At 46.0% G+C, this 71,935-nt stretch overlaps 1 long non-coding RNA gene across 4 annotated transcripts; it reads left to right on the forward strand.

The window, feature by feature from the left end:
* Window positions 1-3,335: 3,335 nt before the first annotated feature.
* LOC143841286 (uncharacterized) lies at window positions 3,336-19,091 on the forward strand. 4 transcript variants are annotated; one of them, XR_013232655.1, is made up of 8 exons: window positions 3,336-3,483; window positions 3,685-3,745; window positions 3,834-3,887; window positions 3,995-4,123; window positions 4,212-4,265; window positions 4,369-5,054; window positions 10,614-10,746; window positions 18,052-19,091. It is a non-coding gene; the product is annotated as an uncharacterized LOC143841286 (long non-coding RNA). The 4 variants fall into 4 exon arrangements; XR_013232653.1 differs by lacking the exon at window positions 18,052-19,091 and adding an exon at window positions 12,127-12,293; XR_013232656.1 differs by lacking the exons at window positions 3,834-3,887; window positions 3,995-4,123; window positions 4,212-4,265; window positions 4,369-5,054.
* The last annotated feature ends 52,844 nt before the right edge of the window (window positions 19,092-71,935 follow it).

The raw sequence follows: 71,935 nt of genomic DNA on the forward strand, positions 1-71,935 counted from the left end.
AGGATATTGTATCTGAGGAACTGTGAATGCCCATTAAATAAAAATTTGCTGGTCTTAAAGGTGCCCCTGGACTCCAAATTTGTTCTACTGCTTCAGACCAACACAGATACCCACTTGAATCTAACTGGAAAAAGAAAGAGTAATTAGAACAATAATATTTATTTTTATAACCTGCCCTTCCTACGCTAAGGCTGGCTAGCAACAGTTAATAAACAATCCATAAAATCTTAAAACAATATAAATACAATAAAACCATTCCGCTTAAATAGCCCCCCCCCCAACTAGTTTCAGTTTTTGATTTGTGGAGATCCAGCCTTTAAAACCGTCCACTCTCAATTCATGGCAATGAGCATTTCTTGGAGGTCTGTCAGGACCATATTCCAGTAGAACAGCTCTGTCTTGCAGGCCCTGCGGAATTAGCTGAGGGCTCACAGGGCCCTGTTCTCTTCTGGCAGAGTATTCCACCAGGTCGGGCCAAAAAGGCCATGGCCCTTGTCAAGACCAATTTTGCTTCCTTTGGGTTGGGGATCCTCAGGAGGTTTTGGTTTGATGATCTTTGGGGGGCGTACTGGAAAAGGCCTGTAGATAAGCTGGTCCCAGAACATGTAAAGCTTTGAAGGTTAGTAAAAGAAACCCCTTGAACTTGATCCGACCTCCAATCTGGAGCCCATGTAGCTGGGCAAGCACTGGTGTCATGTGTACCTTTCACTGGGTCCCCATGAGCAGGGGTAGTCAACCTGTGGTCCTCCAGATGTCCATGGACTACAATTCCCATGAGCCACTGCCAGCATTTTCTGGCAGGGGCTCATGGGAATTGTAGTCCATGAACATCTGGAGGACCATAGGTTGACTACCCCTACCCATGAGGACCCATGCTATCACATTCTGAACTTGGACATCAGATTAATACATTTTATGCAATTTTATTGGCGCATAAGCTCTATCGGGATTTTCTTTTAATCACATTTAGAATATCCAAACCATCCCAAGAATATCCAAACCATCCCAAGAAAGATACAATGAGAGCATTTATCTTAGATTGACCTAAAATATCCTTGCCTATACTGAAGTATTAATTTTACTTAAAACAGTATAAAGCATAAGCAGCACGGAGCATGAAAAGCAATGTAAGAACATAGCAAGTAGCATATAAATCTCTCCAGTTTGACAAGGGTAGAGGAACACATTCAAAGGTGGCTCAAAGATGACTTGGTAGAAGACCTTACTTACTAGTGGTCATTTTGGCAAGCTCAGGTTCAGGATTGTACGAAATGGATCCTGTGCAAGCTAGACACATCAAAGTCACATGTTCACATGTTCCCTCTAGCAACACGCCCTGTCACCTCTGACCAATAACAAAGAGGCTGGAACAGCCCCCCACAGAAGCGATTTTAGGAAAGAAGCCACTTGTGCTAGCAGACATTCACCACGGCTCTTGCTGAAAACATGGAGATTCCTAGCAGCCTCATGAGCCTCCCTGCCACACCACCGAGGGTCAAGCCTGATTGGTGCCGGATATTTAACTGCCCACCGTTGGAAAGCCATCATGTTGCCAGCCATCCTGCAGATGAGATGGACTTGAACAAGGAGACTCCTAGCAGGCCCCTGATCCTCACCACCCCACCACCGGTGTTGAGGCCTAATGCAAAAACGCAATATATAAGTGATAGTGAGGATGAAGAACTTGTTCCTGCAAAGCTCCATTTTCCGTCACCAGTTGTTGACTATGAGACTCAGAGCTGCATGGACTTTGGCAAAGCAGCCACAGACATGTTGTCTGGAAGTGAGGAAATGTGTCAGAAGCTGCTGGAAGATTATCCGGATACACAGCCTTTGATTTTACCAGAGGATTCCTCAGCACAGCTAAATTTAAAAAATGGCCACTAATGCTGGAGGTGGGCGGGATGGGGAGTGGGGGAAGAGAAACCCAAAGGGACAGTATAGAATTTTTAAAGTAAATATTCTCTTTATTTTTCTAGGCCCCCGCCATCAGCCAGCCAGGATTTCCTTCATCAAGTTCCACAGAACCAGCACATGGCTTGTTTGGGGGAGATATTTCTGATTCACAAATGCTGTCTTTAACAGAGAACTCTCTGGAACAGGTAATTTTGGAGAGAGAAAAAAGTCATTTAAAAAGTCTGTGGTGGGGGCGAGGGAGGAGGATATGCTTAGTATTTACCAAGCAGGAAAAATTTTTAAATGTGTTTGAAATCCTTTTTAACAGGAACAGCCGCCAACCACCACATTGCCTATCTATATGAGGCCCAGCGAGAGAATTGGCGCAATGAGGGAAGCTCTAAAAATGGATATTGATGAGGTTTTGGACTTTATCCCCCCAAAAAAGACATAAGGCCGCCATGCAGAGTCTTGTCAGGGCCTCTGCCTATGGTATTTTAAAACATTGTATTGGAGAATATCTGCATCAGCTGTGCGAAGGGTGTTCTTTAATGTTACCTGCCCAACGTGATCACGATTGTCTCACATGGCCACCTATGTTTTTTGATCAGAAGGTTAAGTTTATGTGATGAGTTATGCTGTACACAAATTGCAGTTATCGTGTAAGTTATAATGTTCTGTGTAAACCGCCCAGAGCTGCAAAGAAATGGGCGGTATAGAAAGCTAAATAAATAAACAAACAAACAAACAAACAAACAAACAAATAACATCCATAGGTTATGCACTAAAATGCCTGTCTTTCATTCAAGAAAACATGGATGAGATTTTCAATCTTTTAAGCACTATAGGTGACGCCGCGGACTCACAAAAAGCCCTTGAAAGAATTTTGAAAAAAACTGATAAGAGAATGTTACAGTTTGTTAAAGATTATATTAAGGGTAAACACTACAAGAGTTTTGTAACTCGCCATGGAAAATAAAACTGTGTGACACTGTTGTAATTCATGAGCAAGACATTACAACTTCTTTTACTGAATGTAAATAAATCTGTAAATAAATAAACCATTTTGTTTAAAACACAGACCTGTTTTTCTTGCCTGGGCATGCAGGGGGGTTGGTGTGAGTTTTACCGCAGCTTTTGAATTTGCAAGGGATGTTAATACAATCCTATTAGCCCCAATTGGGGGGGGGGGGCTCTTATGCACACAACAGAGTATTGGAGGGAGGCTGGGATACCCAAAATTATATAAGCCCCATTTACAGCAATAATAAAAATATAAATGCTTACCAAAATCCATGTGGCACTTGGAACATATTGCTGGAGTGAGTGGGGGTGGTGAATGAAGAGTGGGTGGGGAAGGAAGCAGAATGCAGTGAGGAGGAGGAGCATTTCCATGAAGCCTGCAAATCACCTGACGCCAACGGCCAATCATGAGACTGCTTTTACACAAAGGAGGCCAGAAAGTTTTAAAGGGATTAGCCCTCCCTTAGGCTTCCTCTATCTTAGTTCTACAGAAAGGAGCCAACATCTCCATAGCTTGGCTCTTTCTGGCCATTCAGGTTGAAACCAAGTCAGAGGCAACACTAGGTAAGTTTTTAAGACACATTTTCCTTTAGTAATGGTTAAATTGAATTATGTGGGAGCAAAATGATTTTAAAAGTAACTGGGGTAAAAACATGGTTGGTATGAAATAGCAGAACAAGATTTGAGTCCAGTGGCACCTTTAGACCAACAAAGTTTTATTTTATTTCATGTGCACTTTCATTTTTCTCTGTTTCTCGCTTTTAGTGTGGAGATAAACTAAATCAAAATCCTGCAATGTTTGAAGGGAGCCCTTCCAAGCAACCAGGTATGTTTCTGTATATTTAGAATGTGATTTTTGGACCACGTGGTTCTACCCCCAAAGTTTATCCTTAATTTGCTGTTCCCCTGTTTAGTTCAGAAAAGCAAGGACACCTCAAAAGAATCTATGAACAGGAGCTTACAGTCAGGTATGTTTAAACTATCTGAAATGCATGATATTTTCACAGATTTGGAGGGGCGGTGATGAAGCCATGTGATTATTTCATGGGAATCCATTTTTCTTGACCTCCCACAGATGACGAGGATGATTTTGTTGCTGAATCCCTTGTTAAATATCGCAAACTCTGTAAACCCCTACAGAATTCATTTCAGAAAAAGCAGCCAGAAAAAGAACCAGGCTCAAAAAATAAATGTTCACAGCCAGGTATGTTTCTGTATATTTAGAATGTGATTTTTGGACCATGTGGTTCTACCCCCAAAGTTTATCCTTAATTTGCTGTTCCCCCGTTTAGTTCAGAAAAGCAAGGACACCTCGAAAGAATCTATGAACAGGAGCTTACAGTCAGGTATGTTTAAACTATCTGAAATGCATGATATTTTCACAGATTTGGAGGGGCGGTGATGAAGCCATGTGATTATTTCATGGGAATTCATTTCTCTTGACCCCAGATGACGAGGATGATTTTGTTGCTGAATCCCTTGTTAAATATCGCAAACAGTGTAAAACTCCACGACTGGTCCTGCAACCTGTAACAGGGTGTAAAGCAACTTTCCTGAAGCATCAGCAGATCTGCGTGAAACAAACATCAAAACCAACCACCCCAAAAGAATACGGTAAACCACAGCCAACACTCAAACACCAAACTGCACATAAGCGTAAACAAAAGAGCAATGGTTCTGAACACCACAGCAAAAAACAGAAAATGGACACTACTGATACTGAATCTAAAGTATTGTGTGACATAAGAGCTTTGGTTAACAATTCTTCAGACCCTAAGGTGACCTTGCAAGCCGTGCGTAGCCTTATTGATTCCACTTTTAAAAATTCAGAAAGCCAGTATAAGTGCTGATAGGGGGTTCAGTCAAAGGTGGATCGGGACGGTCTTAGGGCAGTGGCCTACACACCAAAGAAAAAGCAAACACTTGGAATTGTAACAAAACTTTATCTTCCTCTTCAGTTTCCCCTTTTTTTGTCTTTTTAGTCTTTTTCTTCTTTTTCTTCTCTCATGGGGTCACACTGGTACAAAAACACGATGTGCGAGAGAGGTTCACGTTAACAGGGTTACCGATGTGCAGATTGCCAAAAGCCTGGATAAAGCGCTCATCAAGCTGGCAAATAGAATAATAAACAACTGGTAAGTGTAATAGAACTCCTCAATGGACTCCCTGGTTTCATTATACACCCATAAACAAAAACACTTTTTTTTTACCTGTTTACCTGGGCATTGAATGCTTTGTCTTCCATTTCCATGGATTCATTAAAAGCCTCGTCATTTTCTGTATCCTTTTGAGAGCCAGTTTTGTGTAGTGGTTAGGAGTGCGGACTTCTAATCTGGCATGCTGGGTTCGATTCTGCGCTCCCCCACATGCAACCAGCTGGGTGACCTTGGGCTTGTCACAGCACTGATAAAACTGTTCTGACCAAGCAGTGATATCAGGGCTCTCTCAGCCTCACCCACCCCACAGGGTGTCTGTTGTGGGGAGAGGAATGGGAAGGCAACTGTAAGCCGCTTTGAGCCTCCTTTGGGTAGGGAAAAGCGGCATATAAGAACCAACTCTTCTACTTCTTCTTCCTCATCTTCAGATTCTCCACAGGATTCCGGTGCATGCAACGCAGAGGATTGGGTATCCCCAAGTCCGCCACATCTGCAATATGCCTGCAACAGGATGGGTTCCCCAAGATGGTAGCATTGTACTTTCTATGTTTGCAAGGCCATTTTCTTCTGCAGTTGTAGGGCATTTGGCCATCTCGGCCTCCTCATTGAGGGGCCAGTAAACAAAATGAGTGGGAACATACCCATCAAAGCTACTCATAGTTGCTGTAGGGAGGTTAAATACCAGGCATCTCATGGCAGCATTAGGTCTCAGCACGGGTAGTGGGGTGGTGAGGATCCGGGGCCTGCTAGGAGTCTCCATGGTTTCAGCAAGAGCCATGGTGAGTGTTTGCTAGCACAAGTGGCTTCTTTCCTAAAATCACTTCTGTGGGGGGCTGTCCCAGCCTCTTTGCTATTGGTCAGAGGTGACAGGGCGTGTTGCTAGAGGGAACACATGGCCGTACCTGGTCATTCCCATTGGTTGTGATGCAGTAGGGAGGGTTGGTCTATGCTGCACGTCACTTCCAATGCTGTCATGAGCAGGTGTAAAAAGATGGCTGTGTTTCTGGTGGGACCATGGTCTGTGGAAATTGTTTCCGGGGGCAAAGGGGGCAGAAGGTGGGGGGCATGACACCATCACTTCCAGGGAGGGGGGTATACATGGCATAATGGTGGCACTTCCGGGGCAGGGGCCAGAGGGCATGATAACGCTGCTTCCGGTGTCGTCAGGGTGTGTGTGGTGTGATGGCGGCACATCCGGGTCAGGGGGCGCATGGGTGGGGCATGTTTTTGGCACTTCCGGTGATGTCCGGGGGTGTGGTTATGCAAATAGGTAATTAGTATGCAAAGCGGTGGGCATGGTTAAGCTCATTATAATATGTGTACCCCTTTACTACTCAAGCACTCTCCCTTAAACTATGAACTCTGAGGAAGAGTGCTTGCACTTGAAAGCTCATGCCCTGAATAAATCCTTGTTGGTCTTAAAGGTGCCACTGGACTCTGATTTTATTGTCCTACTTCAGACCAACACGGCTATCCACTTGAATCTGTCTCAGGGCAGTTTACATATAAAATCTAATACAATAAGCAATCAATTAAAATACTAAAACAATTTAAAAACTGCAATTATGGTCGCATCAGTGATAGTATCTGATAACCCTTTATCTCATGCTTGTTAACATGGTCAAAGAATGCCCAAGGGTCTTGTGAGTCAGGACTTTCCTTTGCAGAAGCCATGCTAATTTTCCCTCTGTGGCTTATGGACTAGTTTGTGCCCATCTCTAGTGCTTAGCATGAGCTGAAGCCAAGATGTCTTTCCCAGCCCAACTATTTGAGTTTTTATATGTAGACCATGAACCTGGACCATGAACCTGGGAGCATCTGCACACAACACATTGCTCTGCCACTGAACTATAGTCCCTTCTCTCATTGGTCATGCTGTGCGAATGCCATGGCACATCAGGGCTGAATCTGCACTTACTTTGTTTATTCCATTGTGGATCCTGCTGAATCCATATCGATTTGAAATCGGGTCTTCCTCTATCTCCCCCCCCCAATTGAAATAGAAAAGTGTTCTGCACTTGACTGGGAAAGCTCAGAGCAGGGAGGGGAGCCAAGAGCAGCAGAAGCCTCTTTCTTTTCTTGAACGAGGAGGGGGGAGATGATTGGAGACAGCAGAGGAGGGGGGGGGGGAAACCAAGAGAAATTAGGGCTTCTAGAACTTCTGCCAAGAGAAGTTAGGGCTTCCTCGTTAAGGCAAGCTTGCAGCCTGGGAAGGAGGAACTGAAGCCTTGGCCAATCAGGGCTTCTCTACCACGGAGCTCAGCAGCAAGTTCGGAACAGGCAGAGATCTGGACCTATTCTGTACACAATAGATAATGCACTTCCAATGCACTTTAGAATAGTGGTCCCCAACCCCCAGTCGGAAGACCGGTACCGGTCTGTGGCTCCTCCTCGTTCTCCTCCCTGGCTACTGCCTCGGTGGCTGCCCTGCCACTCTGAAGCCGGCTCACCTTTGGTGCTCTCCAGCAGACACCATGGCTGGGGCTCCCTCTTGGCATGGCACTGCACAACTGTTGCTGGCAGTGCCCCCCAGCGGGCAGCAGGAAGTCAGGGGCGCCAGCGGGAAAATAAGTGAAGCAGGGGCTCAGGCGGCGATGAAGTCCCTCGGCAAAAAACGACCCCTCCCCGGGCCTCAGTAAAATTGTCAAGCATTAACCGGTCTCCGATGATAAAAAGGTTGGGGACCACTGCTTTAGAAGTAGATTTTCCTGTTCCGCACTGGAAAATCCAGCATTATCCTATGTGTGCAGAATGGGCCCTGCTTGCTTTCTCATGCAGATTTCTCAAATATCGTGGGCTATATCCACTCTAGGAAAAGGTAGGGTCATTCCAGATCAATCATACTTGCTGCAGAGGGAAAATTTAAATTGGACAAAAAATGCAAATTGCATTCAGTGGAGACGGCAGGGACTAAATCGACCTGGGATTGGAATAAAAGCTCTGTGCAGATTCTATCCTTGTCTGCTCCAGTTTCCTGGTGCACTGTAACCTGAACGATCAACATGCAACACAGACCCTGGCTAAAACAGTAAAGTTTCTATTGTAGGGGAGAGAGTAACTTGAGATTAACTTTGGGTTAATTGTAAACCTATCTTTTATCTATCTCCCTCTGTTTAGCAAGAAGCAGAGAAATTTCCAAGTCATCATTACCTTAATGAAACAGCCAGCTAATGGCTTGTACTACTGACTGTTGCTTTCGTCAGAATGTGGAATCTACAGGATACAATACTGAGGATGGAAGAATACATAGTTTAAAAAATTGTTTGATGTGTAATGCCTGTTATTTAATGTGTAATGCCTCCTGATGGAAGGCCAGCCAGATTTCCCCCGGAAACATTTGCCAATTGTTCGGAACCAGTCTTAGGGTGGCTCAGGTAGAATCGCCTGAAACTCAACCCCTGCAAGATGGAGGCCCTGTGGTTGGGTAGAAGGGGGCAGGATCAGGAAGTGTGCCTCCCCTGCCTGGATGGGGTGCAGCTTACAGCTGGACCTGCAGCCAGAAACTCTCCAGGCTTGACCCCCAAATCTCAAGCAGTTTCCCAACCTGGATCTGACCACCCTACCCCCGACCCCAACCAAGTCCCCTGCTAATGGCCAGGGGTGAGCTGACAACCCTCGTGAGCAGCTTCAAGCAGCTGTAGATTTTTATCATCTGATTCCTCAAATCTTTGGGCCATTTTCAGGTGCATGCAGCCGCTAGATAGACTCTGACAGAGTGCTGCTTTGCTTTTTTAAGAATCATTCTGGAAAGGAATAGAGCATTTGTTGTGCTTATCATTTTAATAGAAATGTGTTTTCTGGGTTGGAAATGAGTCAATCTGATATTAATTTAAAAGCCAGTGGCAAGGAGAAGAATGAAGAAAGGCTCTCGGTGATGAAATTACTTTTTCCTTTGTGGTGGAGAGGAGGCTGGAGAAATGGTGCCTGGCTTTTGAAAAGCAACAGATAGTCGTGACAACAAATAATTCTTGACATTCCAGCTCTTCCAGAATCTTGGCATGATTTAATATGGCAAGCACTGAAGGATAGAGATACATTCTGTTTCTGCGGGTTAATGAGTCTGTCCTTATTTAATAATTGAGTGGTAGGTAGTTTGGGGAACTGTAGAACAGAGGGATGAACACAAAAAGGGATGGGCACACAGAGAAAATATGACCTATTTTTGCACACATGCTCACGAAAGAAAATGGCTTTCTTTATGGCATCTCTGTTCTGTCTTCCTTCTCAATAGGGACCCAGTGAGGAGCCCAAAGAAGCTCACATCCCCCCCCCCCTTCTCCATGTTATCTTCTGCTGACTCTGTACTTTCTTTGTTTTTTACATTGTGGATTCTACTGAATTCAGATCAATTTGAACTCGGATCTTCCTCTATCCCTCCCCCCAATTGAAACAGAAAGTGTTCTGCACTTGATTGGGGAAGCTCAGAGCGGGGAGGGGAGCCAAGCGCAGCAGGAGTCTCTTTCTTTTCTTGAACGAGGGGAGGGGGAAAGAGGATTGGAGACAGCAGAGGAGGGGGGAATAAATCAAAGAGGCAAATCTCTGCTGAGACAAGTTAGGGCTTCTGGAGCACAATCACTTTAAGACAAGCCTTGCAACCAAGAACCTGGAAGTCTTTGAACTGACGCCCTGGCCAATCAGGGAAGACTGCTTTGCTACAAGGCATGGAGAAGGAAATTAATTTGCCAAAAGCAGAAATCTGCACACTTACTGATGGTGATTTTTTCAAATATCGCGGGTTATATCCACTTCTGGATATTGCAAGGAAAAGGTAGGGTCTGCTCAATCATGCATGTTGCAGAGGGAACGTTTAATCACCCCAAATCAAAATGAAAATCAAATTCAGTGTAGATGGGAGGAATTTATTTGAGCTAGAAGTGGGTAAAAAGTCCCATGCAGACTACACCCTCATAACAGCCCTATGAAGTGGTTTAGCCTGAAAGTATGGGACTGGCTCAAGGCTTCCAAGGAAAAGTGAGAATTCGAACTGGGTTTCTTACTTCCTAGTCCAGTATTCTCAATACTACACTACACTTGCTTTTGGCTTGCTGCATAGTAAGCAAGGAGAAAGAACCGATGGACAGGAACTAATCTTGAGAGGAAAAAAATCAGTCATGCTGGGATGAGCTACCTAGTCCCCCAGTGACCTTTCCTTCAGGGTGCAGAAAACAAAGTCCCTCAGGGATTGGTATTAGGGGTACACGGTCCCTGGACATGACGCTTAGACAACATTTTGGAGCTCGGTTGGATTGGGTGTCCAAGGGGATTTCCGCATGTTCACAAATCCTTGTGCAAGTAGAAATGCTAAAATGACTCCCGCCTCCACTAACGGAAAGAAATGACATATTCCTGCAAACTTTTCCTCATGCTCAAAACATAACACAAGGAGTATCTTTTGATACAATCTGAAAACTGAAATGAAATCTTGTAAGCCATCTGTCATACATCCCATTTCTGTATGTTTAATTTTTTTGTAAGAGGGGAAAGGGAAGGGGAAAAAAATGATTTCTGAGGCTTTTTCTCTGCCTTCTCTCTCAACAGCCTTGTGGGCTTACAGTGCCATCCTAAGGAGATTTGCTTAGGGATCAACTCAATGTTATCCCTGACTGGGAAGCATGGAACTGGGAAGCATGGCCCCCTGCAGGCATTTTGGGAAGAGGAAATGGTACAGAAGGTAGGTGAAGCCCTGCTTGAGAGCAGAAACTGGCCCTGCAGTGCTTACGAGCCAAAATTCCCTGGTGTAACATTGGATCACAATTAGGCCAGAGATAACATTTGGTTCCAGTTCAGTGGAGGTTATTCACAGGAACCTGTTTGTCAGATTTTGTTGTTAAAGGCATTGGTGGGTAGGGGGGAAGGGGTGTCAGGATGTAGCTCTGGCCTCCTGGGAAGAAGTGAGTGAGATCATGGGAGACTTCATCTATAAATAGAAGAAGAAGGAGAAGAAGAAGAAAGTTCTTATATACTGCTTTTCCCTACCCGAAGGAGGCTCGAAGCGGCTTACAGTCGCCTTCCCATTCCTCTCCCCACAACAGACACCCTGTGGGGTGGGTGAGGTTGAGAGAGCCCTGATATCACTGCCTGGTCAGAACAGTTTTATCAGTACCGAGGCGAGCCCAAGGTCACCCAGCTGGTTGCATGTGGGGGAGTGCAGAATCGAACCTGGCATACCAGATTAGAAGACCGCACTCCTAACCACTATACCAAACTGGCTCTCAACCCCCCCTGGGTCATTCTATGTCTCTTTTCTAACTCCGGATGGAACACGCCAATCCCTTTGAGGAACAAAGGGCCATGAAAGGGCAGAGAAACAGAGGAAAGATAAAAGGGGACCTGTGATCGGCTATAAGAGAGAGTGAACTGAACTCTTCCCGCGGAGACTCTTTTCTCCGGCAAATTCCCCGTGTACTTCTCCAGCAGGTCTTGGAAGGGGTGGCTTTCCCCATTCCTGAAAGTTTCATGGCTGTCATCCTAAATGGTTCCAGCAAACTCTCAGCTGCCCAGTTTGGTTAGTGTGATTCCATGTAATTCTTCTCCCCCCTTTCTCCCTTAGAGGACTGATATCATTTTTTGTGTGTTTGCCAAGATGCCTTTTATGGGAACAAAGAAGAAAATTGGATTATTGAGTTTGCTGGGGTTTTTTTTACTGCAGTATTCATTTGATCAGAACATAGCTGGGCACACTTCAACACGATTGTTCTCATTTCTCTTGGGAATTAAACCTGAGGCTTTCAGTCCCTCGTCTCACCCTCCAGTTGCCTTTCTAATACATGCCTTCCCTTTTTAAAAAATTACTGTAAGTTTAAAAAGTCTAAGCAGCTATTAAAATCCCAGCATGGAGCAATATTTCATTAGATTTTGTAAAAGGGTTTCAAACAGCAGTTCCCTCAGCCTCATTTATGTCTCCAAATGTTAATCAAAATGTATGCCACTTCTTGGAATTTATGCCTTGCCAAAGGTGTATGTGGGGGGGGGGGGGAGCATGGCTTAAATGCAACATGGCAAGCAGTGCAGGGACATGAAGGACATGCTTAATTTTATTACCACGTTGCAGGCACCACTGACGGACTGCTGTCTCCCACTCCTTCCTGCAAAATGGCTACACCTGACCTATGGTTTTCATAGTCTGTGAATCTCTTCTGCAAGGAGCAGTTCATCTGGCGTAGGCTGAGGTGTAATTGATGGGTTAAAAATAAATGTGAAATCAAAACTCATTCAACATCATAATTCCTTTTTGTGTAAATCACCATGAGGTCATGTCTCCCTGCCAGTTTTAAGTTATTTCCCTGTCTCTGATCTCTTCAACAGAAGTCCAACTTTTACATGTTACATTAGCTCATATATCACATTGAGCAACGAGTCTCAACATGGTGCTTGCTGATGTGTTTTTTGGTGCCCACTTCCTTCTTCCCCACAGCTCATTTATGTGAGTTAGAACCTCTCAATATTTTGTGGACCATTTCTGCATGAAGAATTTGCCCCTGCCCGGCCTCTCATTGTTCATGGGTTTTAATGCTGCTTCCTCATGACATTGGCAGCAACCCATGGCTCTCCAGGGATGGGCGTGCATTCTCGTCCCCTTTGCCCCGCAATAATGGAAAGTGGGAGAATCCATTTCCCATTTCTTGTCGTGGCGTACAAAGAGGTGCAAACCAGGGCAAGCCTGTCTGAAAGAAGAAACGAGCAACAATTTTGGTAGCTTTTTGCCCACCCTTGCACCCGCCCTCCCCTCTCCATTTCCAGTGACATGAAATGTACTGTCATGTTCTCTTCAGAGTGCACAGTAATATAATGGCAGCAGCCAGCAATCTAAAGCACATTCATGTTCTTGTTTTCTGGTGGTAGGGCATGAATGGGGAAAGATGGGGGAGAGATTGTGTTATGAAGCGGACCTCTGCCTGTTAGCATGGTGTCCGTGTTCTGTATTTTTATTCTGTATCGTGAACATACAATCCTCAGGATCCAATCACCATGGCCAACATAACTCTCAAGCATATCAGAAATCTATCTGAACATATATAAACATAAATAGACCATCATAAAAAGAATCCCCAAAAGAAATAATGTTTTATTGTTGTGGTGGGTTTCTGTAGCAATGTGGAACTTTCCTTTTTATTAAAAAATAAATTCAGGACTCCTGGGGGGGGGTGTTTGAGTCCCCAAAACCACCCTGAGAGGGGATTGGTGGCTTATGTTGATTGACAACCTGAGAAGCAGGAGGAAACCTGTGGGTTGTCCAAGCTTCCAGCTTCTCTGCTGCCTTGTCAGGAAGGGAAAAGTCACAACGAAATGGAGGGATAATATGGGAAGGGTCTCCCATCAGTGAGTGGCCAAATGTGTGGTTTACAATTATACGTTTACAAGCAGGAGGCAGTGCACGTTGTCTGCCTCCATGCAGAAATGGTTGTGATTGGCCTTAGCTCCCATAGCAGCCATTATGTGGTTGGCCACACCACCCATGGCAGCCATTTTGTGGTAGCACAACCTGTACTCCAGTCTCGAAATTCTGAGTGTGAAGAAGAGTTGGTTCTTATATGCCACTTTTCTCTACCTGAAGGAGTCTCAAAGTGGCTTACAATCACCCTCCCTTTCCTCTCCCCACAGCAGACACCCTGTGAGGTGGGTGAGGCCGAGAGAGCCCTGATATTACTGCTCGGTCAGAAGACCTTTATCAGTGCTGGGATGAGCCAAAGGTTATTTTTTGGATATGGTGATGGATGTACATGGTAATGTTAGTAAAGGCATTTTGAAACATACAAATGAAGAGGGAATACCTCTTTGAAAATGTTGCCTATCACCATCAGATACTTTAAATAAGTATTTGCATTAAAATTAGTGTTAACTTTTTAAAAGAGTACTGCCACATGTATTGGAGCGGTGGGGGGGGGCACCTATTAAATCTATTAACCAATGAATCTCACTAGAATTCTCCTTCTCCTCTACCAAACGCCACTCTAAGTAACATATGAACAGAGTCTTGGCAACACAAGTGTCTTACCAGACAAAACAGATGAAATGTGGGAGCATAAATAAATGCAAGTGCAACAAGGAGCGACTGACATACATCATTCTGCAGATTCTGTTTTTGATCCTGGGTGGCAGAAACTAAATAAATGAATAAAATGCTCAAGCATCACTATGGCCAATTCAAGAACCTCAAGTGAAAGATGTAGTCATCAACACATGTGATAATTTATGGTGTTTGACTGGAAAGGGCTCTTCACCAAATGTTTGGTTGGGTCCAGGGATCCCAATAACATCAAATGGGCCTCCCTTGGACACCCCCCATGGAGAATGTCCTCTGATAGGCTATACTGGAAAGCTGCCTGGTAGTGCTGAGATTTTAACACATTCATGTGGTTTTAAAATTGTTTTTAAGGTTTTACTATCCATGTTTTTAGTATGAATGTAAATATATACCGTATACCGCTCTAAGATGCATGGGAGGGTGGTATCTTAAGTAAGTAAGTAAATAAATACATAAATAAATTCTGGGGGGGGGTATATAAAGCAAAACTGTCAAGTAGGTCTGTGGAATTTAACTGGAAACATCCTTTAGCACAAGAATGACCCACTGACTGGTCAATATTTTCATGACTGCAACCACATGAAATTATTTTAAAATGTTCTGCGAGTTTTCTCTCTCCCAGATTTTATTCTTGTGGCATGGTTGTGCTATAAATGCTGTAAGTAGATTCCCAAGGAGAGCCAGTGTGGTGTGACATAGTGGTTATGAGCAGTGGGGTCTAATCTGGAGAACCAGGTTTGATTCCCTGCTCTTCCAAGTGAAACCTGCTGGGTGACCTTGGCCCAGTCCAAGTTCTCTCAGAACTCTCTCAGCCCTTCTAAAGGCCTCTGTTGTGGGGAGAGGAAGGGGATGTGATTGCCAACTGCTCTGAGACTCCTCAGTGGAGAGAAAACAAGGAAACACTCTTAATCAGGAATGAACAAGCAAAAATAACAGAGACCTTTTATGCACCACAGGGGCTGCGCTGGGCTGCTGCCAATTTGTTGCGTTTCTTGTGTCCACACGAGTGATGCATTTCAGTGGTGTAGCTGGTCCCCTGCTTTCTACATCTCCACAGGGGACATGTTTTGGTGATGGAGCAGCTTTGCTGTCGAAATGTGTTCCTTTGGGAAAGGTAGCCATGGCAGAAAGGTTCCACTGTGAGGACGGGGTGGCGGGAGGGGGATTGTTTTGCAGGATGGAGGGATTGCATGAGAATGTGACCCCACCTTTCTGCAAAATGAGCGGGGGGGGGAACCATTCGACCCTGCGACACTGTAACGCACCGTGGAGCCGAGTGGGGCATTTTCAGTCCCCTCCCAGCCACCACAGCACAGGGAGGAGCCAGGCTTGGAAGGCCTGGCTCTTCCTTTGTGTACGGGCCTGGCCTGGCCTTACCATTGATGGCGGCCATAGCAAACAAGGGGAACACTGGAAAATCAGCGTTCCCTTGATGCTGGCCATTAGAGACCCTAAAGTGGGCCAGAACTGGGAGGAGCCAGCACTGATGTTGTGCATAAGTGGGGATTAGCCCCACTGTCATGCAGGCCATGAGAGCCAGTTTGGTGTAGTGGTTAGGAGTGCTGACTTCTAATCTGGCATGCCGGGTTCGATTCTGCACTCCCCCACATGCAACCAGCTGGGTGACCTTGGGCTCACCACGGCACTGATAAAATTGTTCTGACCGAGCAGTGATATCAGCGCTCTCTCAGCCTCACCCACCCCACAGGGTGTCTGTTGTGGGGAGAGGAAAAGGAAGGCGACTGTAAGCCGCTTTGAGCCTCCTTCGGGTAGGGAAAAGCGGCATATAAGAACCAACTCTTCTTCTCTTCTTCTTCTTCAGGCACCAGCCCGGCTCTTCCTGCCTGTGCATTATCAGTCAGAGCAACTCTAAGCTGGTCTACGCAGGTTTTTCAATGGAGCTTACTCCCAGGAAAGTCTCCATGGGATTGCGTTGTGAACACTGTGCTTTTGAAGAGTAATGCTAATAGAGATTATTATTATTTCAAAAGCATTTGAAACCCTAGGCACTCTGTCAGTGTTTAAAACGAGGAAGCCCTTCCAGTAGACTTGTTATGTGTGCTTTCTAAGGAACTGCCTGTGGCTCTCACATTCCTTTGGCTTAGCTGCACATGAAGGACAACACAGGAGAGCTTTACGCACATTCAGTTAAGGTACACTGAATTGGAATGGAGCGTGGAGGAGGGGGAGGGACAGCAGTGACAAAATCCGACTTGAGTTGATGTGTATATATAGTCTATTGACTGAAATAAATATGCACAAATTCCAAGCCTGCCTATGTAGGCTCTGTGCATGTTGTCTGTATTCCAGCAAAAAAGGATGGGCTTCCTAATTCTGTGGACCTGCACAGTGTCAGTTCAGGTAGTGGACCAGGCTTTCTCAACCAGGGTTTCATGATAGTCCTTGGCTCATTCCGCACACATAAGATAATGCACTTTCATTGTGCTTTGGCAGCTGGATTTTCCTGTGCAGATGTTGTAAAATGTTGCCTTTAATAGTAGTAGTTCTTTTAACATGTAATTAACAAGTGTTTTTTCTTTTTTCTGAAAACAAAATACCGTATTTGCCGGCATATAAGACGACTGGGCGTATAAGACGACCCCCCAACATTTCCACTCAAAATATAGAGTTTGTTACATTACATTACTGTGTAATGTACTATGGGCCACTATGGGCAGCTATATCCCAACTGAAGTGCACCCTGCGTATAGGACGACCCCCCCCCCACACTTGGAGGCATGTTTTTCAGGGGGGGAAAGTAGTCTTATACGCCAGCAAATACTGTAAATAACATTTTAAAACAGAAAATGCGGACATGGATGTGGGGGGGGGGGTACAATCAGTGTGACACCACTTCTGGGGAAAAACGGCCAGGGATGTCATGCTAGTCTCAAAATTCTACCACAAAACGGGAGGTCACTGAGAAACAAAGACTTTGGATTTGACAACGGCTGACTTCACAACTCTTTAGGAGGGCATAACCAAAAGGTGTTGAACTGTCACATGGATTGATACCTGGAGAGACAGCCTTGCAGGCATGTGGACCCAGGCCATAAAGGGGATTTATTGGTAACTAGTAGTAAAGCCTGTTGCATTCAGTAAGTCAGAATCTACTCACCCAAAACTTGTCCTGCTTTCTGAAGGAGAATAGGGATAAGGCTTTATCTTCTTCCACGTGAAAGTCCTTCAGAATGTCTCCCCTAAACTGCCTCTTCAAGTGAAGGAACCAATCCACACATTCTGATTAACTGTTCAGCAATGAAGGAGAGTTGGTTTTATACTCTGCTTTTCATCACACAAAGGAGTCTCAAAGCTGCTTACAATTGCCTCTCCTTCCTCTCTCCACAACAGGCACTCTGTGAGGTGGGGGGGACCTGAGTGAGAACTTTGACTAGCCAAAGGCCACCCTGCTAGCTGCATGGAGAACACTGGGGAATGAGTTGTAAATGACAACTTGTGATAGCAGGAGATCTCCAAGCTGCATGTGGAGACTGAACACAATACGGAGAGAACTCTCAGGAAACATAACAGCAACACATACTGAGAGTACAAATTAGCCACAGAGCCAAACGTGGATTGAATGCAGTGCTTCAGTGCTATACTTTAAATGCGGAGCCACAGAACCAAACGTGGATTTATATTTTGCTTTTATCGGGACGTCATTTTTGTATTATTGAGTTCTGTGGAGTTCATGTGCCTGATAATATATCCCACCGAGAGGTTTGTAGCTTTGTGGAGATCTGAGTACTCTGCCATCTCGCTTACAGAATCACTGTGCTCATGCCTACTGGGTAAAGTCATCCGAGTGATTTTTCAGTCCTGATCGCTGGAGTCTACTTGGAAGCATGTCACTTCAGAATAAATGGGACTTAGTCCTGGGTACATATGTTTAGGACTGGGATGTCCGTGAAAGTTATCTTTTCACGATGGGCTGTTTTGTATTCTGCACAGCATTTCTTCGTGTCCAGTAGACTCTCAACTCCTAAGAGATGGGGTCAAAAGATTATCCCTGCCCTGCCCCTCCAATCGACTCCGAAGAAGGAGTGAAGAACATGGCTGATGAAAGGTGAAAGACGGCTGTCGTCCCTCTGGCAGAGCGCTGGATGCTGAAGGCAACCGAATTTGCCAGTTCCCCTATTAATTTGACTTTGTAAGCGGGCATGAAACATTTAGACAGCGCTATGAAATATTCAGGTTCTGCCACGATTATTTCTGAAAGGCTTCGTGCATAATTTAGAGATAAATGTAATAACACCGACGCCATTAAGAGCAGAGGTGCCCAGTTTAGAAAAGAAACAACAGGATAGAGGAGAATAAAATGTTTCCAACAGGACAGCTGAAAATCCTATAGGCAAAAGGTCACAGGCTAAGTGAACGGAGCCAAAATTGTCCAACGGGTTGTAGGGTTTGGCCAGGGTGGTGGAGTGAAAACTGTATTAGCTTAATATTATTTCCTAAAGAAATTCAGGTCAACTGATAATTCATGTTTCACATGCAAGTTTTGAGTCTCATCATGGTGGTGAATTCTGAGACATGGGATTTTAATGGATTCTACCAAAGCCCAATAACATTTCACACCGAGGAAAAAAAATAAACACGTTTGTAGGCCTCAGATAATGCAGTTCCTACTGTGACTTACTTGCAGACGTCCTGCACTGCCATCCAACCCTGAAACTGGTTTTCTTTTGGGCCTGGTCTGAAGAGGCATGATACTATATTAAACCACTTCTGTGTACTGAAGATTTGGTCCAAATGTAATATGATTGAGCCAATGTCTTGTGTTGTGTGTGTGGATCTGCCGAAGACTGACCTTGAGGTTCAAGACAGGATTGAAGCTGGCAATATAACTGTACGGCTAGATCCCATCTGCTGGATCCAGTCAGTTAGAACCGAAACTGACCAATAGCGCGCACTGGCAGGAAGATCCATTGTTTGCTACTGTGTATAAGTTGAGGGTTTTCAGGGGGTTCTCAGTTCCGTTTTGCCTCCTATACCACCATGCTGAGATCACAATAAAGAGCTGATTGGCCTCCCAGTGCTCCTGGCTTCCTTGAACCTATGGATTTAACAGTTTGCTCTCTCCTACCTCTCACCCTCAGTTCAACCCTCATGTGGACCTCTTTCCTTATGGGTTCCTTTCACCATGGTGTTCAAACTAGGCTAGCTGTTGTTTCTGTGATTCATAGTTTGCCTGAGAAACCAGAAGTGGGAAACCACCATCAAGCAAAAGATATGGCAGTCCCTTCCTAAACCCTTCCTAGGGTTGCTAACTTCTAAGTGAAGTCTAAAGCTGTCCCTGTCCATTTTGGGAGGGGACAGATCAACCTGCCCATATAAAGGGGGAAATCTTAATTTTTTTTTTAAGAAGTTGAACAATTAATATATAAATTTGCCCACCAGTTGGAACCCTTGCTCTGCAGTGTTACTGACTTAGGATATATAAACAGAAAAGAAAGACATGGCCTTGCTAGCTCGTTTTATGGACTCAGAAGCAGGAGCACTGGTCAGACTTCCCTTCCACCTACTTGATGGCAGCCCTATCAACGGATGATGAGCTGGTGCAGGTGTAGTGGCTGGTGTAGTGGTTAGGAGTGCAGACTTCTAATCTGGTGAGCCAGGTTGGATTCCACGCTCCCCCACATGCAGCCAGCTGGGTGACCTTGGGCTGGCCACAACACTGATAAAGCTGTTCTGACCGAGCAGTGATATCAGGGCTGCCTCAGCCTCACCTCCCTCACAGAGTGTCTGTTTTGGGGAGAGGAAAGGGAAGGCGACTGGAAGCGCTTTGAGACTCCTTCGGGTGGAGAAAAGCGGCATATAAGACCCAATTCTTCTTCAGTAATATCAGAGCTCTCTCAGCCTCACCTACCTCACAGGGTGTCTGTTGTGGGGAGAAGACTTGACTTGACTTGACTTCTTTGTACAAGAACTGGATCATGAAGGAAAGGGTCAGAACGGATGAGAACAACCCTGTCGGCCTTCTCCCCAGCGCTGATTGCGCTGTGCTTTTGCTTGACTGCATGGAGCTTTTAATCTGCAGGCCCCACATCAAAGTAGTGATAGGAACTGGATACCACCCATGAATATTTCATTCCCTGGTTCTCGACGTATGCTCTGGGCTCCCATCCACACTGTCTGTGTCAACACCACCAGCGGCTTCTTCTGCCTTGTTTCTGTCACAGCAGACAGCTGAGTACCGCGGATTCCCTCCTGAACAAGACCTGCATAGTATATGCTCCAGCAGTTATTAAGCACACCGCTCACGTCTAATGTGACCTTTGCAGGTGATCATACTGCTGAGTCAGGGCTGCGCACATGGATACTCGGGACCTGACGAGAATGATTTGTGAGCACCGGCGGGTCTGCTCCAGTAAAAATTCCATTCACGGCTAGACTCTCCTCCCCAGCGAGTGAGCATCAGGTCTGATTTTGCTATTGATCACAAATTGGGACCTCTTTTGATGCATCTCATCCAACACTGGGATCACAAATAAACCTTGTGTGGCATTCAGACAGAGGCACTGGCACCAAGCCCCGAGCAATGATTATTGGAATCTTGTCTCTGGAACCCAAGAACGTGAAATTTAAGGCAATTTAAGGGCCTCTTTGAATTAAAAAAGGGAACATAGGTGAAATACTTGATCAATCGTCACGTGCCACATAAATTGCATTGCCCAGCCTGCTGTTTAAGATCCTCTTCGGGAGTTATGCTCTCTGTTCCCCCAGTTGCAGGCAAGGCTTTTTCAGGATTCAGAGAGATTCAGTGGATCACTGCAAATTAGGCTCCAGATTTGTTAATACGACTATCGTGGGTTTAGTTCTACCTGAGGCGGGGTCTACTCATGCCAGTTGCTCTATATGCTCAAAGGGAGTTTGGTTATGTTCCCTGTCCTAGTAGCCTCTGGGGAAGCTTAGCCGAAACCTCTTTTTCATCATGTGCCATGTTAAGTCTGCCAGGCACATCCTGTGTTCCATTTTAAGACTCTGCAAACTGCAGATTAGCAGCCGCTTCATCGTGACCTGGAACACCTTCCTCTCCTGCCTTGACTGCCTCATTCCCCTCCTCCCCTGTAATTTCATTTCTTTTGCACTGAACACCCAGTCTGCGTGAGTGTTCTGGAGAATGCAAAAGCTCACTTGCTGCTCTTTGATATTTTGCTGGGTCCTACTAGGAAGGTGTGGCAGCGCTGTTCTTGCTAGAGTGACTCAGGTTGAGGCTGGCCACCCATGCATGTTCTTGGCCTCCTCTCTCTCTTTGCCTTATCAGTATTTGTGCCATAATAACGGTCATATCGACTGGTGGGTGCAATAAGGCCCAGAGTCGCTTATAGATTGAAACATTAGCTCTTTATTATCATATCACAGAGGAGAAATCAATGGCCCATCACCTGAACTTATATACATTTGGGGATTCCCACCAAAGCTTGTGATTGGCCTGTGAGAGTTCCCCAATATGAATTGATTGTCCTGTTTAAAAGGAACCAATGGCAGGATGGATCCTGCGAGGTGGCCAATAAGATTAAGAGTCCCCTTAGTTTGAATCGTGGTTCCTGCTCTGCAATTCTGTTGAGCTGCAAACCCAACAGGTCATTTCTAGAGTTCTGTGCTGCCCTGCTGACGGAGCCGTTCTGGTCCTTTCAACTAGTCTCAACACTCCTGAAAGTGGGGGTGGGGAGAAGAGAAGAACAAGGAACCACATCTTGCCTTTTCTCCAGTGGGAATGTGTTCAAGCCCAATGCCCACACGTACTTGATGGAAAGGGCCACCATGTCACCACAAATTTGTGGTGGCTCTGTAGGATTTGCAAGGCAAGGGATGAACAAACGTGGTTCACCACTTCCTGCCTCTGCATAGCAACCCCAGGTGGTCTCCCATGCAAGTGCTGCCAACCCGGCTTGGCTTTCAAGATCGGAGGAGATAAGGCTCTCCGGGGCCATCCAGGCTAGGGCAACGCATACTTCCATGATGATGAACCCCATATTTACTCAAAAGGTAGATAAACCTGGGTATAAGATGACTTCCTTAGAGTAGTATCCACACACACACACAGACACACAAATATATTACTGGACATAACTATAACTTGCATGCAAGTGTAAGATGACCCCTCTTCCTCCTTTCTTTTGGTGGTATGTATGTGGAAAAAAACTTGTCTTGCATTTGAATAAATGCTGCATGAACATGATAGCAAATATGCACAACACCTCCGTTCGCACAACACGGTGTCTGCATGTATTGGAAGTATCTCATGAAGCACCCACTGATTTTGTGCATGGTTGGCGGAGCTTTGGGACATGTTATTGCAATAGTTCGAACCCGATTTAGTAGTTGCTTCTGCTTCCTGCGGGTACAATAGTTTAAGGCAGGCCAAAGACAACGGAAGCCCCGTTCAGATGTTCCCCCAAACGGATTTCTTCCATCCTGTAGCATTCCATGTGATTCTCGGAGGTCTTAAGCAGAGATTTTGTTTCCTTGGTTTCTCCACCATCATCTTGTGAACTTTTTGTTTTCCTTCCCAACAAGAGACGTTTCTGTGCCAGTGGATACGATTCAACTGGTTTGTCAAGTTCAAGGTGTGCGTGGGAGAAGACGGGCTTGTAATAGCTCCCTCAGTGGGGGGAAGCTTCGGGGAGGGGGGCATGAAAGGGACTGACAAGCTGAGCAGCTCTTACTTCCTGTGCATACTGCCAAATGCATCTCGGTCTGCCCACAGGAGATTGGGGGGGGGGGGGACATTAGAAACAGAAAAACAGTAAGATAATGACAAGAAGGAAGAACACTTCAGCTATTGGGATTAGGCCAGTTTTGGGATGAGCAAATTCCAGAGGGCAGAATATGGATGGTGGGAGGAATTTGCAGAAATGTCATTTTTTGTCTCAGTTTGATCCCTGAAGTTGTTTTGCATGAGCTGAAAATGTGGAAACAGAGATTGGCTCACATGGACCACTCCCCCTCCTGGAACATTAGGGCTATTTCAGTTGTCAATTATAAGCCACTGCACCCTAGTTTAGCCAAAAAATGTATATAAAATGGGTAAGGTAAAGGTAAAGGTATCCCCTGTGCAAGCACCGGGTCATGTCTGACCCTTGGGGTGACACCCTCTAGCGTTTTCATGGCAGACTCAATACGGGGTGGTTTTGCCATTCCCTTTCCCAGTCATTACCGTTTACCCCCCAGCAAGCTGGGTCCACATTTTACCCACCTAAGAAGGATGGAAGGCTGAGTCAACCTTGAGCTGGCTGCTGGGATCGAACTCCCAGCCTCATAGGCAGAGCTTCCAGACTGCATGTCTGCTGCTTTACCACCCTGCGCCATAAGAGGTTCTTAAAATGGGTAGGGGGGCACATATCTGTACACCGCCCGTGGCGCCGCGGGCGCCACGGACTAAATAAAACAGTAAGCCCTCCTGGGGCAGGATGTGTCCGGGATGAGGAAGGGTCCGGATTGGACCCTTCCTCATGACAGACAATCGGAGGGACCAATCGGCAGGCGCAAAGCGCCTGCCGATTGGTCCCTCTGATTCCCAGCAACTGCGAGCCGCGCGTAGCGCGGCTCGCAGTTGCTCCCGGCCTGACGCGGCGAGAGGCGCGAAGCGCCTCTCGCCGCGCCAGGCCGCCGCCCGAGGGAGCCCCCGGCAGTCGCGCGGAGCGCGGCTGCCGGGGGTTCCCTGCCCGGCGGCCTGACGCCACAGAACAACACAGCAGACCAACCCAGCTGACCTGTGGGCACCGGAAGCAGCGGAAACGCCATCGACGCCGGAGCCGTGATTGGGGGCACCGGAAGAGCCTCCATTACTCCAGGAAGCGGCGCCGCGATCGCCGGCGCCGCCCGCCCAGCAAACGGCCGGGCCCGGCCCGCGATCATCGCAGGGACCTTTGCCGCGACGCTGAGGCCTCGCTCTGCCGCGGCAGCAACTCGCCTGCCAGCGCCAAGCCTCGCCGAGAAGGAGCTACGACGACGAGCAGCCTTCAAGAACCGTGGAGCTGCCGCTGACGAGCCGCCGCAGCCCAGCGCATCGAGCAGCCCAACCGCTGAGGAGCCGCCGAGGAGCCGCCGCCCGCCTCCTCTTTAAGGTCGCCTTTCGTCCCTCGCTCTGGCCCCCAGCTCCTAGCGCCCATTGTATCCTTTGTACAATGGGCTTTTTTTACTAGTTCCCTTTATAATTTGAATCTGGTGGTTGATATTGTTGTGTCTTACTGAGATGTCACCTGCTTATTAGCCTGAACTCCTCTCTCTGTCTCTTTGCCAGCGTGACATAGTGGTTAAGAACGGCGGCTTCTAATCCGGCAAACTGCATTTCATTCCCCACTCCTTCACGGGCAGCCAGCTGGGTGACCCTGGGGCAGTCACAGTCCTGTTAGAGCTAGTCTCCCAGAGCAGTTCTGTCAAAGCTCTCTCAGCCCCACCTACCTCACTGTTGTGGGAAGAGGAAGGAAAGGCTATCGTAAGCCGCTTTGGGACTCCTTCAGGTAGTGAAAACCAGCTCTTCTTTTTCATATCTTCTGGTGGTGAAAAGTACTGTCAAGCCACAGCTAACTTTCTGGTGACCCCATAGGGCTTTTGAGCCAAGAGATGAGCAGAGGTCTTTTGTCTGCCTCTGTGCAGCGACCCTGTTCTTCCTTGGCGGTCTTCCTTCCGAGCTGTAAGCACTGCCTAGCTTACTGTTCTTCCATGATCTGACAAGCTTCACGTAGCCTGGGTCATCCAGGGCCATATCTGAAAGAGAAACCCTAACAAAAAGTGGGACTTCTGGGTTGGATGTCATCTTTGAGTTTGTTCCTGCTTGAGATGAGAGTGGTTTGTGTTTCTTCTTTCACACAACATCCACATCCTCTGTTGTGGCTTGATTTTACAGGAGCTGGGGTTCAACTCATGTTTCCATGAAAGGAGGATTCTGTAGCCAGTGTGGTTGATCTTTTCTCCCCACTTGTTAGATGTACCAACAAGCATTGCTATCCTAAGGAGAATTACACCTTTCTATGGTGTTGAAAAGCCAGTGGGCTTGCTTAAGCTGGCACTGTAAATGACCACATGACATCCCATGGAAAATCTGTTATGCCGCTGGACGATGCTGGCAGAGTTTAAATATGCACAGGACTGTAACACCGGCTGCTTAAGAATAAATAGTTTTATTTAGAAGGGAAATTGTGTAAAGAGGCAGGAGAGAGAGACTCCTAGCAGTCTAACTGCTGTTCTTCATCTGGAAACAAGCAAGGAGGAAGGGCGCTCAAAAGACCCGGGTGTAAGTATCACGGAGCTTTTATTCCAATCCCAGGTCGATTCAGTCCCTGCCATCTCCACTGAATGCGATTTCCATTTTGATTTTGGACGATTTAAATTTTCCCTCTGCAACAAGCATGATTGATCCGGAGTGACCCTACCTTTTCCTTGTAATATCCAAGAGTAGTTTTAACCCTCAATATTTGAACAATCAGAATGAGAAAGCATGAAATCATGCAGATTGCTGGAGCTCCGTGGTATATAAGCCCTGATTGGCCAAGGCTGCTCAGGTGACAAGCTTGCTTTAAAGGGGAAGCCCCTAATTTCTCAGCAATAGCCCTAACTTCTGTCAGTAGAGATTTGCATCTTGGATTCCCCCCCCCCTTCTCTGCTGTCTCCAATCCTTTCTCTCTCTACCCCCTTCAAGAAAAGAAAGAGGTTCCTGCTGTGCTTGGCTCCCCCTTTCTCTTCTGAGCATGTGCAGAACACTTTTCTGTTTCAATGGGGAGGGGGGAGAGGAAGACTCAAGTTCAAATCGATCTGAATTCAACAGGATTGACAATGGAATAAACAAAGTAAGTGCAGATTCAGCCCAGGAAGTCTTCAATTGAGACAATCAGAAGGAGATTATTTGTAAAATACCAGGAAGCTCCTGATCCAGCTATGCTAAATACACATCTCCTCTGATGCCCCCTGTAGGATTTTCTTTATATGCTGCTGAATCATGCACACTGCAGATCTTGCATGTTCCAGCACCAAAGTCAGACACACCAGAGGAAGGACACAAAGTATACAGTTTTGTACTGGGTCCATTAAATCCTATTGACAAAGCCAGCCTGGCACACGAATGGTCTAGTCCTGCAGATGTTCTTGGCCAGTCTTAGGGGAGAAGTAAATGAGGCATAAGCAATGAGCTGGCATGTGCTCGATATGAATATTAAGTAATGTTCTGTCTCTTCCCCCCCCCCCAATCCCACTGTGATTAGGTAAGTGAACGCCCACTCTTGCCTTAGTCCCACAGCATACAAAAGATAGCTTTAGCCAATTTACGTCCACATGAGGATTTCTCAGGGGAAAGAATAATGGCTCACTGTGCAAAATGGCTGCTGCCTGGAGCCAATCAATACGGGCCTGATGGATGGCCTGCCAGGAGGCTTTGAAGCACGTCCATTCAGCCAGCTAGATTTTCTGCTTGCTCACTGCTTAACAAAATAAACAGAGATGAATCAAGGCATTTAACATAAACCTCTGACTCAGGATGCAGGTTGTTTAAAACGCACTGCTGCTGCTGCTCTGGTTGGTTCCTCGTAAAGAATTTTCCATTCAGAATAATTTAATTTTCTTCTTATTATTTTTAAAAGCCCTGTGTATATCAGTAAATAAATTAAAAAAGAGGAAGAAAGCCAGCTGCTATAAAGGTATGCTTAGGGAGTCTTCTCCGGGGGGGGGGGGGAATGGTTCTGTTTTTTTGAAAGAATAAGAACCACGCCTTCCCTCAAGTTCATGGGATGAGAGTTCTTGCCACAGGGATAGGCAAGTGGTTTGTGTGTGTGTGTGTGTGGGGTGGGGGGCAGAAGCCAGTGTGGTGCAGAGGTTAGCAAATGTCGCTCCCAGACCTTTTATCACAATTGCCAGGTACAGCAACTTGCACCCTCCTGTCGGCGACCAATCTGGCCACTGTGATCCATGCAATGGTCATCTCCAGGCTAGACCACTACAACTCGCTCTGTGCAGGGCTGCCCTTGAAGCTGATCTGGAAGCTTCAACAGGACGCAGCTGCACGGGCCCTCACAGGGACCCAACACAGAGCACTCATAGGGCCTGTGCTCTCCCAGCTGCAGTGGCACCAGATTGGGAACTGGATCAGATTCAAGGTTTTGGTTCTTATTACCTTCAAAGTCTGGAACCGTTGTATCTCTTTGACAGCCTTTCCTCGCACAATATATGTGTGTTTGTGTGTGTGTGTGGGGAGGGGAATGACAACAGTATGAGCATAGAAGGCATATGATTGGAAAGTATTGCTTTGTTGGATAGCCACCAAAGGAGATGCAACTATATTCACCCCCAACAGCACTGAGATCTTCCAGGAAACCAGTGGTCTGAGTGCATCTTATTTTGTATATCTTTAGTAATTTACTTTTATGTAAAATTCAGATTGAAGAACATGGAGAAGAGCAGGGTCTTTTCAGTGTTGACACCTTTGTTTTGGAAAGATCTGCTGGGAGAGGTCTGTTAGGCCTCTTGGCAGTTTCTCTTGCTCCTTTTCTGGTTTGTTTTATTATTGGTTATTTCTGTGTGTTTTTAAAATAATTGTGGGTTTTGTGGAATTGTGTGGCTCTGAATTGGATTCCAGATCCTTTAATTTGTTCCGTGATGGCAGCTTCAAGATCTGTTTGGGCTGGCTGCACATGAATCTGATGTTAAAATAAATATAGGCAATAGGCTATTAAAAAAAAAACTCAAATAGAGTCAATGTTTGGGATGTGGTGCTTTTTTTGCACATGGATGCATTGAACAGCTGAGAATATTTCTATATTTGAATGTGAAATGCTGTAAATTCTTTAGCTATTCATCAACCCCCTTTATTTCTCTTAGCCTGTATACTGGCACCAAAGAGTTGGAAATGCGACACTGATAAAGAAGCAAATATCTATTTTGTATGTGTGTGGGGTGTTAATGGGGAGTGACTGAGCAACACAGCAACCATTGGTGTGCTTTTGGTACTCATTTCCTTCTTCCCCAAAGCATCTCTTTGTCATAGCAAACAGTCAGTCCTACCTTGTCCTTACTCAACCTGGGCTAATTCTGCACTTACTTTGTTTCTTTCATTGAGGATCCTGCTGAATTCAGATCAATTTGAACTCAGGTCTTCCTCTATCCCCCCCCCCACTGAAATAGAAAGTGTTCTGCATGAGATTAGGGGAGCTCAAATGGGGGGGGGGGATCCAAGTACAGCAGGAGTCTCTTTCTTTTCTTGAATGGGGTGTAGGGGGAGGAGAGGATTGGAGACAGCAGAGGAGGGGGAATAAATCCAAGAGGCGGGACGTACTAAAACTAGGGACAACAACTGCCCATAGACAATACATGATTGCCCATAGAGAATACATACCTGCCCAGCACAATGGCCATCCTTGTGGGTAGTTTCTAAGTTGGCAAGTTGGTGGCAGTGGTAGTGAAAGAGGGAAAGAAAACCCCTTCTGAGGTTCAGGCAGGCTGGGAGAGTGGTATGTTGCAGGTTGGAGACTTGGGTGATTGCTGGCGCCTAGATGCTTTCGAGGGCTAGATTGAGAAGTGCCCACAGGTCATTCCCCCATAAAGATCCCCTTTTGCCCCTGAGAAGGAGAACTCAACATGGGAGTACAGGACCCCCTCCTGTGCATGTAAACCAATACCAACATCAGTGGAGCAATGCCAAGTTCATCTGCAGTCGATCAGACCCAGGCCATCAATAGTCAGTTTTCCTACAATTAAATTTGTCAAAGACCTTGTTAAATTGGTATAGATAGAGTTTGTTGCTGTTAATTTCCCTGTCCAATATACATTAATGTTTAGCAATTATCAGAAGCTAATAAGGCAGAAGACAGTTCTCCTGCCTGAAATTTAAATGACTCGCAAATGTAGAAACATCCTTCTTGTATTTAAGAGATTAACAGTGCAATCCTAAACAGAGTTATATCCCTTTTAAGTCTGTTGACATCTTTGGGGTTAAAAGGGCCTAGCTCTGTTTACAATCACACTATTAGAGGCTGATGCTGTTGAATTAGAATGTGCAAAAGGGTAAAAAAATGACTGAAAAGAGAAGAAATTCTAAGGAGGTCAAACACCAACGGCAGGTGGACTTGGGTGATACTGCAGAGAAGCCAAACAACCTGTGTCAGTCCATGCAAAAAGGACATCTTACAAAAAGGTGAAAAGACAGGTTGCATAAAAATCATAGTCGATGTTACAGCTGAATTGTGGCAAAAAGGCAACCAAGCCTCTGCTATGGAGGCTCCGGTGTCAAGTTATTTTGGCCTTTGAGTCGCCAGCCTCCCGCTTTTAGAACTCATCTCCAACTGACAGAGATCAGTTCTGCTGGAGAAAATGGTTGCTTGGGAAAGTGGAACTCTATGGCATTGTATCTCCCCTCCCCAAATCCCACCCTCTTCAGAATTCCCCCCCCCCACACACACACACAATCTCCAGATCTTTTCCAAACCAGAGCTGGCAACCCTTTGTTGAGAAAGTCCTGAAGATTTGGTGGAGGGAGGGGCTTGAAGAGAGGAGGGCTTCCGCAGGATACAATGCCACAGAGTCCATCCTTCAGAGCAGCCATTTTCTCCAGGGGAGCTGACCTCCCTCCGCTGGAGAGGAGTTGTAAAAGCAGATCTCCCCACCTGGATGCTGGCAACCCCACCTATTGACCTGGTTGGTGATCACTGGTGTTCTGAGTCCCTCTTGGTCCCATGTTTATCAGTGGTCCAGTACTGATAGCTGACTTAGTTGGTCGAATCCGTATCTTGTAGAACTCCTTGGCTCCTTTTGCTTTTCAGTGCTGTTCCTTGGGCCTTAAGGCTGCTCACTTTGCCCTTGCCTTTTGCAGGGCAGGCCCAATTAGAGGTTTCTGCATTTCCCCTCCGGCAAAGTATGTGCTTGGATTGTGCAGAAGCAACAAATTGCGCTGTCTTATTCCCCCGTTTATTTTGATTTATGGTGTGTCCTTAGCACAGGTCAAATAAAGGAAGAGCTTTTCAAAAGTTAAGGAAACACAAAAAAGAAAGTGGTGGAGGTTCAATTATGCTCCTTGTCGAAGATGAATACCAGCTTCACGGGGGACAATTAAGGTGCTTTCCATGAGCCTGACACGCTTTTCCCTAGGAAGGAAAAGAAGGGCACACTCACAATTTCTCTCTCGCTTCCCTTATCTCCCAACCAACTAATTAATTAGAAATATCTGATTTCCCTTGCAACAGTGACAGAGCATCTTTAGAGATGCTGCTCGGAAGCCTCCTGGAAGATTTTGGCCTCATTGTTCCTCTTCTTGAGTGTCTTAATTGTTGCAGGCCAGCTCCGAGCATAGGCAGCCAGGGCTCCATTTGACAGGTTCCACGCAAGAGAAGGATGACAGCCGTAAGGAAGGAAGAGAGAATTCACACCTTTCTTTCTTTCCCATCCTCAAGGAATGTTCTGCAGCTCTCTAGTCCTTGCCTGCACGAACCAGACCTGCTTTCTTAGCGCTGCCGTTCTAAGGTCTACTCCACACAGGAACATTTGGAACAAACGGAAGGAGGAACAATGGCATCAGGGGCTTAAAGGAGTGAAAGAGCATTAGCTACTGCAGGGCCTATTCTGCACACAATAGATAATGCACTTTCAATGTACTTTAGAAGTAGATTTTCCTGTTCCGCACAGGAAAATTCAGCTGCCAAAGCACATTGCAAGTGCATTATCCTATGTGTGCAGAATAGGCCCAGGGCAGGCACAGGGACAGAAGCAAGGGTGAAGGTAACATTGCCAGATCCCCTCGTCCGGGCAGGGATGCACCTCCCTGCCCGATAACCCCCCCTGAAACCCCTTCTAAAATGGAAATATGCTGCAAATTAACACAACACACTGCTGTCACCCAGAAGTGACATTGGCGCATCGGCAGTGTTGGGGAGGCAGTTCTGAGTTTGGGGCAAAACTCTATGGTTAGAAGCTAATTCTACCATAGAGTTCTTGCCCCAAAGTCAGAGCATCACTCTCCCATTGCTAACATGCTGATGTCACTTCTCATCCACCCCTCCTGGAATTTGCATCCCTCTCCCCCACCAGCAGCTGTGAGGGACCTGACAACCCTAGGGGAGGTGAGGGAGGAGCAGCATGAGGGCAGAGGACGAGGCTTTATAAACCCACCACCTGAACCCAACACTACCTCCCTTTGCCAGCCTGGGCTAGACATGCAGCAGAATAGAACTGTGAGGTGACAGAATGATAGGGATGCCAGCCCCAGGTTAGGAAAGTCCTGGAGATCTGGGGGTGAAGCTTGGGGATGCCGTGTCCGATCCATCGCGACCCTATGGACAATGATCCTCCAGGCCTTCCTGTCCTCTACCATTCCCCGGAGTCCATTTAAGTTCCCACCGACTGCTTCAGTGACTCCATCCAGCCACCTCATTCTCTGTCGTCCCCTTCTTCTTTTGCCCTCAATCGCTCCTAGCATTAGGCTCTTCTCCAGGGAGTCCTTCCTTCTCATGAGGTGGCCAAAGTATTTGAGTTTCATCTTCAGGATCTGGCCTTCTAAGGAGCAGTCAGGGCTGATCTCCTCTAGGACTGACCGGTTTGTTTGCCTTGCAGTCCAAGGGACTCGCAAGAGTCTTCTCCAGCACCAGAGTTCAAAAGCCTCAATTCTTTGACGCTCAGCCTTCCTTATGGTCCAACTTTCACAGCCATACATTGCAACTGGGAAGACCATAGCCTTGACTAGACACACTTTTGTTGGCAGGGTGATGTCTCTGCTTTTTAGGATGCTGTCTAGATTTGCCATAGCTTTCCTCCCCAGGAACAAGTGTCTTTTAATTTCTTTGCTGCAGTCCCCATCTGCAGTGATCTTGGGGCCATGATATCCCTAGCACTGGGACTGGCCTCAACCAAAGACCTGGTGGAAGAGCTCCATTTTGCAGGCCCTGCTTCTCGCTAGGGTTGCCAGCTCTCAGTTGGGAAATACCTGGAGATTTTGGGGAGGGGGGGCCTCAGCAGGGTATAGTGTCATGGAATCCAGACAGCCATTCCCCCCAGGGGAACTGATCTCTATTGTCTGGAGCTCAGTTGTAATAGAGGAGATCTCCAGGCCCCACCTGGAAGTTGGCCTCCCTACTTCACATGACACAGCCTGGAGTAAATCCACCGCTCTTAAAACCCGATCAACCTCCAATCCATTTGCACAGGTCGTTGCTCTTTGCCAATGTTATTCTAAGCGCTGACCTCATGCGCGTCAGTTTATAATTCTATCCAGTTTCATTTTGGCGTTTTTTTGTTTTGCTTCAGCAATATCCCATAATGAGGCCTTTCCAGCATGACAAGGTTTCACTGTAGCCATTCAGGGTTTATAGTCTGTGAGCGCGTATGCCTGCACTTCTGGCTCCCAAGATTAATGACAGGACATTATTTCATACCCAGCTGAGGGTACATTATTTCATACGCCTCTCTCAGCGTCTCCACAGATCAGTACTTTTGTTTTAAATAAGGACCTGAACCACACAAAATTATGGAAGTGAGAAACGTTACAGAAGAAGCCACTTCAAAAATCTGCAGGGTTAGCGGCTTGCGCGGGGTCTGCAGGCTCACAGTTTCGTTTCTCACACTTCCCAAAATGTAAATGTACCACATGTGTGTGTGTGTGTGTGGGGGGGGGACTTGTCTTGTTTGTGCGGTAGAGATGACAAGTGACTCCCCTCCCTCCCCACCCTGTAATATTTGGGACTGCAGCAGAAGTGAATTTGCGCCTCAAATTTCTTCTTTGCAAATTCCTTGTATAATCTTCTCTGGATGGCCACTGACTGCTTGACCGTCTGGGTTGGACATTGGTAACCCCAATTGAATGTCGGACTCTGTAACCTTGCATTGATCCAGCAGGGCGCTTCTCATGTTCTTATTGGATTTCAATATTGGATAGTAATAGTTGACAGGTGTGCCCTTTACTCTCATGGGGCCCCCATTGGCCGTGGTAGTGATGGCTGCCATACCATGATATTAGTATTTGGCAGCAGGAGCGGATGCATCATGGTACATCGCAGTGGCTTCCAGACTCTCTGCCTTCAGGCCACAATTTCCACAGCAGCCTCTGCTCCAGCACTGCTGCTTGTCTGCCGCAGAATCCCTGCAGAGGAGTCTTTATTTCGTTTGTATATCTGCTCATTCGTACCTTGCCTTTCTCTCCAGCTTACGTAGCTCTCCTTTTCTCCATTTTATCCTTACACCAATCCTGTGGGGTAGGTTAGGGGGAGTGTGTGTGACTTGTCCAAGATTACCCAGCAAGCTTCCCTGGCAGAGTGGGGATTCGAACCTGCCTCCCCCAAATCCTAGTGACACTTTAACCAGTTTGTCACATGAGCTTTCTATGTTCAGAGGTGCACATTCTGCTCCGGGGGGATGGGGGGTGGTGCACCATTGTATCTTTGCTTACTGTAAACAGAGCCTCTTGTGGCGCAGATATGCAGTTTGAAGCTCTGCCCATGAGGCTGGGAGTTCAATCCTAGCAGCCGGCTCAAGGCGGACTCAGCCTTCCATCCTTCCGAGGTCAATAAAATGAGTACCCAGCTTGCTGGGGGGGTAAAGACAGGGGAAAGCACTGGCAAACCACCCCATATTGAGTCTGCCATGAAAACCCTAGAGGGCGTCACCCCAAGGGTCAGACATGACTCGGTGCTTGCACAGGGGATACCTTCACCTTTACCTTTAAACAGAGGGAATATGAAAGATCTGTAGTGGGCATGATTCAAAAGCATCTGAAGAATATCCTACAGGGGGCATCAGATGAGATGTGCATTTAACATAGTTAGATTAGGAACTTCCTGATATATTTCAAATACCCTCCCCTCCTGTGTCTTGATTGGCTTAGTTGGGACTTCCTGCTCCATTGAGCACACACTTCCTCCCTGCTTGCCTCCAGAACAGAGAGAATGAATCCAGAACAGAACAATTATTTAGGACTCTGTCTTTCCTCTTTCCTTACCAAGTTGTTTCTCTTCTCAATAGAAATATTTCATTCTTTTAAGCAGCTTGATGCACAGTTCTCTTGCATATTTAAACTCCCTAAGAATGTATCCCGCAATCCTCTGTGCCTTCAGAGAATATGAATACCCATACGATTCGCCAGGTAAGACTGGGTGTGGAAGGATATGGGAATCCACTTTCCTGCCACCCCCCCTTCCAGTGCACATGTGTGCATTTCTGTATTTCTCAGCAGACATGTTGCATTCTGTTCGCGTGAAGCAGGCTCTGGGCACTCACACATTTTGGGAAGGCAATGGGTGTGGCTGCTGCATGTATCATACTGCTGAAATGTGCAGCTGACGGCCTCCTAATCCTTGTAAATGGAACACAATGGAACATCTGTAAATGGATTGCGCAGAAGTCTATACTCAGGACGGACCCTGGGTGACTTCTCTTTCGTTCGATTCTGATCCAGAAATAACTAAATCTGTTGTCAAAATTTTCACAAAAGTGATCTTCATAAAATGCTCCTAAGATGGGTTCAGGTTTGTTTTATTTTTTTGGGTGGGAGAATTGTATATGAGTGTACAATATATCGTCATATTTTGCGCTAACTTGTATGGTCCAGACTAGCTCAATCATGTAAGATCTCAGGAGTACTTGAATGGGAGACCCCCAAAGAAGTGCAGGGTTGCAAACCACCTCTGTCCATCTCTTGCCTAGAAAACCTTGCAGGGTTGTCATAAATCAGCTGGGATGGACAGTACTTTTCCACCACCCTCACTGTAATATTTTAGCTTGCTCTGTGTTCTGTTTTATTCTATTGTACTGGTTTTCAGTTCAAGGCCTTGGGTCAAATGAGCTTATTAGTTAAAAGAAAAGTATATGTATAGAAAAAAAGGTCCTTCATCACTGGTTTGCTTCACTTGTATCGTCTGTCCAAATGCTGAAGAATTTTTGGGAAGGCATACTCGAACATTCTCTCGTGAAATTAATGCTTCCCATGTGCAGAGACAGGGAGATTTTAAGACAAGAGAGCACTGAAACATGGCATTGCACATCTGCAGTCTGAAGGTACAAGACGCTCCAGGATAAGTCATCTGTCTGCATATTTAGATCAGTTGGTAAGAATAGCCAAAAATGCCTGGATCAGAATCTGCAAAGCCAACTGAGTCTGTATATTATTTTAAACAGTTCGGAATATCCCATTGATGTTAACAGCTTTATACAAATGTGAAAAGAGTCATTCTTCAGCAATTCTAATCCAGGACAGGTGGGTGAGGGAAAGAATCCATTTTCTAAAAAGCCTCTTTACAGGGTGCTTCACATGTTGCCAGAGTTTGAATATGCAGACAGAGAGTGAAGCATCAGGATGCTTAAAGAATAAATTAATTTGATTTGAAAGAGGAACAACTACATACAAAAAGAGAGAGAGAACCTAACCACCTCTCTAGCTGCAGTCATTTGTCTGTTCAACTACTGTTCTGGAGGCAAGCAGGGGGAAATGTACTCAAAAAAGCAGGAAGCCTCCAGAGAGGCAATCAGGACAGTGGTGGAGTCCATTTGAGAATAATCCGAAAGTTCTTTATCTAACTATGCTAAATGTACATCTCCTCCATCACCCCCTACAGGACGCTATATTCAGTTCCATCTCACACGCTGCAGATCTTGCATATTCCAACAAAAAAGACCCTGCAGCAGGATGATGTAAAAGACCCTGAGGCTTCGACAGTACTGATCTTGACAAATCAGCGGTCCGACTCAATAGAAGGCAGTTTTGTGGGTGTGTTCATATTTATGCCCTATTTCTGATGAGATCAGACCATATCATGCCTTTCTACATCCTGTTTGTACGATAGCTATGGGAAATTTTTCATGTATGCATTAAAAATGGTTGGTGTGTCCATATTATTTTTTAAACAGCACATCATGGCAGAGTGTTTTATTAAAAGAACTGATCATTCCATTGACAGAGCTAATCAAATGCCCAGGTGAGCATGTGGTACAGTCCATTTCAGGACTGTACCACCACCTCAGGATCCAAGCAGTCCTCACATCAAAAACCCATCATTCTATTGCAAGCTAACATGTCCACATGTCTTGTAAGAGGGCTGATATGGGAACAGATTCAAACCATTGTGCATCCATAGCTGGACCAGTCATCCTGCGGGACTGTACCATGATCTCTTCCAAACATTGAAATCAATTATCACGTTTGTTTAGGGCTTGAATGCTGTGAGAGATTGTTACTGTAAAGATCTTGTGGTTAGAGGAGTTGTGGAACCTTGAAACAATTTGGGGTTGTTTTTTTTTGAAATGCAGAAAACGTCAGATAACTGATGAGAGGATGTCAGATTTTTCCCTTCCTGGCCACCAGGGGGCATTGCATACTTTAATACTTCTGTAATACTGTCCTTAGAAAGTTATATACAACCCCGACCCCTTTAAGAAGTTCAGAGTGAGAAAAAAAAAGTCATGGAAAAAAACTAACGTAGGCTGGCTAGCTAGGGTATAGTCCTTGAGTAACCCTTCCTAATGGGGAGGGGTTCAAATCAATACCTGACAGAACCTTTATGGCAAGACAAGATGGGGAATTGCTTCAAAAGCAAAAAAACAACAACAACAACAAAAAAACATACACACACACACAACAACATTCCAGATGTTAAATAGTTTTCAATGTATCAATATTTATCAACCCCAGAACTGCGATGGAAATTATTAAGACAATAATGACATGGGTTACACTTGTTTGTCAGTCACCGAATGGCATTTTCTCTGCTTGCATTCCTATTGCAAATTCAAAAAACAAGAGAGTATAGAAAAGAAGACACAACACGTTTCATTTACAGAACTATGAATATTTTTGTATATTTTTCTCATGTAAAATGGTTCCCCCTGAGTTTGTATTTCCATTTTTTACATATGCCTCATATAGATTAACTATTTGTTTGAATCCCATGATGTCAATCAATCTAATCTAATATTGGACCCCGCTTTCTATTAAATTCTGATACTTGAAAATAACAGCATCCTGACAATAAAATCAGAGTCCAGTAGCACCTTTAAGACCAACAAAGATTTATTCAGGGTGTGAGTTTTCGAGTGTAAGACAAGTTATTTTTTCTAGCCCTTCACCATCTTGGCTTCTTCTTGGAGATTTTGTGGGCGCATAAAGACACAGGAAATTACCTCCCCAAATTTCTTCCCAAATTTCTCCCACAAGCAGATATGTATCCCTAATATATTGATCGACTAATCAGTGATCCTAAGACTTTACGAACAGCAGAAAACATCTCCTCCATGCCTAATAGGCCCTATACTAATTAGCTAAGCAAGCAAAAAACAAGACAACAGTTTAACTCTTTCATGACGGAAGTGACAACACTTTGTCAGGAGTTAAATGCCATCAACATATAGCTTTGCAGTGATTTTCATGTCTATTTATACCAAGCACATCAGCAAGTAAATATTTTTCCTGGCTCAGAATCATTAATTGCTGGCAACATTTAGAAATCACTGTTCTGTCATCAATTATGGAGCCTACTTATGAGCTAGTTAACCGGTGCCAAAGGTGATCGCTAATATTAGAACAGGAGGAAACAGCAGTAGCACAAAGGTAAGTGGAAATGAGTGGGAAATGGACAGAGACATGAGCAGTTGCTCCTTTTTCAGAGGCCCAAGAGACAAACCGAAAGCTCCCTGGACATTCTGAGGACATGGGGAATTCCACTGTAGGCGACATTATTAAGGATAGATTCATGTAAGTAGCATAGAAATGCTTGGAGTAAAAAGCAGGCTTTTCCAATAGTGATCTTGCCAACTTGGACTTGCCATGGAGGAAAGAGAGGGTGGGGAAAAAAACCAGCAAGCTTCATCCAGTCAGTCATTCGGTCAAAACATTTATACTCCGCTGTCTCTATCCTGAGATGTTCAATGCCAGTTCTGTTCAATGTGATAAAAACAACAAAGCAAGCTTTAAGAACAATACTATTCTCTGTGCATCTCAGATGTCACTAGAGAGCAGTTCACAGATCCCACAGGGTTTGGTGCAGTGGTTAAGAGAGGCAGCCACTAATCTGGAGAGCTGGATTTGATTCCCCACTCTTCCACATGCAGCCAGCTGGGTGACCCTGGGACAATCACAGTTCTGTTAGAGCTGTTCTCACAGAGCAATTCTCTCAGAGCTCTCTTAGCTCCATCTGCCTCACAGAGTGTCTGTTCTGGGGAGCATGAAGGAAGGTGTTTCTAAGCCTCTTTGGAAATTGAAAACCAAGGTATGAAAAAAACAAACTCTTCTTTTTTTTCTCCCTGTAGTGTACATGAGCCAACTGTTAATAAACTTAAATGTTTTCCATTCATCATCCTCACCACCCATCTAAACACAAGTGCTTACATCCTTCCCTCTCTCCTCCCTCTCAGTTCTTCCCAGTGAGTCACTGTTGAAGTAGAAGGATCCTCGTTATTTATCTAGCTGTTTCTTCCCTGCTTTCTTTCCCAGCGGGAGCCCAAAGGGTGTTACAAGATTGCTCTCCCATCTGCCATTGTCTCCTTACCACAACCTTATGACAAAGGCTAACTTTCAAGAGAGGCCACCCAGTGAAACACCATGACAGAGTAGTTGGATTTGAATCCAGGTCTTTCAGATCCTAGCCCAGGATCTTTCTCAACACTGTAGCCCAGACTTTCTCAACCAGGGCACATTCCGCACACATAGGATAATGCACTTTCAATGTGCTTTGGCAGCTGGATTTTCCTGTGCGGAACAGGAAAACATACTTCTAAAGTGTAAAGAGAAAGTAGAGTTGGTTTTTATATCCTATTTTTCACTGCCTGAAGGAATCTCAAAGCGGCTTACAATTGCCTTCCCTTCCTTTCCTCGTAGCAGACACCCTGTGAGGTAGGTGAGGCTGAGAGAGCTCTGACAGGACTGCTCTGTGAGAACAGCACTACCATGGCTGTGACTGGCCCAAGGTCATCCAGTGGGCTGCGTGGAGAGGAGTGGGGAATCAAACCTGGCTTGCCAGATTAGAAGCCGCCACTCTTAACCACTACACCAAAGCATAAATGGGAAGTGCTGAATAGATGATAACAAAAGACTTCAATATTTTATAATCTATAGCACTTTGGAATTTCCCCTCTTTATCTTATTTGGCCTACGTGATTGGCTGCACCAGATAAGGGCTTAAAATAATTAATGAACTGGCTGAAGATGAATTGGAATCTGAGCGGGGTTGGTCTCTGTTCAAGTTCACATGCTCTAAACTCGGGGATTTCGTCCCCCCCCCATCGATTGCCCCACATGACAAAGAAATGATGCAGCAATTCCACTGGAAATACCCTCTTATCATTTCCACCCATTGTCAAGCCTGTAATTGGAAACATATCTTTTAGTAAGATCTCACGTTGTATCCCATCGCTTCTAATGACACCCAGCCCTTAAATAAGGGGAGTTTATATATTACACTGCAAGGGTTCTTTGTCAGTTCCTCATTCTGGAAAGAGCTGAGCTTGTCTCCAAGCACCATCGTCCGGGCCCAAATCTGGCTCTGGTGTTTCTGAGAATCAAATTTCACTTGGGATCAAGAACACATCTGCTTTCCTGTACTTGAGGCAGACACAGGGATGGATCAGGGAACAATGTATTGTGCAGGTAGACGGTCAGTTCCTGTCAGGTTAGCCCAGCACATTTATTCTAATACTAGCAAGAAAGCCCATTGCAAGCAGGAATACAATGGGCACTAGGACCCAGGGGACTCCGGGAGGTGTGGATCTCTCTCTCTCTCTCTCTCTCTCTCTGCATGTCTCGTGTCTTGTGTCTCGGTGTGCCTCGCAGCCGAAGGCATAGCTGGTATTGAGGGCTGGTTTGTAGGAGGGAAGGAGGGCTAGTGTGCAGTTTGGGGCAGCACTCTCTGTCTCTGTCTCTCCCTCCCTCTGTCGCAGCAGGAGCTGCTCTCTCTGTGTCTCTGTCAGCAGCTCTCTTTGCCTCCCTCGCAGCAGGAGCGATAGAATCATAGAATAATAGAGTTGGAAGGGACCTCATGGGTGATCTGGTCCAACCTCCTACACTATGCAGGACACTCAAATCCCTTTCACTCATCCACTGTAATCTACCACCCCCTTAAGCTTTCACAGAATCAGCCTCTCCGTCAGATGGCTATCCAGCCTCTGCTTAAAAATTTCCAAAGATGGAGAACCCACCAGCTCCCGAGGAAGCCTGTTCTACTGAGAAACCGCTCTAACTGTCAGGAACATCTTCCGAATATTTAGACGGAATTTCTTTTGAATTAATTTCATACCATTGGTTCTGGTCCGTCCCTCTGGGGAAAGAGAGAACAACTCTGCTCTATATGACACCCTTTTACATAGATGGTTATCCAATCCCCTCTCAGTCGTCTCCTCTCTATGCTAAACAGACCAAGTTCCCCCAACCTTTCTTCATACGTCTTGGTCTCCAAACCCCTCAGTATATTTGTTGCCCTACTCTGGACATGCTTCAGTTTGTCTACATCTCTCTTCAACTGGGGTGCCCCAGTAGGAGGGAATGAGGGCTAATGTTCGGTCTGGCAGGGCTCTGTGTGTGTCTCTCTTTCTCTGGCCTGTCTGAGAGGAATGTGGCTAGTGTACAGCCAGGGAAGGCGGGATCTGTAGGGGCAGGGCCAACTTGGACAGCTGGACACCCAAAGATCCCACCTGGACTCTGGCAACTCTACCCTGGACATAATCTGCAAATCTTGGAGGGATAGTCAGAACATTTGGGAGCACATAGCAGACAACAGGAATTTTTGTTGTTGTTAGGTGCAAAGTCATGTCTGTAATTTTAGACAACCACATTTTACCACTTGCAATGCCTTGTGGCGGCAAATGAAGGAGAGTTGTTGTGTACCACTGATCTTGGCCTTGGGGATAAAATCTCAGATGATAGATTTCACTCACAGGCCCTTTAATAAGTCAGCCATGGTGCACAAGGGACTCATTGAATTTATGCCACATATCTATTGTTCAGTTATTTTTTATAATAGTGTATGTGCTTCAAAGATCATGGCATCCGGCCCTCTCAATTCATGGCAAATAGATGAGGAAGAAATGGAGATAGTGACAGATTTTATTTTCCTGGGCTCCAAGATCACTGCAGATGGGGACTGCAGCAAAGAAATTAAAAGACGCTTGCTCCTGGGGAGGAAAGCTATGGCAAATCTAAACAGCATCCTAAAAAGCAGAGACATCACCCTGCCAACAAAAGTGCGTTTAGTCAAGGCTATGGTATTCCCAGTTGCAATGTATGGCTGCGAAAGTTGGACCATAAGGAAGGCCGAGCGTCAAAGAATTGAGGCTTTTGAACTCTGGTGCTGGAGAAGACTCTTGCGAGTCCCTTGGACTGCAAGGCGAACAAACCGGTCAGTCCTAGAGGAGATCAGCCCTGACTGCTCTTTAGAAGGCCAGATCCTGAAGATGAAACTCAAATACTTTGGCCACCTCATGAGAAGGAAGGACTCCCTGGAGAAGAGCCTAATGCTGGGAGCGATCGAGGGCAAAAGAAGAAGGGGACAACAGAGAATGAGGTGGCTGGATGAAGCAGTAGGTGCAAACTTAAATGGACTCCGGGGAATGGTAGAGGACAGGAAGGCCTGGAGGATCATTGTCCATGGGGTCGCGATGGGTTGGACACGACTTCGCACATAACAACAATAACAATGTGATTCTTTACAGAATACAGAGCAAACAACAGGTTTCTGACCATTACAACCACAATCTGACCATTGGATGCACAAGCCCATTGAGTTCATCTGGCTTCACATTATGAGAGTCAGCATGGGAGAGTGCTCAGAGAGTTCAGAGTGACCCACAGTCAAATGGCTACTATGCCAAGGAAGCTCATTTCATGATGAATTTGGCCAGTTTGTAGTTCACAAACTCAAGTTCATGGAAGGTCAACCAGCACAAATTTTTGATGAACTTTAAAGCTGTTCATGGAAGTTCATGCTGGTTCATGAGTGGACACATTTCCAGGCAGGCTGTCTCTGCTCAATCTAAATATTTGCCAGATTTCAAAGCAACCAGAGGGAGACTTGGAGGACATGTAGAGGAGCACCTGGGGGAAGTCCTCTGTGATTTTGTTGTCCCTAGTTTTCACAGGGGAAATGGTAGAGGACAGGAAAGCCTGGAGGATCACTGTTCATGGGGTTGCGATGGGTCGGACACGACTTCGCACCTAACAACAACAGCTTTCACAGGATCTGTTCTGTACACTCTTGAACCGCTTAAACCTTCACCTGTCAAAATGACCACCTGTCAGTTGCCCAGATTTTCCTGGGTGCACCTTCTTTGGGGAGGGGGAGCATAATTTGAATTGCATAAATCCAATCCCCACCAAATTTGGAGAGAAGGTAGAGGAAAGTCAGCCAGAGACTCCTTGTGATCCTGGTGTCTTTAGCACACCTAGGGGCTGTTCTGTTACCTCACAAACCAACCCAATTTATGAGGCAGCTAAAATTTCATAACAGTTCAATGTTTATGAACCAGGCACGCCACAAACCACAAACTGAACTTCCCTGATTTGGGCCCATCCCTGCATAAACTACCTCACAAGGTTGTTGTGAGGATAAAATGGAGGGGGGATAGATATTGTAAGCCATTTTGGGTCCTCATTTGGGAGGGAAGTGGAATATAAATAAAGCAAATCAATAAATCATGCCAGATTATGTTCTCTTGCATCTCTATTATGCCATTAACATAGTGGTTCATTATGATACAACATTTAGTCATGGCTTTGTTCTTACAGCATCCTGAGTTTCTTCCGAACTCAGTGCTCTGAGTTATCACACATTATTATCCCTCCTGTTTATACAGGAGGGACACTCTTTTCTGCAATAATAACAATAAAAATGTGATCTTGCGATTTAGCTATCCCTGCTGCCTGTAGTGGCCTCAGCTTTAACTCCTTCCTTCATTTCGTATTTGCACAAGCCTTACCCAACGTCCCACCGGTGCCCTTGGACCTCCCGCCAAGCGGATGGGAACACTCTGTTCTTGCATAAGTCGGATAAGCGTTCCATCATTTTATCGTCCTGACCATAGGTCACAACAAATTAAATCTCATTGATGCAACAATACTGACACAGGAGGGAAATGTGCAAACCTAAATCAAAAGGACAACAAACACATACACATTTTATCAGCAGGAGCATAGGATGATTAGAAGGAAAACGATCTTTAACAGCTCGAATAAGAGGCTGGGATGGGAAAGGGTGTGACAATATACACATGGGCATGGGCATGAACTGGCTAATGTACTAAAGTTTATCACAAATTTTGGCTGGCTTATGGCCCCGGAAGCCATGCCCATGAAGGCTCTACAGTAACAAATTTTCATGAGCTTTCAGCAGGGTTCATGAGCAGAGACAAACTGGCGCCAATCAATTAAACTATTTCCAAGACAACGGTCGGGGCGGAATTCTCCAACCTTGGAAACACCAATAGGAGCTTTCCAAAGCTTAACAAGCACTGCTGGCTACCAATAGCTAAGTTGCCATTGTGGTCTCTGGACCCATTCGGCTATATATTAAGTGAGCTCTCCTCCCTCCCCCTCCTTTGTTGGCTGATGAAGTGAAAGGGAGACATGGAAGTAGCAGAGCTGATTCATTGCTTTGCATTCGGTTAGCTTGATCTGTTGTCTGTTGCTGAGGTTTGGGATGAGGGTGCGGTGGACTCTGGGCTTGGACTTTCAGCACAGGGCCTTCGCTATTGTGCCTTCCTTCCCCCTACCTCCCCTGCTAGTGATCTGCTCTGCTCTGCCCTTTTCTATGGACAGTTGGGAGATTTCTGGAACCAAGGATCTGGTTCTGCTCTTCGTGCACTCACGCTGAGCACAGGGACTTAGCCATTGGGTGCTTTTTATTTCTCCCCCGTGCTCCTGGTAGTGATCTTGTCTGCTGCCTGCTGTCAGGGTTTGGGAAGTTTCTCGAAGCAGGGATCAGATTGGCATCTTGTTCCTGCACTCACGCTGAGCACAGAGGTCCAATGAACACCACGAGGGTGAAAGTGGATGGGAGAGGTGCTCATCATAGGGGGTCGAAGTCCTCCTCCCACAGGGAACCAACGGCCCTGTCCCTGGGCACAAAACCCAGCCCCCCAAATCCTACCCCAGCAGGGTATCACCGGGGGTCTTGAAGCCTTGTCCGTGGGGCTTTCCCAAGAGGTGTTAGTAACATCCAGACGTCTTGCTAGAACTCTTAAGAGAGGAATCCTCGACAGCAATGTTTCAGGGGTTTTTTTTTGGGGTGGGGGGCAAGCATCTTTTCCTCCAAGGTCCCAACTTTCTCCTACCCCCCGTTACCTTCCAGTCACTGCCAGAAAGCAGCTGTGCCAAGTGCCACCTGCTCAAATCATGGGGCCCTGTTTCCAGTTCAACTCGTGGAAAACTTTCTGCATTTACCTCAGAATGCACTTATATCCCCTTTGCTGCCATAGGGGTACTTTGGAAAGCCCCCTTAATAAGTCTGGGGGTGTCCACTTTTCCTGAAGATGTGAGGGAGGCCCCGAAGTGGACGATATTTTGTAGGCTATTTGAGGTCTGGTAGGCCATGAGCGGGGGTTGCAACAGTTTTCTTTTTATTTATCTTTCTGCCAGTGAGATACTATATTGGTTTTAAATTCAGCCTAAGCTGATTTGAATCCTGTTGACTGGGAGAAAAGTGGAAAAAAGTGGAATTTATTTATTTAAATAAATAAATATGAAGGTGAGCCCACAGGTCATAATGACTGGCAGAAACTGGCGACTGGCAGAAATAATCTCGTTGGATATCTGCAAGTGAAGCTGTTTGTGATCCCTGTTCTTGCCTGCAGATGGAGCTAAAGCCCCAGAGGCTGATAATGATTAGACACTCTGTCCAGCCCTCAGTATCAGAGATGATCTCTCAGGCTTCAGTGGGAGAGGAGGATTCACAACAAATCTGGTTTCCAGTTTTGCAATAAATTGAAGCCTGAATCACAAAAAAGAGAACACAAGACAATACTTTGGAAACATTTGCAGTTCCAGACCTTTTTTTAAAATAAGAAAATATGGCTTTAATGTGTGCCTCACAATCCCCTGTCACAGAGATTTAGGCTGTTCAGTTGTGTATGAAGCAGTTGCTCGGTGTGTGAGCTGGTCAGAGAAAGAATTGCTTCTGAGGAATGGGAGCCCTGCCATCTGAATCTCAAATGGGGGGGGGTAAACCTGCCTCCCCCCCCCCTCGAAACAGTGCCCCTGATCAGTACATACCCACCAGGACGCTGAACCAAAACATATGCCAAGCACTTCCAAGGACCGATGCTTTGAATTCCTCCTGACAAACCAACAGCAATGCCTAGCTGGCTAGTCTTTGAAAACTGAGGAGGCTGAAGAATCCATCTTTCCTGCTGCAGAGCTAGTGTGGGGAGCTTAACATCTTCATGGAGAGACTCTAAATTGTAATGACAGCTCATACATTATCTTCCCTCCAAGGCACTTCATTAGATTCTTTAAGTCCTCCAAGGGAAACAACTTCTTCTGCCTCCTGCAGAGTTAAGTGGACGGCGATTGGAGCCTGCCGTTGATTACAAGGGAAGAGGCAAATAGCATTTCGAGAGCTGCACTGGGAAAAGGAGGCGAGAGGAGTCCTGCCAGCACAGGCTAGAAGTGCCTGGGTTGCGTGGGCCTCTTAGAAAAGAGATGGGAAATCAGTGCTGCCGGAAGTCCCCCTTCTGCACAGCTCTCCCCCCACCTCCCCGCATCGTCTTGCAGTTGCCAGGCTTGGAGATGGCTGTGCTGTCTCAGACAAGAGGTTATCTTGGAGGAAAGTGGGGGTGAGGTGTAACCACAGTCTGCCGCGTGGTCAGACGAAGCACACCCTGTCTCGCTTCTCTCTGTGTCTTGCTTGCAGTTACATAACCAGTCCCAGCTCAGCAAGATCCTTATGGAGGAGCTGCGCTTTCATCAAGTGATTCCTCTTGTCTCCAAACCACAGGACTGAATCAAGGCCTTACTGTAAGGCCTTCTGCCGTTTCCTAGCATGGCTGTGAGCCAGCAGTGTGTTGCTGGTATGGCAACCTTCAGGGGGCACCTAGACACCTCTTGCTGTTATGGCTGACTGGCAGACAATCTAGTTCAGGGGTAGTCAAACTGCGGCCCTCCAGATGTCCATGGACTACATTTCCCAGGAGCCCCTGCCAGCAAATGCTGGCAGGGGCTTCTGGGAATTATAGTCCATGGACGTCTGGAGGGCCACAGTTTGACTACCCCTGATCTAGTTCATCTCCCCTGGAGTAAATGGTTATTTTGGCAGGTGGATTCTACAGCATAATGCCTTGCTGAGGTCCCTGCCTTCTCCAAACTCTGCCCTTTCCAGGCTCCACCCCCAGAACTCCCAAGTATTTCCTGACCCAAATTTCAAATCTTGTCACAAAAATAAGCACTGGAATCCCAGGACTCTTTGGTCGAGTGCTGTGGTGTTATAGAACTGCTGAAATCCAGATCAGCGTAGCTGTATTCTAGCACGAGGTTCCCCGGCCGTTTTGGTATTGAGGGGATTTTTGATTCCGGGGAATGTTAGCTCAACAAAATGGCGGCTACAGGAGTTGCAGCCGCCCACGAAAGATGTGGCGCTCCAAGCTAGGCATCCTTCTATGAAGGAGACAGGAGCTCTGAGAGCCAGGAAATGAGACAGAACGATCAGTGAACAATAACCATGCCCCATTTAACCAATTAAATAAGAACCAGTAGGACGCTCAAGGGGAGTCCCCCTCTCTCGTTCTTGCCAACTTACAAGGTGAACAACTATTTCTCTCTCTGTAGCATTCAGGCAACATTTGCTAGTGATGAATGAGTACAGGGGATTTCAGCTGAAAACGGCTGCTTCAAGCCCCAGCAGAAAAAGGATAAGCAAACCTGTGTCTGGATGGGTTGTGTGTGTGTGTGTGTGTGTGTGGGGGGTGTTAACTGGGAAAGGACGCAGGATAAAAATTAACCCTCCTCCCCAAGTCCTATGGCATTGATCTATATCTATGGCATCTTGCCTAGAATACCCTACTCTGGGTTGAGAAATTCCTGCAGCTTTGGGGGTTAAAGCTTGAGGAGAGACCTCAGCACAGTCTGATACCAGACAGTTCACCATTGGCTCCAGGGAAACTGATATGGTTGCCAACCTCCAGGCAGTGGCTGGAGATCTCCTGCTGTTACCATTGGTCTCCAGGCGACTGAGAAAATGGCTGCTTTGGAAGATGGACTCTGCGGCATGACACCCCACTGAAGTCCATCTCCCTCCCTAGCTCCCTCCCTCTTCAGCTTCACTCCAAAATCTCCAGGGATTTCCCCACCTGGAGCTGCCAGTCCTAAGAACTGACCTCTGCAGTCTGGATATCAATTGTAATTTCAGGAATCTCCAGGTCCTGTCTGGAGGTGGACACCATTCTTCTCTCTATCACTCCCCCATGGCTGTTTTGCAGCGTCAAAGAACCAATTGAGAATGGCCCTTAGAGCACTGTGGTGTCACAAGCAGCTTAGTCCTAGCTTCCAGGCGTCCAGGCCCAGAGCCCTTGTGCCAGTGGAAGAAGTCGAAAGTATCCCCCCTGAGCTTTTTACTCAACTCTCTTTCGTTGTCCTCTCCCTTTCCTTTAGCAATTGGTCTGTCTCTTTGCTGAGCTGGCCCTGTCCTGCCGTCTGACCCCAGACATATTGTTTTCCCCAGGGGAGGAGGGCTTGGGTCAGAAGGACAAAACTCAGGATTTATGTTCAGTTCAGCAATGATTAGTGCCCACTGGGCCTAATACTTCAGTTGTGCCATACATGAAATAAAGAGTTGCTTTTCGAGCTGTGGGGCAATAATAATTTGGAGAGTTGGGGAAAAAAGGTTGAGAGGGGACAGTAGCCTGTGTCCAGCCACGGCTTCTCTATCCCTCTATCCCAGACACCCATCCCCTTCCATGAGCTGGGAAAGAAGGTAACCATCTCTGGATACATTCAAATGAGGAAGAGTGCTTGCTCTCGAAAGCTCACGCCTTGAATAAATCTTTGTTGGCCTTAAAGGTGCTACTGGGCTCTGGCTTTATTGTGCATCTCTGGCTAATTAGCATCCATTGAGCAAATGCCAGATGACGGTTTGGGGCCAAGGAATGGTCAGTCAGCAGCCCCACCACTGGTGGCCTTCTTCACTCACAGACTCTGTCGTCCACCACATGTAGATTCAGGTGGGGAGCCATATTCACGTGAGGCAGCAGAACAAGGTCTGAGCCCCACGGCATCTTAAAGACCAATAAAGTTTTATCCAAGGATATGCTTTGGTGTGTATCTGTGGAAGTGGGTGTGCACGTGAAAGCTTAAATCCTGAATAAAACTTTGTTGGTCTTTAAGGTGCCGTGGGGCTCTGTTCTTCCACCAACTGTAACATGTTTGGCCAATTCCACAGAAGCCGATCCACTCAAAATACCACAACTGAACAAGGATGTAGAGAAACTGGAGTGTGTCCAGAGGAGGGCTACAAAGATTGTGAGGGATTTGGAGGCCAAGTCGTATGAGGAAAGGTTGAGGGAGCTTGGTCTGTTTAGTCTGGAGACGAGACCATTAAGAGGTGATATGATAACCATCTTCAAGTACTTGAGAGGCTGTCCTATAGAGGATGGAGGAGAATCTTTTTCTGTTGCCCCAGAGTGTTGGACCAGAACTAATGGGCTGAAATCAATTCAAAAGAATTTTTGGCTAAACATCCGGAAGAAGTACCTAACAGTTAAAGCAGTTCCTCGGGAGGTGGTGGGTTCTCCTTCTTTGGAAGTTTTTAAGCAGAGGCTGGATAGCCATCTGACAGAAATGCTGATTCTGTAAGCTTAGGCAGATTGTGAGTGGGTGGACAGGAAGGATTGTGCCAGTGTTTGGTTCTTGTGGCCCTTTCTTACATAACCAGGGAAATGCCAATCATTATGTTGGGATCCGGAAGCAAATTTCTTCCAGGTCAGACCAGCCATGAATTCTGGCATTCTTGAGGGAGAGAAACTTCTGTGCATGGAACTGGGTTCACTGTGGGTGGGCAGGTACTTGTGAGTTTCCTGTATTGTGCAGGGGGTTGGACTAGATGACCCTGGAGACCCTTCCAGCTCCATGGTTCTATGATTCTACTTGGAAAACAGTTTTACAGTAATGGCACCTGAAATCTCACAGAGGAAACTGCCTACGCTTCAGTATGGGGTTATTCATGAAATTGTTGCAGATGGTTGAGTCCAATTAATGCTTAAGGAGCTGGGCCCAAGCCAAAAGAGCCAGCTTCTTTCCATTGAACTAATGGCAGGAAATCAAATCACAGTGTAACGTATAACCTTCAAAACACACAATTCCAATAACCAGTGAGAACATGTTTTTACATTCAGATACTTGTGATTTTGTTTCCCCACACATTTTGCTCCTAGACTCTGGAGGATTGACACTGAAAATGCAATAAAAATTTACATGGGCTGCTTTGCAATTAATAAAGTCCTGGAGTTTGCCCAAATCTATGTTATGATGTATGGAAAAAAACAACAGCCTTGTTTTAGAGAGAGGAGGGGGAAGAACTGAGTTTCAAATTGTTGCCATCAAACTATTCAAATGTTATCTAATAATCTGCTGTCAAAACCATACACTTCTTTCATAGCCGTGAAATTCTACTACAGCAGTTCTCAACTTTCCTAATGCCGCGACCTTTTAATAAAGTTCCTCATGTTGTGGTGACCCCCACCATAAAATTATTTATTTATTTATTTATTTATTTATTTATTTATTTATTTATTTATTTATTTATTTATTTATTTATTTATTTATTTATTTATTTATTTATATACCGCCCTCCCTGGAGGCTCAGGGCGGTTTACATTGAACTTATGAACCATACATGAAATAATCTGCATTAATAATCAAACAATAATATTAACAATGGTGTTTGTAACAAATAATACAACAAATAAAGTTGTAACAGCACACAATGCAATATAACAGCACAACAGTGCAACAGTGCAATGGCACAACAGAACTAGTCACAGATAGTGACTAGTGTTCTTATGCCAGTGTTCTTTCACAGAAGTTAAACCGAAACTGACCAATGGCGTGAAGCTCCATTGTTCATGATGGTATATAAACTGGCTTTCCCCCCGGGGTTTCTCAGTTCAGCTCTGCCTCTTGTCTCACCATGCCGATCTCACTCTTTTCCTCTGCTTCAGACAGAGAAACACTCAATCTACCTTGCAAGGCTGTTGTGTGAATGGTGTCCCCCTCCCCAGCCAAGCTGCTTGTTCTGCCGCAACTTCTGTGCAAGGGTCGTCCGACCCCCAAAGGGATCCCGACCCCAAGGTTGAGAACCACTGCTCTACTGCTTCATCTTAAATCTCTTCATCAGCTTCCTGTCTGCTTTTAGGTCCAGATCAAGTTCTTCATTCTTACTTTTGACCCCTCCCCCAATGACTTTGCCCCTTCCACTCTAACTAAGAAGGCCATGAATTTCATGGTAAACATGTTCAGCTGTCTTTGACTGTGATGAGCAGAGGTGAGTCAGTCTCTTCCATTTGGTGCTGAATGGCTCAAACACCGGCCAAATCAGTTTGCACTGGGTTCTTGCCCCCAACCCCAAATGATCAGCAGCCCTGGACATCGCAAGGATGACCACAAGCTGGAAGTGTTTTTTAAGAACCCAGCATTTATTTATGATTGATTTTAGGACTTGTAGCTCATAGAACTGTTTGTTTAAACCAGGGATTCCCGGTCGGGGCTCCCTGGAGTCCTAAGGCTCAGTGAGAGCTCCCTAGGGGCTCCCCGGCCTTCCCTCTGTATCCTGCCTTTATGGACTCAATCACATTTCTGGCCCCAGAATCTTTGAAGCCTGAAAAAAAATTCAGGGGCTCCTCTACTATCAAAAGGTTGGGAAGGGTTGGTTTTAGCAGGAAAGGCTCAGGAAAGAAAGAGGGAAGTCAAACTCCTGTCAGACTGTAGTGACACACGTGTGCAAAAAGTGGATAATGCTGCGTTGTGCTGTTAGGAAGGAATACCTTGAAGCAACCTGCTGAACAGCTACAAACTGGTTGGCAAACAGAAGACCATTGCCATTTGGAATTGGCTTTGCTGGCTTCCCATTCAGAATTGGCTGCCCATTTGGAATTGGCTTTCCATTTCGAATTGGCTTCCCATTCAGAATTGGTGTCTTATTTGCAGCAACACCATCATGTAGCAACACCTAACTGCACGCTAATAGGAATGAATACACTTTCTTCCCCATATCCCCCTGCCTCCCTTCCCTGTTTTTAAAAAAATATGTAATAAGGTTGCACCCTGAGTACTGCAGTGGTTCTACCAACAGCTCAACAACTACTACTCCATGAGTAGTTTCTCCTGTTGGAATGAATGGCCACATTAAACCAACTGTTCCATGGGAAAATATTCTCGAACTGTTTCCTGCTCCTATGGTCCTGGACACAGGTAATCATGTATTCTTCCAGTTGCATATCTCTTGGTCACATAAGAATATGAGAGAATTTTGGGGTTATGTATATATTAAATGTTTTGCAATATAGGCCTCACCATCCTACTTGGGCCCAAGTGTTGAGCATTACCTAAGTAGCATCATGGCCATGCACAGAGCTCCGGAGGGTAGGCCTGTTGGTCTACAGTGGAGGGCAGCGAGATTCGAATCCAGGAGCCCCTTAGAGTCCATAGACTTTTGTGGTATAAGTTTTCAAGAGTCAAAGCTCCATATGTTGGGGGCTAGGGGGACAAATCTTTGATCTCAAAGAGACTTCAATGACTCTGCACAATGACGACAGGAAATAATAATGCTACCAATATGAACAGAATATACAATGAAATTTTCCATTTAAAAAAAATTCACCCAGGATAGCTATAAAGATCTTTGCATATTTTTATATCCCTTCCACTCTTCAAAATGAACCATTTTGTTGAATTACAACTGCTACTTTAAGAGGCTGCCTGCTTTCTAAACTGGTTGTTTTTTTGGGGGTTCGTTTTGCTGAAACATTTGTGTCCCCAAAGCAGGGTGCATTTAGGTGTTGCGTAAGTGGATTGGCACATTAGAGGGCACTCTTTTCCCCATAATCCTCCATGGCCCAAAGCCACTGCATAATTTCTTTCAAATTCTAGCTTGTGAGGGATCAGCAGGGTAGCTCGGCCATCACCAGGGGAGGATGCACCGGGGACTTGTCCCTCTTGGAGCTCTGACTGCCCCCCTCTGAAAAACCATGTCCACAACACAGCCTGTTACATTTCTCTCAGGACAGCTTTGGGGGTGGAAAGTGCCATTGAGTCGCAGATGACTTATAGAGACATTGAAGGGTTTTCCATACAAAGGAAAAGCAGAGGTGATTTGTCATTGCTTGCCTCTGCAGAGCAACCCTGGCCTTCTGTGGGGGTTTCCCATCCAAGAAGTGTCCCTGCTTAGTTTCCAAGATCTGATGACAGTGTACTAGCCTAGAGCAGGGGTAGTCAACTTGTGGTCCTCCAGATGTTCATGGACTACAATTCCCATGGACTTTTAGTCCATGAACATCTGGAGGACCACAGGTTGACTACCCCTGGCCTAGACTACCACGGTCGCTCAGCTGGATGCATGTGGAGGCACGGGGAATCAAACCCAGCCCACTGGATTAGAAGCCGCCGCTCTTAACCACTACACCAAGAAATTTATGCTCCGTTTGTTTATTGGTTGACTTCATTTATACTTGGCCTTTCTCCCCAAGAAGAATACTAAGAGGCATGTATCATTCCCCCTTTCAACCTTCACCACCACCATCCTGCGAGGCAGGTTAGGCTGAGAGTGTGCAACTGGCCTGGGATCACCCAGCAACCCTTCCATAGCAGAGTGGGGATTCCAGTTTGGGTCTTTGAGGTCCTATCCCAATGCTGTAACCACTCCCCCTCACTGGCTCTTCATTTGTTAAGAGGGAATGGTGGATTCTGCGTTTCTTTGAAGCCACAACTAAGAATGTGGGAGCATCTCCTAGGCAGGTTGGATGCCTTCTCTCTGGAGTACAGGCCCCCTTCTTATTCCCATGTTATTAAGTCTGCGGGTTCAGTGATCACAGACTGCAAGTCTTCAAAATAGCTCTTTTTATTTAGCAACTCCAGCAACAGACTACAACTACTGAACAGGGGAAAACAGGCAAACTCATGCACTTTTATACCTTTCAGGCAGCCAGCTTCTGCCTCTGATTGGCTCTTGTGGAGCAATCCGAGCAATCTGATTGGCCCTTAAGCAGAGCAATCCGATTGGCTCTAGTGGAGCAATCCAGTTGGCCCCTAAGTGGAACAATCCAATTGGCCCTCAGCAGAGCAATCCGATTGGCCCTAAGTAGAGCAATCTGATTGGCTCTGGCAGAGTGATCAGGTTCCTTGATTGGTTAGTTCCTTGGTTAGCAGAGAACCCTCATTTGCATCTGTGTCCAAATGCCCACAGACATAACACATGTCTTGGCCTGTATTCCTGATAGATAACAGGAAACATTCACCAGAAGCTCAACCTGCTAGTTTTGCCCCGGTGATTCTACATGTAAAGACCAAGAAAGACAATCTTCTGGTTAACTTCTTTCCTGTTTGCAGTCATTACTGGCTCTTCTCACCCTTACAGGAGGAGGAGGAGGAGGAGAAACAGGTGGGATACGATTATTCCTTCATGGGTGGTGGGCAGTGGTAGCTCCTATGATGTCAATAGGAGGGTCACTCTATGTAACCTGTAGGCTGAATGTCAGCTTTTGTTTCTGCCCCATTGCAAACCTACCTGTCCTCAGATCCGATGAACTTTGTTTCTGAGAAATTCAAGACCTGCTTTTGTAAGCACTCCCTTATCAGCACTTTGGGTCTCTTGTTATGCACTGGGGGAAAGTCACTCCCTCATGGTTGACCAACAGTCAGGCCAACTAAGGTCTTGCAAAAAAAAAAAAAAAGTGCTGTAACATTATTTCTGAGATTGGCTTTTGGGAATGGGAATCCCATGCCTTTTGCAGCTTAGCTTTCCCAGGAGTGCCTATAGACACAGCAGCTATCCCGTGATCCTTCTCCCTCTGGGATCCCATACATGTATGCAGATCCCATACATGTATGCAGGTAAATCATGTGGCACAGATTTATGCTGTCTTCAAGTGGAAACGGAATGTTTGAATGCTGCCCCACGTTAAATACAGTAATTTAAAAAAAAAAGAAACAGGAGATTGCTAGATCACCAATTCCAAAATCTTGCACCTGTTGGCAGAGTTTAGATATGCAAAGGAGCTGAGCACTGGCAGTTAAAGACAAAAAAGGCTTATTGAGAATTAAAACAACTTTGTAACAAAAGAAAGGAGAAAGTCTGACTAGCAGTCTGACTAACTGTTCTTCATCTGACAGCAAACAGGGAGGAAATTTGCTCAAAGGAACAAGAAGTCTCAAATTGAGTCAATTTGGACTTAGGAGCAGATCATTTGAAAAATACCGGGAACACTAACCAAACTACATGCAATACACTTCTCCTCCGAAGCTCCTTGTAGGATTTTCTTCAAATGCTACTGAATCCTGCACACTACAGATCTGACGCATTCCAACAGTGAAACGGCATGACTCATCGTAAATGCAATGGGCTGAGATCAATAGCGTTTCTCCCACCCAATTGTAACTGGTGATCACCCACCAATGCTATTTAAGCAGATTGAAAAGGGCAGTTGGATACATGCATCTCTCCTCAAGTTCCGTGGAAAGCCAGATAACCGAAGGTATTCCAGAGCAACAGCACTCAGAAAAGCAACACCCCTAGATAGCCATCTAAAATCACTGTAGTGTTACGACCGGAAACAACCCCCCTCCCAAGAACAACCTTGCTTGTTTCTGAGGACTTGTGGCAGCTGGCGAATTACAAACATTGCTATCGAGGGCTCATCCACACCCTAGTCCCCAACACGGACAGCTTGTCGTTAATTTGCACTGGCTGTTTGATCATAGCCGAGCGTTAAGCGGCTTAAGAGGACCCTGAATGGGGTCTTTATGTCTACCAAACACAGAGTCATTTATTAGCCTTTGGTCTTTGCGCAGTGAGTAAGCAGAGGGGTTTGCGAGGGTAGCTGCCTTAATTTGATCTACATTCCTTCATGGCAGCGTCAGGATTATGTAAACGCCAGGCAAGGTCTACAAACGCAGTGCAGATACTTCTGCCCCACCCTAGACTTCTGCCAGACATGGAGCTTAAGAATATGGGCTTTATGTGCAGGGGCAGACTGCCCATTTCCCTTCGTAGGAAAGTTTTTGGTGGGCTGCTTCCACGAAGACCCGCTACCTAGTCCTGGTTGGTCCACTAACACTGCACGTGGCCTTTGGCGCAGGGGTGAGTACTTAAAAGGTGGACTCTAATCTGGAGAACTGGGTAGGATTCCCGACTTCTCCTCCACATGCATCCAACTCATTCACTGGGAAAGTTTGCAGGCTGAATTTGTGGGTGCTGGAGAAACGCAGGGGTAGCAGCGGTGGAGCCTGCAAAAAAAGCTGAAAGGAGAAAACTGGGTGCCTGTCCAAGGGCTAGTGCTCCCTGGGCATCTGCACAGTTCGTTGCGCAGGCTGGCCCTGTCTGACAAACACAGGAATGCAGTCGGCTGTCTGCAGAATAAAGGTCAGTTCTGGATTTCTTGGGAAAAGATGCAGAATTCCGACAGCCAAGGTCATTGTTGACGGCGTCCACCTCATTTCTCCCCACTTTCCCAATACATTGACTTATGCAGCAGCCCTCCTTCAATCAATCAATGCAGAAATGTTCATCTTTGATGCATGTGCTCCAAGAAATCTCTCCTTTATAATGTGAACAAATAATTTCTCCAAATCTTCCCCATCATTTTGCTGAATCTGTATGGCATTGGTATGTTTGGGGCAGTTTATTCTCAAATGGAACTAAATGGCGCCATAAAAAGTGGAATGAGTAGGACTGAACGGGTTGAGCTTCAAGCTGAATAAAATCAAAGAATCGAAAAAGGATGTCTTTCTATATCATAATAATTTGTGTGCACTCTACAGGCATAAAACACTCACCAGGAGACAGAGTTACCGCTGGTGGTGGAGGTAGAAAAGGCAATCAGTTCTCAGTTCACTTACAGTGACCCCGTAGGATTTTCAAGGAAAGAGGTGGTTTGTCATTTGCTGGCTCTGCATCATGGCCTTGGTATTCCTCAGAGCTCTCCCATCCAATCACTAACCAGCGTGACCCTACTTAGCTTCTGAGATCTGACAAGGTGAGGCTATCCAGGTCAGGGGAGAAAGGTCATACCAGGGACCTGGATCAACCAAAGTTTAGGACAGGGGTCTCCAACCTATTTGAGCCCGAGGGTACCTTTGGAATTCTGACACAGCACAGCAACAAACTGACTGGAAGTGGGACCAGCCCCAAACCTTACTTTAGTAACACAGCTACTGATCCTTGAGCTGCGGTGACAACTGCATGGCCAACCAAATATCCAACAGACAGAAACCTTGCTGGACAAAGCACTATCTGGCCACAGCCACTGCCTAAAAGCACTCGGTGGGCACCAGCAAAGGTGTCCACAGGTGCTCATGGCACTATTGTTGGAAACCCCTGGTTTAGCACTTCCCACTCTGTGTCTGTTACAAAGGGTTAAGCAAAGGTTACATAGATCTGGTATTGCACACGGTTGCCCTAATCTACACACAAATTCCCAAAGCAATGTTGAGTAATACCTTTTGTTAGAACCAACCAAAATGTTACCCTCAAAAGTGTGCACCACAAAACAATCTGCAAGCTTTCGACATGTCTTGGGCAGGCCGTTTGGTATAGAAAAAGTCTGAGTTTGCAGGCTGGGGCTGGGAAGAAAATGAGATGTGTCAAGGGAAAGTGCCAAAACCCAAAGTTTGCAATTTCTCCCTTCAAAACAGTCCAATTCTGTTTTTTTTTTGTTTTTTTTGTTGAACAGGCTTAAACGTGCCTAACTCTGCACAGAACCAACTGTAGAGGTTTGGAGGAGGGATGGACACAGAAAGAAAGAAGTTCTATCCTGCTTAAGCAGATCAGAGATGAGCAAGAGGTGTCATGGTTAAGGGCAGCAGCCTCTAATCTGGAGAACTGAGTTTGACTCCCCACTCCTCCACATGCAGCCAGCCGGGTGAGCTTGGACCAGTCACAGTTCTCTCAGAGCTCTCTCAGCTCCACCTATCTGTTGTGTATGTTGTGGAGAGAGGAAAGGAAAGTGATTGTAAGCCACTTTGAGTAGTGTAAGACTTTGGGTAGTGAAAAGCGGGGTATAAAAACCTACTCTTCTTCAAATATGGTTGCCAGCTCTGAGTTGGGAAATCCCTGGAGACTTTGGGGGTGGAGCTGGGAGTGGGTGGGATTTGGGGCGGGGAGGGACCTTGGTGTTGTATAATGCTGTGTAGTCCACCCTCCAAAGCGCCCCTATTCTCCAGGGGAATTGATCTCTTTAGTCTGGAGATGAGCTATAATTCCAGGGGGTCTCCAGGTCCCACCTGGGGATTGGCAACCCTATGAGCAAACAGTGCCCAGTTTACTTAACAGTGCAATCCTATAGCTGAGTCATACTTTTTGAAGTTCACTGATTTTAGTGGATTTAGAAGGATGTAACTCTGGTTAGGGTTGCACCATAAATCTTGCAACACCAAACACAGCATTTATAATTACTGGCCATTTCCCCCTGCATCTGGGTGCTTTTCCCAACCCCAACCCCAAGCCCCATTAGTCTTTTTGGGGGAAAGAAGCACTGTGGTTAGCGGAGCAAGGGGAAGTCATTCCCATGGCTCAAATGATTTGTTTCATAAATATAAGGAGACAAAGAAGTCGCAGAAGTTGGAAAGTTCAGAGTGTGTTGGCAAGGGGAAGCTTATTTTTCCTCAAGGAAGCCAAAGCCCTGCAGGAACTAAGAGCTTAGGGCTGCTTAGACCCCCCTCCCCCCAACACTCTCCCATCTTTTCCTTGCTTCTCAGACATTTGTGTAGTTTGGCAAAGGACCGAAGCAGCGGGATCTATCCCTCATGGCAGAAATACCCAAAGAGCCCTGTGGGCGACAAGCCTTGGATCACACAGCAAGAGAAGACAGCCAATCAGAGAAGGGACCTGGCCTCCACACCCACCCCCCACCTCCGGCATGGGAAAGGGCTGGCACTGGCCTGTCTCTCTGCATTGCATGCTTCTCAAGAAAAGGAGAAGAATGTCTGGCAAGAGAACCAGATCTGCTTGGCAGGTGGGAGGTAGACTCTGCAAGGTTATTGACAACAGCTCTCGAGAAAAACCGCAGGCTGGATTTTCTGAAATCCCAAGCTTGGATTTTTCCTGGAATCAGGCTTTAATGCTCTAAAACTTCACCAAGAAGAAATACAACACCAGGCCCACTCTAGCAGAAATGGAAAGGAGAGAAAGCTGAAAAGGAGCCACAAAATGACCAGCAGCAAAAGTTCTCGAGAAGTTGGCTGAGGGAGGAATAAATGGGAGAATGACTACTGGATGGCATTAAAGGGGTGTAGCTAAAAATCTGCATGTGATCCTGGATTTCTTAGAATTGTAGAGATGGAAGGGACCTCCAGAGTCATCTAGTCCAATCCCTGCACAATACAGGAAGGAGGTGGAAGGAGCACCTCTTCAGAGGTGGAAGGAGAACGAGGTCATTGCATGTGTGTAAAGTGCTATTAAGTCGCAGCTGATTTATGGTGACCCAGCAAGGCACTTTCAAGGCAAATAAGAAGCTGAGCTGATTTGCTTGGTGGTCTCCCATCCAAGTAGCGACCTGCTCCTGAGCTTCTGATGATGAGATTGGGCTATAGCATGCTGCCTTCCATGCTCACTGGGACATTTCCTCGACATTATGCTGGGACAAGAGGAAGTCCCCTGTGCCCTTATCTCCCTCTGTTTGCATACTCCCTGCCATTGTCTGGCTTTCTGCAAATTAGAAAGAAAAACAGAATACAAATCTGCAATACAACAATAAAAAGGAGCACAAATGATTGGGAAGGATGGCTGGAGTCCCAATGTCACTGCTACGGGCTATGCAACAATGTTTGTGTACGGATGAGGGCATAGCCACTTTGAAACACAAAGATCATGCTGCAGCTAAAGGAAACCAGTGCAAATAACAGTTATTGGTTCTGGAAATTAATTACAAAACATACTGGAAACAATTTATAATAAACTAGTAAAAAAGCCCATTTAAAAAATGGGCTCCCTCCCAGCAGGAGCGTACCTGCAGGCTGCAAAGCCCTGTCACTGCCTCTCTCCTCGTGGTCGACAATGGAAGCTGCAGCCACAACGCTTCTAGCAGGCAAGGAGGGAGGGTGGGAGCTGGAAGGGGAGGGCCAATCAAGGTGGACCTGGATGGACAAGGCCCTGGACAGTCTCCTCCCAGGAGGCTGTTTTCCAAATATATAAGGGAGCGAAATAGTGTGAAGGATGAAAACATCGTAATAACTATGAAGGCAAGTATTTTTCAAAAAATCTTTTTATTTAGACCTTAATTGGGCTTTTTCTTTCATCATGTGTGCCATGTAGCCAGGAGATCCTAAGATCGTCTAGCAGGAAAGAGACGTTTGGAGGTGGTTTGCCATTGCCTGCCCCCCCAATCATGACCCTGGTATTCCTTGGGGGTCACCCTTCCAAGTGCTGGCCAGGGCTGACCCTGCTTAGCTTCTGAGATCTGATGGGATTGAGCTATCCAGGTTGGGTATAACAGCAGCAATAAATCACAAAGTGGCTTCAAGTGACAAGGACTGTTTTGATGATCCACATGATAGTTTGGCTTTGCAGTATAATTGTGGTGGATGTTGCTTGCCTTTTGGGGGGGGGGCTGTCCAGGGCAGCAGTTAATGATGTGAGCCAGGAAGACACTGATCACCAATAGCTTGTCCTTAACTCTGCAAAGGCTGAAAGAAACAAAACAGGAGACTGTAGGTAGTCACCTGAAGGGTGCTTTTTTTTTAATGTGACGGGGGAGAAAACAGGGTAACTGAAGGCCTGAGAAAGCGCTCTGTCCTCCTTCCCTAATGAGCCAAAAGGGTTTGGCACAGCCGTCATATCAGGGTTCAGAAACTAAGCTGGCTAACGACTTGGACAGGAGACCCCGAAGGAGACCCTTGCAGAGGAAGGTAATGGCCAAGCATCGCTGCTTCTCACTTGCCTTGCTTCAGGTGGGACTTTACTGCACTTACATGCACATTGGACTGAAAAGGTTAGTGTTGCCATCTTACCACCCAGAGCATCTTTCAATAGCTAATGGGGTCCCAGGGGACAAGGCAGGCATGGCAGGTCATCTGGCCCCTTCCCTTAAATATTGCATTTGCAGGACTCTGTGTGTGTTGCAGAGCAAGTAGAGGAGAGGACAGAAAACAGGAATAAAATGAACTGTTGTATCTTGGCATGAGGGTTGGATTGGAGAAATCAAGATTCAAGAGTTCATTTAGGGCCTACTACATGCTTCGTTTCCCCCATGCCTTGTACATATCTAAGTAGGGTTACCAAGTCCCCTTGTTTGGGTAGGGACCCCCTGCTTTCTGGATGCACCTCTCCCCCCAATTCCTCCCATCTTGGAAGAACAATGCAAACCAACAAAACTGGTGCTGATGTCACCTTGACGTCATATTGGCCTAGAGCAGGGGTAGTCAAACTGCGTCCCTCCAGATGTCCATGGACTACAATTCCCAGGAGCCCCTGCCAGCATTCGCTCATCGCATTCACTGGCAGGGGCTCCTGGGAATTGTAGTCCATGGACATCTGGAGGGACGCAGTTTGATTACCCGTGGCCTAGAACTTTGCCCAAAAGCCATAGTGTTGCTCCCCAAATGACCTCAGCACATTGCATCATTCCCGGAAAGTGCCACCCATCCTCTGCCAGCAGCACCAATGGATTTGTTAGCCCTACTTCTAAGTCCTGTTGATAGACACATTCCAGGAATTCTACATTTCCCAGTTGCAGACACACCTGGTTTGGATCAGGACCTCCCTTCCCATGTCATTTTCCCAATCTGAAACCACCCTTGGGAGTTGGGGAAATTGAGCATGCACTGAAGCTACATATGTTTCCTTAGCTGGGCAATCAGCAGTTCCCCAGGGATCTTCCTGGTAGGGAAAACAGTATGTGTGTGGGGAAAGTCTTGTATTCCCTCTCTCCATGCATAGAATTCCTGACCCAAATTGCGCTGCCATGCCCTTGAGAGGCTTGGCCCCTCCAGACTGCATCTGTTGACCAGACTGGGGAATGAAGCCAGGAAAGTGGATTGTGTAGTTGACCAGAAAGCTCAACGAGTGACCCTGGGGCCAATTATGGCTCTTCTAGCCTAACCTTCCTCCTACAATCCTACAAGTTCCTCCTACAAGTTGCAGGAATAAAACAGAGGCGGGAATCCCGTGCATTGCCCTTGGAAGAGAGGTGGGCCAAACAAAGGTGTGGGAGTTGTTTTTTTATATCCCTCTTTTCACTACCTGAAGGAGTCTCAAAGCGGCTTACAATCATCTTCCCTTCTTCTCCCTACAACAGACACCCTGTGAGGTAGGTAGGGCTGAGAGAGCTGTGAGAGAACTGCTCTGTGAGAACAGAGTCGAACAGGACTGTGACTAGCCCAAGGTCACCCAGCGGGCTGCAAGTAGAAGGGTGGGGAATCAAACCCAGCTCGCCACATTAGAAGCTGTCACTATTGACCAAGCTGGTTCTCCTGGCTGCCTCACTTCACAAAATACAGGACTGCAACCAGGCAATCCTGCCTTATTCCCCAAGAAGGCAGATCCCCCAAGCATAAAGGAGTAGGGTCCTCTCCTCTTCAGGAAAAGACAGGATATCCGACAGCGCCTTCATAGGATTCCTCACAGATTCATGTCTGGCCTCTCTTAGGTCCCCTCAGAGGAAGGAGACAATAGACTTTTTCTGGGCAGACTGTCCCACTGATGAGCAGATGTTACAGTTGGGACCGTTTTCCTGTATTTAACTTAATAGCCACTTCCCTACAATTTAAAAACAGTTGCCTCATTTCCTGCTGTCCTGTGAATATCGATAGCATTTCTGTTAGATGAAAATAAAGGCTTTCTTGTGTTCTTGCGGTGCCCCTATTCTTACATAAGCATTCTTACATGTGTGCGTATACGTATGTGTACCCCAGTCAAGATTGAACTTTTAGATGCTTATGAGGAGGGGCATGAGACAAACATGAAAAAGCCAACAAAACAGGGGTGATGATGCAGCTGGTGTAGCACAGGGTATAAAAGAATGATGGGTGATCTTGTCCAGCCACCCATACTCTGGACCAGGGGTAGTCAACCTGTGGTCCTCCAGATGTTCATGGATGACAATTCCCATGAGCCCCTGCCAGCGTTTGCTGGCAGGGGCTCATGGGAATTGTAGTCCATGAACATCTGGAGGACCACAGGTTGACTACCCCTGCTCTGGACAACTTTAGGCAAATCACTTTCTCTCAGGCTCTTCACTGGCATAGCTTTTAGGGTCTTGGTACAGATTATTTTGGAAATGTAGTTAAAGTAACTCATCTGCTTACTCTGGACCTCACATCTCTCCACAATGTACTGTATTTTGTTCTCCTCCATAATCCTCACAACAGTCTTGTCAGGTAAAACAGATTGAGTGTGTGTGGCAGGCTCTGTGAGCTTCCATGGCAGAATGGGGGTTTTTATGCTAACTTTTAAAGTTTCTCTCTACTCCCTTCCTCATTACCATCCCATATGGTGGCCCCATGATCCCTGGCACAGCCTTTGTGGGGTCAAAAGGGGGATACTTTCTTCTTTTTCCACCAATGGAAAACAAGATTGGATCCAACCCTATATAAGTGGTGTTATTCAGGACATATTAAAAAAACAAAAATATCCCTGGCAAATAGAGAAAATTGGAGTATATGCCACTGGCTCCTCCCTTTCCCTTTGTTTATCTTACCGAATCTTGTTTTCATAGCAATTCCAAATATTCTCCAATCCACACTCAGTGTTATAATTGACCTCGTTGGCTGAGATGAACCAAAACACTATGCACATTGCTTGCATAGAGAAGGCCGACCTTTCCCCTCCCATTCAAATACCCCACCAGCATTCACACCTTCCCCTTTAATGTGATATTATAGTCTTTTCCTTTCCTTTTACCCAATAAAAGGTACATCGATCTTGAGCATCCAAATAGACCAAAGCATTCTTTTTGGGTCTCTGTCGGTGAAGTGGCCAACATGGTGAAATGCAATACCTCCTGAGATTAGCATGCAAAGGATGCTCAAAATATGCGCGATCGCGTCCATCTTACCGCAGGACAGGGCAGATTTGTTTCGAATAAGGTAAACATGGGAAGTAGCCTTCCCTTCATAAATTTGGAAAAAACAATATAGGTACAATATAGATACTGCAGTGGGGAATTTCCCAAAATTGGTGTGGACAGGTGTGGTGTGCTCTAAAAGCAGAGCTTTGGTGATGTGACTTCCCAGCAGAAGTGCTGCATGAAGGCCCAGGCCCTCGATATTATCCAGGTTAACATCAAGAGCCAAGAACTGACCCACAAGGGTCCTCTTTCAAGACTGCCAGAGAATCATTACTGCTCAGATATGGCTTAATGAACAACATAAATGCCTATTACCAAATGCCTTTTGCCTCATGGGGAAGTGGGCCCAGTTCTACAAGCAGAGCTATGCTGGCTCTGTAACAAGGAGTATTTAACAATTTTTCCAAGGAGAATGAAAAACGGTTACTATATTCATTAGCCGAAACAATCATAATGGCTAACCCATAGAGAACAAGGACATACATACTAAAGTGGGTTTCCTGGCCTAAAGAAAGGCCAACGCTATTGAGAAGGAGGGAGAATTCCACAGGGCATCCCCAGTGTCCCAGTACATGATTACAGGGATTTGTATTTCCTCTGTTTTGAGTTCTCATGTTGAAGATTTGCAGCTTGGGTGTGGAGAAAAAGACTAAAAGCCTTTTACGCACAACAGAATGGGATAGATGCAAATTGTTGACTTTGAGTTATTTCTCTGAAGCCGTTCCCCTCTGCAGAGGAATCTTCATTTCAATTCTATGTTTTCTTGGGTTTCTTCTTGTGGAAATGCACATGGCAAAGATATGCCAAGGGGGGAAAAAGTCTGGTGCAAAATTTAGGTCCACCAACCCATTGAATTAATGCTGGACAGCATATGGGGCTTCGTGTTCCACCCACACTGCAATCTATTCAAACAGGTCTATCTGGGATTTTGTACAAGGCCACCCAGGAAGTCTTAAATCCTCTTCCAAGTTCAGCGCTCTTAATTTGGTTAGATCTATGCATGAGATTCATGAGGACACAAGGATACGCATTCCTTGTATACCGTGAGGGGAAACATACACATTGGTTGAGTAAACATACTGCTTAAATCAATCATTCCTGAACTAGTTTATATGAAAATATGGCTACACAATGTATATCATTTATTCCAGCAGATTAGCTCAGTCCTTGGCATAGAGAGGCTTCCAGTATTTGTCAGAATTTTCTCCCAGCTGCAGATAATTGCAATCAGATTGAGAAGAGTACTCATGCCATGACCTCAACATATTTGATCCAGTGGTGGTAGACATTGAGCCTCTGATCCTGAGAACAATTAAGTGGACTTCTAGGGAGGAAATGGTTCCATGAGAGAGACGGAATCAGGCGCTCCTCTCTCCTGCAAAAGGAAGAGCGCTTCAAAGTACTTAGCTCTGTCTTGTCTATTGGGAATTAATTTGTTGTAAGGGACTGTTCATAAACGGGTCAGGCATGATTCTTCCTTCCCCAAGTCCATGATTTTTTTTGACAATAAAAAATAAAGTCTGCTGACATTGCAGGGTATAATTAGACCAAACCAGCCAACCAGCCAAACTTACACAATAGATTTCAATGGGGAACAGTTAAACTTTGGAGAGGGCAGGGAAATATGGTAGTTTGACCCCCACCATCTCCAGGTAAAAGATTCAGGCTATAGGTAATGCCAGGCTTACTCAACCAGGGTTTCGTGAGTCAATTTATTACATTTTTAAAAAAATAGTTATATTATTGGGTGATATGACCATATATGGTCATGTTGACCCCCTCTCACAAAAAGGCCAATGCTGGGCCTGCAGGGGTGGGAAGGGGAAGGGCCCTGGGTGGGTGTGCCCACAGCTTTGCTTCCCAACCATATTCTGCACAGTCACGCCACTTCTGAAGTTTCTCAACAGTAAAGAAGTTGAGAAAGGCTGAATGATGTGAAAAGACCTTGGCCTGGGACCGTGGAGAGCTGCTACCAGTCACAGCAGCTGCTGACCTTGATAGACCATGGATCTGACTCGGTGTAAGGCAGCTTCATTTGTTCATTTGAGCAAAGGAATACTTTATTTATTAATGTTTTAAATTAGATTTTTATACCGCCCTTCCGTACATCGTGTTCACCCTTAACACCAGCCATCAGTAGACCACCTTGGTTCGAGAGCCAGCTTGGTGTAGTGGTTAGGAGTGCGGACTTCTATTCTGGCATGCCGGGTTCGATTCCCCACTCCCCCACATGCAGCCAGCTGGGTGACCTTGGGCTCGCCACAGCACTGATAAAACTGTTCTGACCGAGCAGTGATATCAGGGCTCTCTCAGCCTCACCCACCTCACAGGGTGTCTGTTGTGGGGAGAGGAATGGGAAGGCGACTGTAAGCCGCTTTGAGCCTCCTTCGGGTAGAGAAAAGCAACATATAAGAACCAACTCTTCTTCTTCTTCTTCTAACTCCTGACCAGGCCAGCTTATTCTTCCATTCTGCCCTCTGTTGTGATTGTCAGCTGGCCTTAGCTGAGAAAGTCACAGGAAAGATACTCTGGCCTAAGAAAGAGGGTAGGCTGGGAGGTTGATAGAACAGCAGCCAGGGAATTTCAGACCTATTCTAGCTATTAGTTAAAGGATAACAACTGCATGCAAACACCTTTCTGCTTCCTTTCCAAAAACATAAAATGTTTAAATAATCTTTTGTCTTCTGGCTGCAGAGATGAGGGGAAAAGACCATCTGGCCTGAGACAGCCAATATCCACCTCCAGCCAAGAACATGGACATTTCCTTGGTTTGGATATTCTCCCCTTTTAACACAATACTATTCACACGAAGCAGAACAGACACCAAATGCATGCATGTTCACCCTGCAGAACAGACACCAAGTGCATGCATGTTCACCCTGCAGTGTTCTAAGCATCAGCTCAGTAACTCTTACAGACGTTCCGCCAAACAGATCAGTTTCATGTTCAGATTGTTTTTGTTTATATGTTATTAAATTTGCAGACAATGCTAAACTGGGAGGGGTAGCAAACACAAATGAAGACAGCAACAGAATACAGGATGATCTTGATAGGCTCGAGAAGTGGGCTAAACTGAATAAAATGAAGTTCAATCAGGACAAATGTAAAGTTCTGCATCTGGGTAAGAAAAACCATCAACACCAATATAGGATGGGGGATATTTGTCTTGGCAGTAGCATGTGCAAAAAGGATCTAGGAGTCTTAGTAGACCATACATTGAATGAGTCAGCAGTGTGACTTGGTGGTTAAGAAGGCAAATGGAATTTTGGGCTGTATCAAACGGGAGGTGATAGTACCACTTTACTCTGCTCTGGTTCAGCCTCACTTGGAGTACTGTGTTCAGTTTTGGGCACCCCAGTTGAAGAGGGATGTAAACTGGACCGTGTCCAGAGGAGGGCAACAAAGATGGTGAGGGGTTTGGAGACCAAGACATATGAAGAAAGGCTAGGGGAGCTTGGTCTGTTTAGCCTGGAGAGGAGATGACTGAGAGTGGATTTGATACCCATCTTCAAGTATTTAAAAGGGTGCCATATGGAGGATGGAGCAGAGTTCTCTCTTGCCCCAGAGGGACAGACCAGAATGAATGGGATGAAATTAATTCAAAAGAAATTTCATCTAAACATCAGGAAGAAGTTCCTGACAGAGCAGTAGAACAGGCTTCCTCAGGAGGTTGTGGGTTCTCCATCTTTGGAAATTTTAGAAGAAAGGCTGGATAGCCATCTGACGAAGAGGCTGATTCTGTGAAGGCTCACGTGGGTGGCAGGTTACAGTGGTTGAGTGATAGGGTTGTGAATGTCTTGCATTGTGTGTGGAGGTTGGGCTAGATGACCCAGGAGTTCCCTTCCAACTCCATTATTCTATGATTCTATGATTCTATGTTTATGCCCTGCATTTTCTCCCCAATGGGAACTCAGAATACCTTAAAACACAGTTCTCACCTCCTCAACTTTATCCTTACAATGACCACTTTGTGACATGTTACGTTAAGAGACTGTGACTGGCCCAAGGGCATCCAGCAAGCTTCCTTGGCAGAAAGGGGATTTTGAACTGGGTGTCGCAGACCTATATCATGGTAGTGAGAGACCAATGCCTCGCCTATGGACAGTTTAACGAATTTCTGGCCGGGGTGCAATTTGAAACAGGCCCTCTTATCCCAGCCAATATAGGTACTCTGAATCTGAATCTGATACACCAGTTCTCTGTTATAAGGAGATTAAAAGCTGACACCCACTCCCTCACCTAATCCAACTTCTGTTTTATTCCAAGCCCCATCCAGGGGTTACAAAGAGGTGAATTGCTCAGCAGAAGTGACCACAGAAAAAAAACACTGTTGTGAAATCAGATTTCAAGGCAGGCAGGCAGGCAAGCAGGAGAACCAGTCTCAAACAATAGTTCTTTCCTTTCCGATACAGTTTCTTAGATATGGAGCAGGTCTGTTTGGCATAGCTGAGAGTTGGCTGGGTTTAATATAGGGGCTGGCACATTGCCCAATGTTTTCAGAGGGATATTAGTTGGAGTGCTTCTAGAAAACAGAACGAGTGGATTAAGTGGAAGCGATTTTTATGATAGCTTGGCCTACAGAAGGACAGGTGCCTGATATTCAATAGGCAATGTTGTGTGGCTCTGTTAGCTACCTTGCCTTCACAACCGATTCCCAAGCTGAGTTTATTTGCTTGCTTCCACATGCTTACTGAGAACAACTGAACTTATTGTTCTGTGTGATATACAGAGGCCTGCTAAAGAGTCAGAAACTCAGAGAAGTACCAAGGGTCTTCTTACTAGAGGTTAGGGAAGAGTGAACAGAGATTAGTTGTTTTTTATACCCCACTTTTCACTACCCAAAGGAGCCTCAAAGCAGTTTACAATTGCCTTCCATTCTTCTCCCCACAACAGGCACCCTGTGAAGTAGGTGAGGCTGAGAGAGCTCTGACAGAACTGCTCTGTGAGAACAACTCTAACAGGACTGTGACTGCTCTGTGAGAACAACTCTAACAGGACTGTGACTGCTCTGTGAGAACAACTCTAACAGGACTGTGACTGCTCTGTGAGAACAACTCTAACAGGACTGTGACTATCCTGAGGTCACCCAGCTAGCTGCACGAGGAGGAGGAGGAAATCAAACCTGGCTTGCCAGATTAGAAATCACAGTCTTAACTACTACACCACTACACAGTCTTAACCACTACAGCCTAGCCCAATCTTATCAAAACTCAGGAGTTAAGAAAGGTGGATGGAATGTCACCAAAGAAGAGAGGAGCTGGTATGGCAAGGAAGGTAATTGCAAGCCATCTCAGCTCATATCTTCCCTTGGAAACCCCATATGATGGGACCTCATGGGGTTGTCATGAGTAAGTGGCAACTTTCCTTTAAACTGGATCAGCAAATATGGCAAGAGCTGGCTTTCTTGATTTCTATAAAAGTGTGTGTTTGGATCACTGAAGAGATCAAGAAAATATAGTTCTCATGACGAACGTTCTGCCGTCTGAGAAATCAGATCAGGGGTGGGCAAACTGTGGCCCTCCATATGTCCATGAACTACAATTCCCATGAGCCCCTGCCAGCTGGCAGGGGCTCATGGGAATTGTAGTTCATGGACATATGGTTCATGGACATATGGAGGGCCACAGTTTGCCCACCCCTGACTCAGATTGATACCTTTCTACATCTCCCAGATCCATCCATTTCATGTATTACAACATAGTGGCTGCTTCAGATGTGACAACATGGGAAGGAATTCATGGGAAACAAACACGGGTCTTTCTAGTGTCTCGCCAATGAGCTTCACCGTTTGTAGAATGGCCACCGTATTTGTCTACTTTGTGTAAGAGCCAGCTTGGTGTAGTGGTTAGGAGTGCGGGCTTCTAATCTGGCATGCCAGGTTTCATTCTGCGCTCCCCCACACGCAACCAGCTGGGTGACCTTGGGCTTCTTCTAATGGCTACCCTTGATTACCTAATATTGCCGACTTCTAAATTGGCAATATTTGTTTCAAGATCTTTTGGTGCCTGCTTTTTAACAGAACAAAGTTAGACTCTAGTAGGGCACCTTTAAGACCAACAAGGTTTTATTCAAGGTATATGAGCTTTCCTGGGCATACACACTTCCTCAGATACAATGTCACGGAATGGAAGTAATCTGTTCACACTTATAGACAAATTGTGAGAGTAATGCTGGTTTGCGTTCTATTTTTTATGAGTTGGTTTGGATTTCCACTGGGAAGAAATGAGGGAGGCAAGCAAACAAACCAATGGCAGCAAAGGTGGAAATGCACTCTCCATTTCAGCATCCTACTACCATTTTAAATGTCCCTTTGTCTTTATGTGGATTGATTGCATAGATTCTGTGACCTCACTTGATCCCTGATGATGGGAGCAAGCTTGAAATTAAAATAAGTGTTAAAAGTAAAATCTGCTGCCTTGATGTCCAGAGAAGAAGAATGACAGTTCACATAGTTATTCCCAACACTAGAGAATGCAGCTAACAGGGTCCTCGCTTGGAGGGCCCATATACAGCCGCTTCTGAGGCAGCTGCACTGGCTACCAACTGCATTCTGGATCAGGTTCAAGATTTTTTGTGTTAACCTTCAAGGCCATCTGTGGTCTGGGCCCCACATATCTGAGAGACCACCTATCACCTTATGCACCCTGCAGTGCCTTGCACTCAGTGGACATGAATCTGCTGGTGGTCTCCTGCCCACAAGAAGTATGCCTAGCCTCAACAAGGACTAGGGCCTTTTCGGACCTGACCCTGACCTGCTGGAATGAGCTCCTGGAGGAACTAGGGGCCCTGATGGAGCTTGTGCAGTTCTGCAAGTTGGGGCTCTTCACCCCGGGCATTTGGTTGAGGCTGGGTGGCAATAAGATTGAGGGCCCCCCCCCTCAGTTCGGCAGGGAGATCAGGATCTTCCCAAGGCGGGGAAGGGGGAGTTGTCGAGCAGGCAATGGTGGTGGGGGGGGTTAGCTGGTTATCGGACTCAGAATGGTTTTTAGTTGGAGATTGTTATACTTTATTGTGCGGTTTTTAATGTTGTAACCTGCCGCGAGCCAGCTTGCTGGGAGTGGCGGGCAATAAATCCAACAACAACAATAGGAATTAATATTTGAATAGGTCAATGTCACTGAATCTGGAGAATCTCACCTGCTGTGTGGGCAGGAGCTGGTCATCTGATAGGACAAAATTATAGACGTAGTGCTTCTTCCTCAGTTATCACTGGATTTGTTAGGGCTGGTCTACAATCAATAGATTCACGCAGTTTGTTCGCAGAGCTCCCCTTGGAGGGGCGAGCGCATGATCCTGTGAAAAAGGCTCTGTCAATCAGCACTCGGAGTGTCACGCGGAGCATGTGGAGTGAATGCCAAAATTAGCAACTGAATTCAGTAGAGCTGGTTCTCCCCGAAAGCTCTGAAGATTTCATGCTCCACTTTTACGAGTCCCATGAGAAAACGGCAACATATCTCACCCCAACGTTTGCCAGAAGAAAAGCTTGTTTTACACTGAGATGAACAGTCCCCAACCCCCTGAAAGCAGGATCTTGCATTCAGTGTGGAGGTTTCAGTGGCAGGGACAGAAATAGTCAAGGAAATCTGAAGGAAACAAAGAGTTTTCATGAGAGGCACATCTTCACGTTTCACCAGTGGAAAATATGAATGCACGTTTTTACGAGAGATGCTGCGTACAAACTTTGCAGCAAGCATGCTTGGCAGGTGAGCTGTTTTTGACAGCTGCCGTTGCTTGGAACCTGAGCCTTGGATTTCCTCATATTTCTATCACATCTTGCTGCTACTTTTACATCTCTGCATGTGATGAAACCACAAGTTCCCTCCCTGCTCAACCCAGTAATGGATGGTTGGACTAGATGAGCCTTTCTCAACTTTATTACTATTGAGAAACCTGAAACTTTCTTCAGGCTCTGAGAAACCCCAGAAGTGGCGTGATCATGCAGAAAATGGTTGGGAAGAATAGCTGTGGATACGCCCACCTGGGGCCCCGCCCTGTCCCACCCTCTCCACGCCTGTCATTGGCCATTTTGGGAGTGGGGGGGGGCAGGTTGACATGACCATATATGGCCTTATCACCTGATAAATGTTTAATATATTTAAATATATTAAAAATTAGCTCCCACTCATTCAGGAAATCCTTCCAGGATTGTCAAGAAACTCCAAGGTTTCACAAAACTCTGGTTGAGAAAGCCTAGGTTAGATAATTAAACCACATGGAAGGGACTACAACTCCCACAAGGCAGTGCAAAAACACACAAGTGCAAAATAACATTGTTTACACAGGCTCAGTTGAACATCTAACAGTAAACATTTCTTTTACAAAAACCCTATTTATTTATAACCACAGTCTGACTCACCACTTTGCTCCTTCTCCAGACAACTGGCCATAGCGCAGCAGGTAGCAACAACTGGTGGAGGAGAACCTTAGAAAGTTTGGGAGAGCATGTATGTGTGAAAAGCTGCCAGCTACACTGTTGCATACTGCATGAATATATAAAAAAGAGGCTCAAGCCACTTTTAGACAGGTGAACTGCTTGATGAAACACTGACTCCCTGCTTGCAACAGGCAAACAAAATGTGAGTCATACCCATGGTTGTTCAAGCACCCTTTCATTTGTGCCATTGGCATCATCTAGCTTTTTTATTTCCCTCTGGGAGTCCAGAACTAATAAAAAAAACATTTGTGCAGT

This window comes from Paroedura picta, chromosome 7, assembly GCF_049243985.1.
Source record: "Paroedura picta isolate Pp20150507F chromosome 7, Ppicta_v3.0, whole genome shotgun sequence".
Taxonomy (NCBI): domain Eukaryota; kingdom Metazoa; phylum Chordata; class Lepidosauria; order Squamata; family Gekkonidae; genus Paroedura; species Paroedura picta.